The sequence below is a fragment of the Heterodontus francisci genome, chromosome 6, assembly GCF_036365525.1.
Source record: "Heterodontus francisci isolate sHetFra1 chromosome 6, sHetFra1.hap1, whole genome shotgun sequence".
NCBI classification, from domain to species: domain Eukaryota; kingdom Metazoa; phylum Chordata; class Chondrichthyes; order Heterodontiformes; family Heterodontidae; genus Heterodontus; species Heterodontus francisci.
The window spans coordinates 17415879-17487967 of NC_090376.1; the positions used below are offsets into that span (position 1 = coordinate 17415879).

A 72089-nucleotide genomic window follows, 5' to 3' on the forward strand; every position below is an offset into this window, starting at 1 on the left:
GCAACACATAACTATCTCAGACACACCTCAAGGGAAAAGGGGCAGTTTAAAGCAGCACTGCTACAAAGGAAAGACAGACTGTAACAATTTTAGAAATTCTGAATGAATGAGAATGATTGAGAGAAATGCATATGTGTTTTCCTGCAACTTTCCCTTCTTTCTATTTTTTATAATGAAATGCTCCCCAGCATTAGTGCTCATTAGGTTTACCCAATCTATATGCAAATTGAACTCACCCATGATTACTGGATTACCCATGCCACATGGTTCTCTAATCTCTTGATTAATACCATGCCCACACTACCACTACTGATTGTGGCCTATTACCAACTCCTACCAATGTTTGCTTCCCCTTGCTGTTTCTTAGCTCCACCCTAACAGATTCCACGTTTTGTTCTACCGATCTGAGATCCTCCTTTACTAATGTACTGATCCCAAAACCTTATTATCAGTGCAACACCACCTCCCTTTCCTTTTTGCCTGTCCTTCCTACATGTCAAATATCCTTGAATATTCAGTTCTCAGTCTTGGTCACCCTGTAGCCATGTTTCTGTTATGGCAATTAGATCATACCCATTTACCTCTATTTGGGCCTTTAAATCATCTACCTTGTTGCAAATGCTGCATGGATTCAGATAGAGTGCCCTTAACCTTGTCTTCTTGACAGTCTTCTGCCTTCTAAGCCTACTTAATGCTTGCCTTCACTTCGCTCGCCACTTTTCTACCTCCTGTTACCAGCGTTACTTCCTTCCAATCTGAGCTGCCCCTCAGGTTCCCATCCCCTTGACAAGTTAGTTTTAAAAAATGAGCAGTATGTTCCAATGAAACCTTCTGCTGCCAGTCAGCGTACCTATCCAGGCAATGTGCAGTCTTCTTTTCTGTACCTTAGAAATGCAGCCAGGTTGAGTATCCATCCACAATCATCTGTCTCCTCCCACTTTCCTTACAATCCTTCATTGGCCCCGTCTCCATTATCACTCGAGAAAATGGCGCGTGTGCAATTTAAGGCAAGTCTCCCCATCTTCCAACCTCTTCCTGCCACCTTCCAGCCTGAACCCATCACCCTTGACCCACCCTTAACCTTAAACCTTCACTCCATTACTATTGAACCTCCCCATTTACAATGCAGTATCACAATCAATTTATTCATGCCATGTCTCCCCCCACCAAAATGCAGACTCTGACCCTTGATCCTCCTGAAATCCAACTGAGTATTATTTCCAAGTCTCGTTCCCCACCCTATGATGCCGTAGAGTACCCAACCTTAAGTCTCAACCTGCCCCCTATAGAACCCATTTGCTCCCATTGACTGTGACCATTCCCTCTGCCAACCAGTACCCTAAGTTCACCCCACAGGTACCCGACATTGACACATCTATCCCTCCATTGTTGACTGTAATACTCAAATCAAACCAACACCCCTGCAGCCGCCCACAACCAGCAACAGCAGCAAAAACAGCTACTACACACCCTGGACGCTCCCCTCCTCCCTCCCCTTCTCCTCCATGCACCCGTTAATCCCACCCTGTCCTCCCCGAGTATCCTCCCCTGCAACTCCATGCACCTTGTCATACTAGACCCCCACCTGCCAAGAATAAGGCATATTGATTTTGTCATATGAACATTGATTTGAAAACTGTTGCTGAAGTGAAGAAAGGACTTGTTAAAAGCAGTTACCAGGCCTTTGGCTGGAAGGACATTTGCATATTAACAGCCAGTGCTTGGAAGGACAAAGGGGCTATTCCCTGCTCCAATTTAACCCACAATGGACTTTGAGCACCAGGTATTGTGTGTAAGAAGAGACATTCCAGGGTCAGCTAAAACCAGAGAATCCACAAACACACGTGGCCAGGCCAGCCAGTCACATGACTAACCTGCTTGGCAACCTGGGTTTTTCTGAATTATACAAACAGTTTGAACTCAGAGTGTCTGTTTACTCCTGGCCATAACCTCTTTTGACTGCTCCTATCTCCTTCTCACGGAACTCCAAATTCACTGAAGACACATGAACCCCAAGAGAGAAAAGTCTCCCACAGTGAACAAGGTTTAAGAAGAATACTGGGCCCTAATGAAGAGCAAGATCTACCTACAATCAAGGACTTTACAGTGAGCTTGAAGAACCGTAACAAAAACTCTTCAGTGATTGCCTCAAACTTTTCTACTTTATTTTTCTTCTGCTCTTTTCTGTCTCTATCTGCATGTGTTTATCGCGTATGCATGCTAGTGTGGGGCGCGTTGTGTATCTGTAGGCATTAACTGAATTAGAGTTTAAGTTTAATAAATTTCAACCTTTCTTCTTTAAACCTAAGAAAACCTGTTTCTGCTGTTTTTTTTGCCTTATACTTGGAAAGCAGTGAACATGGATTCACCATGGTGGAGCTAAAATCATGGTGTGTTTAAAATTAAAACCCTGTTACAGTCAGACCAGGTGAAGGCTGAGAGGGAACCCGAGACCCCTTTCTCACCTGGTCGTAACAACCCGATCACCCCACCCTTTGTCCTCTCTCCCCGATCCTCCTCTCCTTCCTCCTCTGTTCCTCCATGCACCTGATCACCCCACCTTTTGTCCTCCCCTCCTCCCTCCTCTGCTCCTCCATGCATCCGATCGCCACATCCTTTGTCTGCCCTTCCTCTCTCTCCTGCTCCTCCCCTCCTCCCTCCCCTGCTCCTCCATGCACCCATTAACGCTACCCTGTCCTCCCTGAGTACCCTCCCCTGCTCCTCCATGCACCCGGTAACTCCACCCTATCCTCCCAATTGCTCTCCCCGCTCCTCCATCTAAACCCACCCATGCCTTCACCGCCATTCCCTGAGAAGAATCACCCTTGCTGGTGCCAATCCTGGAGGAAAACATCCATTCCAAAGTTGGCATTCAAAGTTCAAGAAAGAAAAACATTGACCTCAGGAACAATTGCACAAAGCCGACTGTTGCATACCTCATTCAAACAGACATGGCACGGAAATAACACTCACTTGATCTAGCAGGGTAAGACTTAATTGGAACTAAGTGTAGGGTAATGAGTATTCAGGGTATGGTAATGAATGCAAAACTGCAATCTGCCATTGTGTGGGGAAACCGTGGAATGCTGCAAACAAGCCACCGACTTAATTTCGGTTAAAAAAAATCCTGCCATTGGAAATCCAAAAAACAACTCACGCCTAATTTAATCACCCCACACGCCACCAAATCCGCTGTTGCAAGACCCTTAAAATTCGATCCCAAGTCTTTCCCTCTGAGGTTCCACTTAATGGATAACTTTGGTTGATTTTATGTTCATGAAGATGAGAGATGTTAGCGCCAGGCATGTTCATTTTGAGCTTTCGTGCAATCATCAAGCACATCCAGAGTAGGCATAACTAGGGCAAGGAACTCAATATGATGCAACTTCCCACATCAAAGACTGAATGTACTTTCTACTCTTACTGTGTGTTTTCAAACCTTGACTTAGGTTTTGCCTTAAAAAAGGTTGTGCATTAAAAAGGCCCTGAAACAGGCTAGTTTCTGAGCTGTGAAAGAATGGCATGCAACAAGTAATTTGTTTTATCACAATTAGATGTACACTACAGCTCCTTTTACTCTGACCCAATGCTTCTCAGCATTGACTTCCTGCTGTGCCATTAAAATATCTCTTGCAACAGCCATCCTGTGGTTCATTTTGTGTAAACTGGGTTTAACAGTCCAAGTAATTTTGAGTATGTCCTTCCAGTTAACTGAAATAGCTATCTAGGGATGGGTTTGGATTCAATCCCAGGTCCCAGTGGTGCAAACCTACTGTGGAAAGTTGCTACACCATTCACTCCTCTTTTAGTAAATAACCAATGGCCGCTAACTGCAAAAAATGATGGACAAATATACACCCGTCCAGCAACATTACTAAAATAGATTGTCTGATCGATACCACATTGATACTTGTGAGTCCTGCGTGTGCACAAATTGGCTGCAGATTTCCTACTTTAAAACAGTGACCTCACTTCAAGAAGTGAGTGACTGCAAAGCACTTTGGAATGTCCTGAGGTTGTGAAAGGTGCTATAGAAATGCAAGTCTTTCTTTATTTGCTTCCTTCTTGTTACAATTTCTCGGGCATGTAACCGTCTGGGTAAACCTGCTTTTTCTCTTCATAGTTGCATTTCTGTAGCATCTTTCACAACCTCGGGAACCCCCCCAATCACTATACAGCCAATGAAGTAATTTTGAAGAGTGTCACTGTTGTAATGTAAGCAACACAGCAAGATCCTACAAACTGCAATGCGACCCACTCATAGCTTTCCCTCTCACACACATACACACACATTTCACTATAGAATGGTTGCAGCGCAGAAAGAGGCCATTCAGCCCATCATGTCTATGCCGGCTCTCTGCAAGAGCAACAAACCTAGTCTCACTCCCCCTTCTTTTCCCTGTAACCAGGCACATTTTTCCTCTTCAGATAATTATCCAGTTCTCTTCTGAAGGCCTTGACTGAATCAGCCTCCACCAGACTCCCAGGCAGTGCATGTCAGAGCCTAACCACCCGCTGCCTAAAAAACGTTTTTTCTCACAATCATAGTGTTAGCTGTGGCTCAGTGGATAATACATTCAATTCGCAGTTAAATTGGCTGTGGGTTCAAGTCCCACTCCAGAGATCTAGTTCCAAAAATTCTAGGATGATGCACTGTAGTGATGGTTGTGTAATGCTGCCTTTCAGATGAGATGGTTAACTGAATTCTGTTCTGCTCTTTCAAGTGAGTATAAAAGATCCCATGGTGCAATTTTGAAGAAGAGCTGGTGAGTTATCCCCAGTGTCCTAGCCAATATTTATCTTTCAATCATCATCACTAAAACTGATTATCTGGTCATTATCACTGTTAGTGGGAGCTTATTGTGCACAAATTGACTGCTGTATTTACCACATTACAATAATATCTCTACTTCAAAAGTAGTTCATTGGCTGTAAAGAACTCTAGGATGCGCTGAAGTCATAAACTATGCTATATAAATGCAAGACTTTCTTTTTTGAAGCTTCCAATAAAACCACATTGCTTTGTTCTCCATCCCATTTCTGATTGTCAATCCTACATGGTGGTTGGGTAAGGTGAAGGCAGTGTTGTGGGGAGAAGATGCAGGGAAAGAACAAAAGGGAACGGTCTGATATGGTCGAGGGCAGAAGTAATTAAATGATAAAAGGGGTGATGGTGCAAGACAAATGGAGGTGATAATGAGACAAGTAAGAAACAAAGGATGGGTCCAGAGGAGGTGTAAATGGCTACAGCTGAATAGCAGGGGAGGAAGGAAGCATTGAACATCTGGCAAAGAGGAGAAGACTCCCACAGCCCAAGAATGTGGTGGAAAGAAGAACTGGAACGCTTTAAAGAAGCGTTGACTTAGGGGTGATCTAATCAAGGTTTAACAGATGAAGAAGGGATTAGATTGTGTTTGTATAGACAATTTGTTTCAATTAAATAGGTTACAAAGGACTCGGGTCACCACCTCTCGTTCTCTCAGACCAGATCTAGGTTAGATATTAGGACCTGTGGAGCAAGCTGCCAGCTCATGGAGGGGACTGCTGATTCACTAAATTCCTTCAAGGGAGAGCAGGACCTGTTTCTGGCTAAGGTCACTTTATACAAAGGATAGATACTGTAGAGCATTAATGAAGGGTCAGAGTGGTCTTCTGCTCAAATTTCAATTGCCTCATGGCTCCCTCCATGACAACATGCACCGCACTGTACAGTTTGATGGCTCCACTTCCAATAGTTTTGGATTGAAGAATGAAGTAAAACAGGGTTGTGTCCTAGCCCCCACTCTGTTTGCATCTTCTTCTCCATGCTCCTGACCTTTGCCTTACTTGCAGCTATGGAAGGAGTCTACTTTCACACTAGGTCAGATGCAAGCTCTACAATCTATCAAGGCTGAAAGTGAAAACAAAAACACATGACATCCTGATCAGAGAATTCCTCTATGCTGATGATGCTGCGCTAGTCACTCACTCAGAAACTCAGCTGCAAAGACTCATGGATTGTCACTCCCGTGCCTGTAATTGGTACCCCATGACTATGAGCATCAAGAAAATCGTGGTCATGGGACAAGCTGTTGCATCTCTGCCCCTGATCACAGTAAATAACACCCCACTGGAAGTGGTTGCAAATTCTGCTACCTTGGGTCCACAATGACAGACAATCTGTCCCTTGATGCAGAGCTTGATACACATATAGAGAAAGCGGCTACCACCTTTGGCCATGTTGCAAAACACACATGGGATAACACCAAGCTGACCCTTATGACCAAGCTGATGGTTTATAAGGCCTGTGTTCTCAACAGTTTGCTGTATGGCTGTGAAACATGGGAGACTTACAGCTACCAGGAAAAGAAGCTCAATAATTTCCATCTTCACATCTGCAGCACATTATGGATATATCCTGGCAGGAGTAAATCACAAATGTGGCAGTCCTCTCAAAGGCAGAGCTTCCAAGTATGTCTGCAGTAATCAAATAGATGCAGCTTTGGTGGATTGGACATGTCCACATGATGGAATACAGTCGCATACCCAAGGAGTTTCTGTCTGGTGAGGTAGCCAGGGCCAGACGACCAGTGGGGCATCCAAAGCTGCACTTCAAGGATGTTTGCAAATGTGACATGAAGGCCCTAAATGTCAACTACCGCACTTGGTAGTCACTAGCTGGTAAAAGAAGGAAATGGCGACACATCCTGTGGACTGGTGTGCACTACCACAATGACCAGTTGCTACAGCAGCTTGGTGCCAACAGGTGCCAACGTCAAAAACAGCAACTCACAGTGTCATTTGGCAGCTTCACGTGCAGCACTTGTGGCAGAACCTGCCTCTCAAGGATTGGCCATCAACCAAGGTGCACCAAGAGAAGACACCCCACTTAAATGGATTGTTTGCTGCAATGGATTGTCTATCATCTTTCGTAGATGGAAGGATGTCAACCAGGGGTCAGAGAAGAATTTTCCAGATTATTTCTCTTCTAATTGGCCTGGGTTTTAATCTGTTTTTTAACTTCTCCTGGAAAAGTGCATGGCTTTCAGATGAGGTGGGGAGCATATGTATTGTAATCCACAAGGAATTACAGTTGTGTGAGACAGGCTGGATGGACCAATGGGTGTTTTGTTGTCCTGCATGGTTGTATATTTGTAATATACAAAGGAGCTTGAGGTGAGATATTATAACAGGCAGGTTGGACACTAGGTAAGCACCTTGATAGTCGAGAGGTAATTAATGCTTTAATAGTTAGTACACATCTTGGGAAACAGGTAACTGCTCAATGAAAGGTCACCATAAAGGGAACAATTCAATCCCCTCAGAGAATAAACACGCTATTGAGACTGACTATGGGCTACGAGTTGTGCATATTGAATCAGTCACTTTCTGTTAGATGAAGGCAATTAGTTTCTGTGAAACGTTACTACCTCAGAAGTACAATTGTGAAACAGCCATCAAAATACCACTTGTGCTCTTAAAGGGGAAGGAAACTGTAGTACCTTACCTTTACATCATGAGCTGTGCATTTATTGTGTAACAGTCCAATGCAGATTTCTATCCATCAAGATGAACTTCAGCTGTACAGAAATAGAAGTAAAATATTTGCATTTTTACAGTTCCTTATCGCATTGAAACATCTCAAAGAGCTTCCTCACATGAAAGTGCTCGGGGTCAAGCAGGTTATTACAGTAGCCAGTCGATCCCATAATAACTAGAGGAGGTCAGCCTTGTGGTGACCACGAGAAACATTTCACCACATTGCATAGAGAAAATCTTCCTTGATCGCTCACTGGGGAATCTTCTCCCAATTTAACCAGAGAAAACTATCCCGATTAGTGGCTGTTCTGACCTCAGCATCACCTATCTCGACCCCTCCACTGCCTCTGATTTATGGTGCTTGTCCGACATCCAGCAGAAATTTCCTCCTATTAAATACTGCCATTGTCTCCAGTCCCCATCATAAACTCCATTTCTGAGCCATTGACTCCGTCCCTTTCTTGGCTGCTTTCAGAGGATGAAACACACCATTTGCAGACTTGGCATCTTATTTGAGCCTGAGATGAGCTTCCAGCCCCATAACTGCTCCATCACCAAGACCACCTATCTCCACCTCCGTAACATTCTCCACCAGTGCCTCTGCACACCAGCTGCCGAAACCCTCATCCATGCCTTTGTTATTTCCAGACTTGACTATTCCAATGCACTCCTGCTCAGTCTCCCACCTTGGACCCTCCATAAACTTTAGCTCATCATAACTCTCCTGCTTGTATCCTAACTCGCATCACGTCATGTTCATCTGAGACCCATGTGCCCACTGACCCACATTGGCCCAGGTCTGGCAACAATTCGCTTTTAAAATTCTCATGCTTTTTTTCAAATCCCTCCAGACCTCGAAGCTCCCTATCTCTGTAATCTCCTCCAGCCCCACAACCCTCCGAGATAACCTGCGCTCTTCCAATTCTGGCCTCTTGTGCATCCCTGATTTTCACCGCTCCACCATTGGCGGCCGTGCCTTCAGCTGCCTGGGCCCTCAACTCTGGAATTTCCTTCCTAAACCTCTCCGCCTGTCTACCTCCCTCCCTCTTTCAGAAACTCCTTAAAACCTACCTCTTGGAATACGCTTTTGGTCATCTGTCTTAATATCTCCTTCGATTGCTCAGTGTCAAATTTTGTTTGCTAACATGGCTGTGAGGTACCTTGGGAAGTTTTACTACATTAAAGGCGCTATATAAACAAAAGTTGCTGTGGTTGTTGGTGTTCCTTTGCTCTCTTCTTTCTCTGGATCTGTCCTGGTGCCTTGAAGTGGACGTGTGATGATGGAGGGGCGAGTGTTCTGCTGCGTCATGTGGTGGCCCCTGCCTTTCTGCAGAGAGAAAATGAAGCATGCCAAAGAGGTTTTATTGATGTGTTATCCATAACGACCACAGGTTTTCCAACAGATTGGTCACGGGATGTGGTATACCACATCAGATAGTAAAGGAGCATTTACCAGAGACGGTTATGCTCATATCAGCCTCAACACTGCCTACCTACACTTCTCAAAGTGAACAGTTGGACCACAGTTCCTATGGCCCCCATCAGAGTTTTTAGTCGCTATGACTGCCCTCTTTTTCCTGGCCTGTCAGTTAAACACTGGACTGAATTTTACAGACCTCCCCCCCGCCCAATGAAGTTGGGGTTCGTGACAGGGGCAGGAGGGCGGAAAATGCCTCTGGGACAGGACCACCACGCACCCCGACACTGGGAGGAACTAGCCCAATATTGCCAGCAGTGGCGAGGCCTCGTGGAGGCCCCCCACCGCTGGTTGGCGACAGGACCGCCATTTAAATATGTAAATCGATACTTACCATGCCGCATTATGCATCCCGCTGCGAGTTAGCACCCAGTTTAGAATGTTGAGTTGAACGGGCGTCTCTCCCGTGCCTTCTCATTCCCGACTGATAAAATCTGGCAGAACAGAGGGTGCAGTGCTCAGAGCCTGTGAAGGTTAATATTGCGAGACGGGTCTTAACTCTGCATTCAGGTATGGAGGTGGGTGGGGGAGGGCATTAAAGGGGGCACAACTCTGCATTAGTGTACGGATGTGGGTGGGGGAGGGCATTAAAGGGGGTACAGCTCTGCATGCATGTACGGAGGCACCGTGTACCTTCCCTCTGAAACGAGGGCCACTCTGCGCCTTTGAACGTTTGTGGGAGTGAAGGAACAGTGGTGCTCCAGGAACCCTTTGTGTGGATTGGGAGCCACAAATTGTAGGTGGTTAAAGGTAATTCAGCTGGTCGGCCAATCCATGCAACTGCAACAATCTGAATGTCGTCATGCTGCCCCACTCTTAGCCATGCTACACCATATTTGTGCACCTGAAGTACCAATCATTCTTTGCCCTGTACATGCCTTCGAGTACTGAAAAAACTGAGTTTAACTGCAACATTGAGATGGGGATGGTCCACCCTGTCTTCATTGATCCATGTTTTGTGAGGAACCATATCCGCTGGAGGCAGAACCAGGAGGCAGGTGCAGCCCACGTGGAAGCCCCCGGTCGTGAGCAGCAGCAGCCTCCAAGGTGAACTCACCACTATAGAACACCTTGCATCTACAGATCCCGGAAGACATACCTGCAGATGTCTCAGCACCAGTGTCAGAAACACATGCGGATGTCGAGAGAGGCGGTGACACATCTCTGTGTCCTGCTGAATGATGACCTGCAGCTGATGGGCTTCAGTGGACATCCTATATCTGTGGCCCTCAACGTGACAGTGGCTCTTAACTTCAACACCTCTGCATCATTTCAGGGACCCACCGGTGACCTATGTGGGGTCACACAGTCATCAGTGCACCGCTGCATCACCGATGCTCTGTACCGGAGGGCCGGTTACTATGTCTGTTTCAGGAAGGACCCTGAGGGCCATCGGATTTGGCTCCATCCCAGGATTCCCACAGGTGCAAGGCGTCATAGACTGCACCCATGTGGCCATTAAGGCTCCGCCAGGCGACCAGCTGCATACCTCAACCGAAAGGGCTTCCACTTGCTCAATGTGCAGCTAGTGTGTGATCACCAAATGCTTTATTCAAATCTGTGGCCACTTCCCAGGCAGCTGCCATGACGCCTTCATCCTGCGCCAGTCCCAGGTGCAGTTGCTGTGCAGTGAACTGGCACAGATTGAAGGGTGGATTCTTGGAGACAAGGGCTACCCTTTGCAGACATGGCTCCTGATGCCAGTGAGAAACCCCACCAGTGATGTAGAGGAGAGATACAACGTCTGCCATGGCACGACACGAGCCACCATTGAGCAGGCAATCGGCATGCTGAAGATGCACTTCCGCTGCCTGGATAGATCGGGTGGGGCCCTGCAGTGCGCACCAGAAAGTGTAGCTTGTATACTTGCTGTTTGCTCTGCAAAACTTTGCCCTAAATAGGGGGGAGGACTTGCACGATGAGGAGAGACATAAGCAGGACTCCTCCTCAGACAATGAACAGCCTTACAGGAGGAAAGGCACATGCGAGGATGGAGAGCATCCAGGCAACATATGCAGGGTGATCAGCCAGCAAGGGTGCACAACAACATCTTATTGATCAAAGCTTCTCCAGACTCTGAAGTCCATGTGCTCTACACACCACAGACCATCCGCGTTCACCTATCGTGCAGCAGCCCACATCTGCAAAATTGTCTCCACCATTACTGGCAGCAGCAGAATGAGCCATTGTCCATGTGACTGCATCAGTGGAGATACACATGAGTAAAGAGTAGCGTGGCAATGATGTTATTCCATATATTGGCAGTACTGTCAGGTCAATGATGTAATGGAGGAGACACGATCGGTACATGCTGGCACACATCACAGTAAAAATGAAACACATGTTAGTGAAGCACATTTGGTGAGAGTAAATTATACATTGGAGTGTCACCCGTGCAGACCCATTTTTGTCCTAGTGTCTTTTTGAGACATTTGCGGGTTCTCCTTCGCAGTGCCACTTCTGCGCCAGCAATTTGACTGGAGGAAGGCTGCTGATCAGGATGCCCTTTGGCTGTGGATGACTTTGACGGTCGTCCTCTGTGCACACGAGGCCTGGAGGGCTCCAGCTGTCTGGGGGAATCCTGCAGAACTCTCCTTAGACGTCATGGCTGCTGGACCTTCACTCACTGGCGGAGGAACTGAGGGGCTGGTGTCCACATTGGAATCACCTTGAGGCGGGACCCCAGGTATGGCGTGCAAGCTTGCCTCCTCCTGCTCAAGGCCGGGACAGGATTGACTCCCATTTGGAAACAAACAAACTTATTAGCGAGAGGCAGTATGGTTTTGTGAAGGGGAGGTCGTGTCTCACTAACTTGATTGAGTTTTTTGAGGAAGTGACAAAGATGATTGATGAAGGAAGGGCAGTGGATGTTATCTATATGGACTTCAGTAAAGCCTTTGACAAGGTCCCTCATGGCAGACTTGTACAAAAGGTGAAGTCACACGGGATCAGAGGTGAGCTGGCAAGATGGATACAGAACTGGCTCGGTCATAGAAGACAGAGGGTAGCAGTGGAAGGGTGCTTTTCTGAATGGAGGGCTGTGACTAGTGGTGTTCCGCAGTGATCAGTGCTGGGACCTTTGCTGTTTGTAGTATATATAAATGATTTGGAGGAAAATGTAGCTGGTCTGATTAGTAAGTTTGCGGACGACACAAAGGTTGGAGGAGTTGCGGATAGTGATGAGGATTGTCAGAGGATACAGCAGGATATAGATCGGTTGGAGACTTGGGCAGAGAAATGGCAGATGGAGTTTAATCCGGACAAATGTGAAGTAATGCATTTTGGACGGTCTAAAGCAGGTGGGAAGTATACAGTAAATGGCAGAACCCTCAGGTGTATTGACAGGCAGAGAGATCTGGGTGTACAGGTCCACAGGTCACTGAAAGTGACAACGCAGATGGATAAGGTAGTCAAGAAGGCATACGGCATGCTTGCCTTCATCGGTCGGGGCATAAAGTATAAAAATTGGCAAGTCATGCTGCAGCTGTACAGAACTTTAGTTAGGCCACATTTAGAATATTGCGTGCAATTCTGGTCGCCACATTACCAGAAGGGCGTGGAGGCTTTGGAGAGGGTACAGAAGAGGTTTACCAGGATGTTGCCTGGTCTGGAGGGCATTAGCTATGAGGAGAGGTTGGATAAACTCGGATTGTTTTCACTGGAACTACGGAGGTGGAGGGGCGACATGATAGAGGTTTACAAAGTTATGAGCGGCATGGACAGAGTGGATAGTCAGAAGCTTTTTCCCAGGGTGGAAGAGTCAGTTACTAGGGGACATAGGTTTAAGATGAGAGGGGCAAAGTTTAGAGGGGATGTGCGAGGCAAGTTCTTTACACAGAGGATGGTGAGTGCCTGGAAATTGCTGCCGGGGGAGGTGGTGGAAGCAGGTACGATAGCGTCGTTTAAGAGGCATCTTGACAAATACATGAATAGGGAATAGAAGGATACGGACCCCGGAAGTGCAGAAGGTTTTAGTTTAGGCAGGCATCAATTTCGGCGCGGGCTTCGAGGGCCGAATGGCCCGTTCCTGTGCTGTACTGTTCTTTGTTCTTTGTTCTTTATTCTTTGCTCTCTTTGGATGGACCAGGAGCAGGGACAGTCTCTGTGCCCCCGGTCTCTCTCTCGCACAGTCACTGCTGCGTCCAGCTCATGGCCATGGCGAGGGTTTGCAGGTCAGCGTGGAGCATTGGAATCTGGCTCTCCAAGAGGGCGGCCATCCTCTCCATGGATGAAGCCATGTGCTCAAATGCCTGGGACACGGCAGCTGTCATGGCCTGGACGGACTTCCCCATCGTCTGCTCAAGGCTGCGCATGGCCAGTGGTATCTGCACCAGATGTTGCCATGGCTGCTGCTGCAGCTCCAGCATGCCCTGTGCTGTGGACAGTAGAGGGTCATCATTAGCCCAGGCTCAGCATGGGCCTGAACACCCACAGCCCTCCGACTGTCAGGGGCCTCGGCTGTCTCAGCCTCAGTCAGCTGCTGGGGCGCGTGTGCAGTGCTCTCACCAGCTTGTGACCCAGATTCTGAAGCCAATCGGATTCCCACTGAGGTGAGTGTCCCTGCTCTGGTGGAAGGTGCGGGAGTGTCGCGGGACGCTGCGTCCTCCGACGTTGTCTCTTCCTCAGAGGTGTGGGAAGACTCCAGGACCTGCAAATCGGATTCGGAGGGTCGACCTGCAAGATACAATGTGAAGAGCACAGTGTCAGTCTTTATGGTGTGCATGTAACGATTATGACAGCAATGACTCAAATAATAGAATGTTGTAAGTAATCATTGTGTTTGTCAAATGGCTCTCTGTTCACACAGGACCCCAAGCTCCACTTCCGCAACTGCAGGTTCTACATGGATGGCAGCTAGTTCCAGGGTGAATATGAATGAGCCTGTTGACCTTTCATAGTCCCTGAAATTCTTATGTTGCAGTTTGAGATAACGATTAAGGAATATGAATAACTCATTTCTATATTCTTGCCTTGCTACTAATTTGTGAGAGGCAAAGATGGCAACATGAATCATTCACTTGATTAGACTCAGTCAGAAACAGGGGAATTTATTATGGGGGAACAAAGAAATGGCTGAACAACTAAATGCATATTTTGGTTCTGTCTTCACAAAGGAGGACACAAATATCATACCAGAAATGTTGGGGAACACAGGGCTTAGTGAGAGAGAGGAGCTGAAGGAAATCAGTATTAGTAGAGAAATGGTGTTGAGGAAATTGATGGGATTGAAGGACGATAAATCTCCAGGGCCTGATGGTATGCATCCCAGAGTACTTAAGGAAGTGGCCCTGGAAATACTGGATGCATTGGTGGTCATCTTCCAAGATTCTATAGACTCTGGAACAGTTCCTACAGATTGGAGGGTAGCTAATGTAACCCCACTATTTAAAAAGGGAGGTAGAGAGAAAGCAGGGAATTATAGACCAGTCAGCCTGATGTCGGTAGTGGGGAAAATTCTAGAGTCCATTATCAAAGATTTTATAGCAGAGCACTTGGAGAACAGTGGTAGAAACGGACAGAGTCAGCATGGATTTAAAAGGGAAATCATGCTTGACAAATCTACTAGAATTCTTCGAGGATGTAAGTAGTAGAGTTGATGAATGGGAGCCAGTGGATGTGGTTTATTTGGACTTTCAGAAGGCTTTCGACAAAGTCCCACATAAGAGATTAGCATGTAAAATTAAAGCGCATGGGATTGGGGGTAGTGTATTGCGATGGATAGAAAATTGGTTGGTGGACAGGAAACAAAGAGTAGGGATAAATGGGTCTTTTTCCGAATGGCAGGTAGTGACAAGTGGGGATCGCAGGGATCGGTGCTAGGACCCGATGTAATATCTTCAAATTTGCAGATGACACAAAACTGCGTGGGAGGGTGAGTTGTGAGGAGGATGCAGAGAGGCTTCAGGGTGATTTGGACAAGTTGAGTGAGTGGGCTAATGCATGGCAGATACAGTGTAATGTTGTTAAATGTGAGGTAATCCACTTTGGTAGCAAAAACAGGAAGGCAGATTATTATCTGAATGGTTATAAACTGAGAGAGGGGAATATGCAGCGAGACCTGGATGTTCTCGTACACTAGTTGCTGAAGGTAAGCATGCGGGTCCAACAGGCGGTAAAAAGGCAAATGGTATGTTGGCCTTCATCGTGAGAGGATTCAAGTACAGGAGCAGGGATGTCTTGCAGCAATTATACAGGGCCTTGGTGAGGCCACACCTGGAATATTGTGTGCAGTTTTGGTCTTCTTATCTGAGGAAGGATGTTCTTGCTGTAGAGGGAGTGCAGCGAAGGTTTACCAGACTGATCCCTGGGATGGTGGGACTGACGTATGAGGAGAGATTAAGTCTGTTAGGATTATATTCGCTGGAGTTCAGAAGAGTGAGGGGGGGGATCTCATAGAAACTTATAAAATTCTAACCGGACTTGACAGGGTAGATGCAGGAAGGATGTTCCCGATGGTGGTGGAGTCCAGAACCAGGGGTCATAGTCTAAGGGTACGGGGTAAACCTTTCAGCACTGAGATGAGGAGACATTTCTTCACCCAGAGAGTTGTGAGCCTGTGGAATTCGCTACCACAGAAAGCAGTTGAGGCCAAAACATTGTATGTTTTCAAGAAGGCATTAGATATAGCTCTTGGGTCTAAAGGGATCAAAGGGTATGGGGCGAAAGCGGGAACAGGTCACTGAGTTGGATGATCAGCCATGATCATAATGAATGGCGGAGCAGGCTCAAAGGGCCAAATGGCCTACTCCTGCTCCTATTTTCTATGTTCTATGTTTTTCTGACTCCTGATTCCAGAAGGTTATGGATCAGTTTTGGTGAACTTTAACCTTTTCTGTTTCAAAGTGGCCAAGAAACATTGCTAAATTGCCATTAAAATGTTGGGAAAATTCCTAAAGATCCCAGCTGAAAACTTGCCTTAATGTATTATTCTTCATAGTAATTATTTCCATTTTCTGTTACTGATTTGGCCATCCCCTCCTCAGGGCTTTAACTGAAAAAAAGAGGAAGTGAGCATGGCACGACGTATTTTACTGAAGATTGGCACATGCAGTCGACGTTTAAAAGCCTAACCTAAAACAACTGCAACCTGATTCATTTTCAGTCACATGTACCACAAATACATTGTGATCCATTTGCTCTCCACACAAACTGAGAGCAGTGTGCATATGCGTGCTGGTTGTACCATTCATACAGAAGGCACATACAATTTCTGAAATGTTGATAGATTTCATATCTGGTCTCTGTCTATAATGCAACATTACAACAGTGACTGTACCTCAGAAGTGCTTCATCAGATTTAAAGTGTTTTGGGGCACCCTAAAGTTTTGAAAGGTGCTATACAAATGCAAATCTTTCTTTATAAGGCAAGGCAGATTGATTGCTTATATGGTCAAGTGACATTAGTCATGATGCACCAATAGAGGAAAGTAATAAGTTGGTTAGCAAATTAGTAATGGAGTTGTCGTTACAGTTGTTACTATAACATCTGATGTATTATTTAAACTGGCAACAAAGTGATACTTTGTCCTCACCCAAAATGAACATGCAAGCATGCAGCAACCCACTTCTTGCATTCTCAATTATCTATCATAACCTCTGTGGGTAGTGGGATATTTTAGAAGTTGAGACAAATAAACATTGACGTTTCAGATTGAGAGAGTCTGGACTGTGAGATGTTTCTTGAGAGTTGGTTACTTGAGGTAGAAGACCAAAGGGAATTGCAGTTTCAAGTCGGGAGACCAATGGGAATCAAGTCTTTGGGTTGGCAGACGAATGAGTCAAACTGTGAGAATCTTTGTTGGTATTGAGGCCATTGGGAGTTCTATTTTTGGGAAGACAACCAAAGTGAAGGAACTGAAAGAAATGGTGAGGACTAGGTGATGAAACAAACATGTAAAATCTGAAGTAACCACAAAATGGGTGTGTGCACCAGAAGTGGTAACACTGAGAGAGAATTTAAGGAGGCTAATTCCGGGTTCGTGGCAAGACTTCCTGTGAGATTGCAAAGTATTGTTGCAAAATATAGTTTGTTTGCCAGGATATTCATTGCAGATAAGTTAACTTCAAGTTGTCGCAAAACCTGCAAAGAAAACTTGGTTGAAGGCAACTTTCCTTCATAGTGATTATGCATTTCTACATTTTAAAAAAATATACCGCATCTTATCTACAATTTTAAAAAAGTGTAGTTGTGAATGGAAAGAAACTTAAAGTGCAAAAAGCATAGCTTTGATGAAAAGTGCTGACTTGAAATGTGCATGTGGGATTGTTAAATGCTCTTGTGATTTTGATCTGTGACAAATTAGCAATGAAACCAGATGCTTCCTTCTGAAGCGTCATTTCCGACAGGTACATGATATAGTTCTCAAAAGGATCACGCAATGATGCAGATACTACAGTTCTACAGTGTGCCAGTCAATCTCAGACTTGCTAGGTGAGTTTGTCAAGCAGGTTATTCTCTTGCTGTATGTTATATATGTAAAGCTGTCTGCTCTTGTGTACTTGCATGTGGACAGATAAACACAAACATGATTTTTATGCTTCAAATTTCTCATGAACAGCGATCTGTCACGTTTCTGTAACGTGCAGGCTTAGTTCTTAGAGAGACAGGGTATCTTATGTGTGTGTCATTTAACTAAACTTACACAGTGAGATTTGTTCTTTATATTTTTTTTATCACAATTAATGAACAAAATAGCAGCATGAGTTTTCTGTTTAGATCTCCACTTGATAATGCAACATTTTTGGGGAAAGGATGAAATGTGGTGTCTAGTAATGTTGTTGGAAGCATGTGTTTGCGAGGCTGTCAGTAGCGTATAGCAGACCCGGCTCACAGCTGCCTTTTACTTGCAAATGGCTTTTGTTTTTATTCTTTTTTGGTGTGTAAGTTACACGATCATCGCATTGCACATCATCCACATGGCAAGGGAAGCACCAGCCTAACACGGACCCTGCTAGTGGATGAATGAAAAGAATGCAACCCGACATTAGCAATTCCACACCAAGCTGGTAATTATCATATTAATAGAGTTAATATTAATTCCTGTTTAATAGACTCTAATTTTCTGTCACGTATAAGTGACAAGGCTGCTAGGCGGATACAATTTGTATGTGCTGGCTTTGCAGTCAAGATGTTCTTTGCTCCTGATGTAGTGCACTGATTCTTCAATGGTTTGGACTCTATCCTCTGTGGCACACTGCAATGCATGGCTGTCACACCGTGACATTACTTCCTACTTAGAGATTTGTATCAGTTTTCTTTAATAAAGTATTTTTTGTGGCAGAAGCGGGCAGCTTGCATGCTCCCCCACCCCATAACTGCAGGGAAAAGAAAGGGAAGTCACTGCTTTGCCACAAACAGACGTCCCAGCAAACTGCCGCACTGTCTAGCAGGTCTCAACTTTGGTTTAGCATGTGCGTCTGCTCTGCAATCATGTGGCTGTGAGCTTATGAAGGGTGTGCCTAACAAGTGTGTTTTTAAGGTGCTCTGTGACAGCCGTGGCTCAGGAGGTTGACTGCTTTCTTCTGATAAATCCCCACTCCGGATACTTGAGCACAAAATCTAGGCTGGCACTCCTGTGCAACACAGAGGGAGTGCTGCACTGTCGGAGCTGCCATCTTTCGGATGAAATGTTAAGCTGAGGTCCCATCTGCCCTCTCAGGTGGACATAAAAGAACCGCCAGTGCTATTTCGAAAAAGAGCAGGCAAGTTCGCTGATATTTATCTGTCAACCAAGATCACTAAAAAAGCAGATTATCTGGTCATATCTCAATTGCTGTTTGTGGGATCTTCTTGAATGCAAGTTGGGCTCCCGTGTTTTCTACAACAGTGAAGACACTCTCAAGAAAGTGCTCCATTGGCCGTAAAGCACTTTAGGATGTCCTGAGGATGTGAAAGGCACTATATAAATGCAGGTCTTTCTTTTGAGACTTCTTTTTGCCAGATTTCTCCCCTTTTATCCTGATGTCACTGTCTCTTAATAGAAGCTCGATTGCACCTCACTCAAGTGTGGCCACTATTCAAGTGTGAGTCAAGGCAGTGACAGTCAATCAGCTACTCGAGCAAAGAGGAATGAACGACTCAGCTGAGCCCAAACTGAGATGGGTCTTAACCCATCTCCGTTACTATACTGTCATTTGGGGGCGGGGGAATTCACCAGATTGAGTGCAGGCACAGGATTCCCAGCTGGTGTTGTCCTCATCCTCGCCCAGCCCTGAGCAGCTGAGGCAGATTACAGTGCACCTACATCTTCCCTGGCTGCACCGATTCAGCGAGGCGGCCACCTGCACCCTGACTCGATATTTAGTGGGTTTTTTTTGCATCAGTGGAATAGAAATTTGCAGCTTGCCGCTACCATTTGTTTTGGTTGTGGTTGTAGGAAACATGTTGCTTACGTGTGCTTGTGCGTGGGTGGGCTCAGGTAGCTCGTTCAGTTGTGGCTGCTTCAGCCCAGCAGGTGCATTGTGAGTTTTCACAGCTGGCATTTGTAAGAGGATTATAGCAGTGACTACTAATGTCGCTGTGCAACCCCACAGGGATGTCTCTTTTGCAAAGTTCTTGATCACTGCCAGATGTCGAGCTGAATGAAAGCTGTTTCCATGGCGGGGGGGGGTGGTGTGGGTGTTGGTAATAGCATGATGTGATGTGGTCTCACTCCCCATAGTTGTGAGCCTAATATGCATGGCATTATATGAAGGGAAGATTAATTGCTGGACTATTTGCTTCGCACTGCCATTATCCTTGCAAAAACAGGAGCTCGCTATCAACCACCCTGTGAGTTTCGTAACATTGCTGGATTAGTACCGTAAACACAAATTCAACTTGCTGCAAAAAGTTACAGCTGGTATTTCATGGTGCAAGGACCCTGTTAATGAATGATTTACATTCCTGCATTTTCGCTTAATCTTGGAGGCTCAGAAAGGGAACAATTTAAACTGTGGATTCGAATGCCTGCAGGCAGTAAATTGTCCATAATGGTTTTTTAAAATTAACATTTTATTCCTTTTCTTACTTTTCCTTTCTGCCTCTTTTTTCTCTCTTCTCTTAATCCTATCCCTCTCTCCCATTCCTTATTCCTTTTTCTGTATCTGATTGGAATGCAATTCATTCTATTTCCTTCTCCACCTGTTTCTTTATCCTTAAATTTCATCGGTTAAGTTGGGGGACTGGGCACTTTCTCTTATCTCTTCTGTTACCCCTCCTCTTAGCCCACTGGTATATTATTAACTCCTTTCCAACTCTGTATCAGCTCCTTAATGTTTGTTCCCTCACAAAGAAGTCACCTGATTTATCGACAGGTTCTTTTTGATGAAGGTATTGACATCCCAACCCTGACAGAAACATGGTGGTGACTTCTCCCAAACCACCTTCCCCCACACCCCCTGACTCACTGAAGCTTCTTCTCCGAGTTACAGATTCCATTATTTGCCGCAGCCAAATCATGGAGGCAATGGCACCAAATCTCATCTTGGCTTTGCCCTCTACTGATATGCCACATTCTGCTTCTTCATGCACCTTATCCACTTGCATCCCTATCACCTCTTACTAAAAATAATTCCACTTACTACCCTCTGAAGGACCATGTGGAACTTCTCACTAAGATCATCTTTCATGGCCTCTGCACTCAGTGCCACATCAACCTACACCAAGACTTGTCTGATTTCTAAGTCCTTCTGTCTTCACCCAATATCACTCTTCACATTAACATTTTCACCCAAACTGTGGCAAGTGCTCTTAACCCTGTCATCTTACTTAGCCTCTCCATTTCTGAAGTTTTGATTATTGTTAATGTTATCTCCGACCACAACTTCTTTCCCTTACCACCTGCTAGCTTTCTCCAACTCCAGCACCCTTTCCTTCCAACCATGGAGAAAAATAACCAGAGGGCACAGATTTTTAAAAATTGGCAAAAGAACCAGAGAGATGAAGAGGACACTTTTGTTTTATGCAGTGAGTTATTATGATTCGGAATGCACTGCCCGAAATGATGGTGTAAGCAGATTCAGTAGTAACTTTCAAAAAGATAAGTACTTATTTTTTCATGGGGCATGGGTGTTGCTGGCTAGGCCAGCATTTATTGCCCATTCCTAATTGAACTCAGTGGCTTGCTAGGCCCATTTCAGAGGGCATTTAAGAGCCAATCACATTGCTGTGGGTCTGGAATCACATGTAGGCCAGACCAGGCAAGGGCAGCAGATTTCCTTCCCTAAAGGACATTAGATGGGTTTTTAAGACAATGGTCACCATTAGACTAGCTTTTATTAACTTCCAGATTTATTAATTGAATTCAAATGTTATGGTGGGACTTGAACTCATATTCCTAGAGTATTAGAATAAAAGCAAAATACTGTGGATGCTGGAAATCTGAAATAAAAATAAGAAATGCTGGAAATACTCAGCAGGTCTGGCAGCATCTGTGAAGAGAGAAGCAGAATTAACGTTTCAGGTCAGTGACCCCACGGACGGCCCCCTCACTACACAAGCCGCCCCCGCTGGAATATCACCCACCCAGCCCCCCCCCCCCCACCCCCTGACCTACATATCCCCCCCTCCCTCCGCGTCACCGGCGCCCAGTCAATTGGCCCCGGTGAGACCGCATACACTGAGCTTAATTCTGGGACTTCCTCCATTGCTAGTCCTCTCGCTGTGTGTAGTCCCAGCAGTGGCCACTTCTCCTGGTGGCTCTGCTGGGACTGAGGTGCTGCCAGTCTCCTGATTGGCCGGCAGCTCTTCGAGATGGGACGTCCTGCAGCAGGGGGCGGAAGTCCCACCAGAGGTCAGTTAAGGGCTTGGGCCATGTAAAATCATGGTGTGGCTTCCAGGCCTGGCGGAGGTGGGCTCACCCACAACTTTCTGACCAGTGGGCGGGGCCTCTGACCCGATGTAAAATTCCAGCCATAGAGTCATTTGCAGTAGAGAAGGAGGTCATTTGGCACATCGAGTCAATGCTGGCTTTTGGCAGTGCAATCCGGTCAGTCCCACTCCCCTGCTAGATTCCCCTAGTCCTGCAAGTTCATTTCCTTCATGTTCCCATCCAATTCCCTTTTGAAATCATTTATTGTCTCCGCTTCCACCACCCTTGTGGACAGCGAGTTCCAGGTCATTACCAATCACTGCGTAAAAAAATTCTTCCTCACATTCCCCCTGCATCTCTTTCCCAGAACCTCCAAGCTGTGTCTTTTAGTCTTTGTACCATCAGTTAATGGGAACATTTTTTCCTTGTCTAACTTATCTAAATCTGTCATAATCTTGTACATCTCTGTCAAATCTCCCCTTGATCTCCTTTGCTCCAAAGAGAAAACACCCAAATTTTCCAACCTAACCTTGCAACTAAAATCGCCCATCCCTGGAACCATTCTGATAAATCTCCTGTGTGCACTCTCAAAGATCCGCACATCCTTCCTAAAGTGTGGTGACCAGAACTGGACGCAATACGCTAATTCTGGCCTAACCAGAGCTTTACAAAGGTTCAGCATAACTTCCCTGCTTTTGTACTGTATGCCTCTATTTATGAAGCCCAAGATCCCATATGTTTTGCTAACCACTCTCTCAATTTGTCCTGCCACCTTCAAAGATCGATGGCACAGGCACACCCAGATCCCTCTGTTCCTGAACACTCTTTAGAACTGTGCCATTAAGTCTATATTGCCTCACCCTATCCCTTCTGCCAAAATGCATCACCTCACATTTGTCTGTATTAAATTCTATCTGTAGTTGTCTGCCCATTCTGTTGGCCTATCTATGTCATGTTAGAGGTGGTTCATATCATCCTCACTGTTTGCTACTCCTCCAAGGTTGGTATCATTGGCAAATTTTAAAATTCTACTCCGTATCCCAGCTTGTATCTTTCTACCTCAGGTAGAAATCTTTTTCGTGTTAGCCCAACTTGAAAAGAACCAGGGGTTCAAACCATACTCAACATCATCTTCAGTTTAATTACACAAATGAAACTCTTGGGGGAGAATTTTTCAAAGTCTGGACTGTCCCTTCACCACAAAGTGACAAGCTTGTGTTATCAACATGACTCCCCATGGCCACACAATCAATAACCAGAATGAAACCTTTCTAGTCTTTAGGTCACAGTGAATATATTTTCAGTTAAAAGCAGGCAGCTTCTTTGATATCCTGTAAATGCACTATGATGGTGACATGACAAGATTTAACACATTTAAGGTATTCACACATCAGATACTGTGGGTGCAAAATTCAGTCATAGTGCCATCTCTACCAATTGAACCCCCCCCCCGCCCCCCCCCGCTCCCTCAACCCACCACCCACTTGGGGGGGGGGGGGTGCTGTGCTGCTTCTGGTCATTTAAAGGGCCATGTACCCAATTTACAGGTCAGGTAATTTTGAAGAACTTCTGCTATTACTGAGTGTCTGCAAGCACTCTGGAGTGTTTTTGGAGTTGGTTTTGACAGCCTGGTGCTTACAATCAGGGAGGACAGAGGAATACCTGACATAGGTCTGGGGGCTGTGTTGGCAGTGCCTCTTGGTCTGTAACGGAGAGAGGATGCAGAAAAGGAAAACTTTGCAAAGAGAAAGAAGCAAGAGGAGGGAGAGAAGAGGCATCCTGGACTCCATATAACTGGACGGGCTATCAGAGAGAAGAATATAATGGCTCTGTTTTCAGAGATACAACTTCCCTATATCTTTTCCCACCCTTATATCCATTTAAGACACCCAATCACAATGTCCCCTTGGCCACTATCCAACAATAAAAGCCACCAACAGAAGCCTTTACAAATCATCTTTATCCAACAACACATGCAATTATAAAAACAACAATGAACTACACACTCTTGAATAAAAGCAAAATACTATGGATGCTGGAAATCTGAAATAAAAACAAGAAATGCTGGAACCACTCAGCAGGTCTGGCAGCATCTGTGGAAAGAGAAGCAGAGTTAACGTTTCGGGTCAGAGACCCTTCTTCGGAACCTCTTGAGCTTTCCTCCAGTGTCTGTCTTGCACATGCCCTTGTCTATCCTAGTGCTCGTACACAATGCTACCCCAGTGGCTGCAGCATGACTGGTGGAAGGCTGCTGACTTTCACTGGTGGAGACTGCAGATGGTCTTCCAGGACGACCTTGCGCAGCTCTGGACCTTGAGGGCTGCCTTCTGACTGCAGCACCCTGGCGTGGGTGGCAGCAGTCAGGGTTGGCTGGCTGATAGGCAGCAGCAAGGGCACTAATGGAGTGGCAGTGGTGGGAGCACCGATGCTATCGTTCTGAGGGATAGTGGGAAGTTTGTGCTTCACGGTGTCACTGCCAATCCCTCAGGGTGACACCTCTGTAAGCCCAGTAATCAGTTGCAGGACAGATTGCTGGACTGCATAGAGTCGTAGAGTTATACAGCACAGAAACAGGCCTATTGGCCCATCGTGTCTGTGCCGGCCATCAAACACCTATCTATTCTAATCCCATTTTCCAGCACTTGGCCCTTAGCCTTGTATGTTGTGGCGTTTCAAGTGCACATCTAAATACTCCTTAAATGTTGTGAGGGTTCCTGCCTACCACCCCTTCAGGCAGTGTGTTCCAGATTCCAACCACCCTCTGGGTGAAAAAAGTGTTCCTCAAATCCCTCTAAACCTCCTGCCCCTTACCTTAAATCTATGCCCCCTGGTTATTGATCCCTCTGCTAAGGGAAAAAATTTCTTCCTATTTATCCTATCAATGCCCCTCATAATTTTGTATACCTCAATCAGGTCCCCACTCAGCCTTATCTGCTCTAAGGAAAACAACCCCAGCCTATCCAGTCTCTCTTCATAGCTGAAATGCTCCAGCCCAGGCAACATCCTGGTGAATCTCCTCTGCACCCTCTCCATTGCAATCACATCCTTCCTATAGTGTGGTGACCAGAACTGTACACAGTACTCCAGCTGTGGCCTAACTAGCGTTTTATACAGCTCCATCATAACCTCCCTGCTCTTATATTCTATGCCTCAGCTAATAAAGGCAAGTATCCCATATGCCTTCCTAACCACCTTATCGACCTGTGCTGCTGCCTTCAGTGATCTATGGACAAGTACACCAAGGTCCCTCTGACCTTCAGATTTCCTAGGGTCCTACCATCCATTGCATATTCCGTTGCCTTGTTAGTCCCCCCAAAATGCATCACCTCACACTTCTCAGGATTAAATTCCATTTGCCACTGCTCTGCCCATCTTACCAGCCCATCTATATCATCCTGTAATCTAAGGCTTTCTTCCTCACTATTTACAACACCACCAATTTTCATGTCATCTGCAAACATACTGATCATACCTCCTATGTTCACGTCTAAATCATTAATGTACACTACAAGAAGCAAGGGCCCCAGCACTGATTCCTGCAGTACACCACTGTAGCAAGAGCCTGAATGACCATCTGAGTACGGAGATCCATAACAATGATGGGAACAGTCTCAGCCTGTGTGGCACCAAGCAGGGTTTACATGGCAATAGACATGGATTTCATGACCTCAGTCTGAGCTTCACTGCAGCACTGAGATGTCGGATGGCTTCTGCCTGTACTGCAGTGGAAATTGAGACAGATGCCACCACATGCTGCATTATAATTGGGTCGGCTAGTGCTGTGAAGAAGCTGGCCACCACTTCCACAGTGGAATGAATGGGCTCCCAGCTCTGCATGATGCCATGTTGGAGCTGGACTCCTCCATCCTCTTTGGCTGTGGCAGTAAGCTTGCCAATGCACACAGCATATCATTGTTTATCCTCATCATTTTCCTATAGGCTGCCGCACCTGAGCCCACTGCAGCAGATCTCAGCTGCAACCTTGCCCTCCAGGAAGCTGGCACAAGAGTTACCCCTTCCATCTGGTTTGGCTGCAACCCACTTGGGCCCAATAACTCACCATGTGCAGATCACGACTCTGTACTCTCCTTTAAAGTACACACAGTGCCGATATCTGAACTGGTGGCTGTGGCTGTCACATCATGTGCCTTTGGCTCCTTGTCACTGGTACGCAGGTGCTCTTCCTTTTCCTCTTGTGTATGATGTGGCTGGCCATCTACAAGGTTCAGCTCCAATTGCCACTCATTACATTTTTACCAGGGTTTCCATTACTCAGACATTTTGGCTCTGGGGCCAGTTTCTCTTCAACCAAATTTCACAAGCAAACTGTGCAAAATCCGGGCACTATCCAGGGATTTGTGGCAGTTGAGGAGGTTGCAGAGCATGCAAACTATGGCACAGAGTGCGATCTCTGCATAAATTCAAATCCCTCGGTCGGTCCATCCCTTCCATTTGTTGAAAGTGGGAGATTGACAGCCCTCCCACCTATCAGAACCCACTGACACACAGCCCCATCCACTTTATTGACCAACTGCAGTGCAGTTCAAGGTCATGTGTCTCACAATTTGAACACACACAGCTGTTATTAGTTAGAGCATTCATTCAGCGACATGTTTTGTGAACTGGGTACTCTCAGGGACTCAATACCTCATCTGGGAATTGTTCCCAGAAAATAGCCACCCTATCCTATTGGAAGGATGACGCCACTCTGGTGTCTATTAAGATCCTTTGGAAAATAAATTTGAAGAGTTTCAAGCCAGTTACGACTAATGGGCATGGAGGGAAATATTGAAATATATTATGTAGCAACATTCATTCCACCATTCTTTTTTGCTCTGCTCTAAAGCATCAAAATTGAATTTAAACATTTTCAATCAGATGGCTTCATAGCGAACTGTAGTCAGTGCAGCAGAAATACAAGGAGGCAAGAATCAAGAGGTAGAAGAGAATATGAACATTTGTTGTGCGTAAGCTATTGAAATTGCAATGCATGCCTTAATTGCTTTCTATGAGACAGAGTGATATCTACATTACATCAGCGACTACATTTCCAAAGCACTTCACTGACTGTAAAGCTCTTTGAGACATCCTGAGATTGTGATAAGCACTATATAAATCCAAGTCAGAAGACCTTGAAATCGGACTGGTCAGTACCTGTTCTTCAAGGGTGAAATGGCCTCCTAATCCGTAAATATAATGAATGGGAAACAGAAATGCACTGCACAGCATATTGGTAAATGCCAAAATAATTCGGCATGCAGTGCCCATGCTTGAAACAGGTGATAGGCCCTTTGCACATGATGATTGAGATGATTGCCTGTTTTAGAAACTGCCCACTTTTCATTGCCATTTGACTGCACAATACCAGCTTTACATCCAGCCCTATATTGTTAACTGGTGTTTTAACCAACTGAAAAAATATAAGCTTGGGAAATCCTGCTGTCAGTGCTATCATTGGAGCATTTAATGAGATCATATCACGCTCCTCTCTCTCTTGTTTTAAAGTCTCCATTAAAATATTGGAGAGAGAATCTGGATATGAATCTTTAAGGGCTTACATGATGATATCAGTGACAGTTGCTTCTAACCTGTAGATATTTAAGGGCCCGATTAGACAGAGGTCTATGTTAATGTGTTTTGAGGGAGTTAAAATTTTTTATTTCTTTATTTTTATGCCTCCTGCCTCCAGAATGTTAGCAGAATTTCAGGATGTTGTGTAATATTTTGCTGAGCGGTGAGTTCCTGAGAAATAATGTGCAATTTTGTTGGTCTTTTGAAACCAAAATGCTGAGATGGAGATATCCCTCACACTTCATAATTGTGCTCTTCGCAAACATGCTTTGTCTTTATATAAGATAGACTGTTACGACCAGGTAAGAAAGAGGTCTAGGGTTCCCTTTCAGCCTTCCGGCACAAACAGGCTTTCTTAGAAGAAAGAAGAAAAGTTGAAATTTGTTAAACTTCAACTCTAATTCGGTTAACACCTACAGATACACACCGTGCCCCACACTAGCATGCATACGCAATACACACATGCAAATAGAAATAGAAAAGAGCAGCAGAAAAATAAAGTGGAAAGGTTTGAGGCAATGTCTGAAGAGTTGTTGTTACGGTTCTTCGAGCTCATTGTAAAGTCCTTGATTGTAGGTAGATCTTGCTTTTCATTGGTGCCTAGTAATCTTCTTAAACCTTGTTCGCTGCAGGAGACTTTTCTCTCCTGGAGTTCATATGTCTTCAGTGGATTCAGAGGCTTGTGAGAAAGAAATGGGAGCAGACAGGAGAGAGATCTTCTCAGTCCAGGAGCAAACACCTTTCCTTTTCAAACAGTTTGTACAAATTCCAAAACTCAGGTTGCCCAGCAGGTTAGTCATGTGACTAGCCACTTTGACCATGTCCGTTTGTGTATTCGGCCATCTTAGCAGTCAACCTGGAATGTGAGCTCCCCCACGTTCAATGTCTGGTGATCAAAAGTCCATTGTGGGTTGAATGTCAGGGAATGGCTGCTTTGTCCTTCCAAACACTGTCTGTTAATATGCAAATGTCTTTTTCAGCCATGGCTGATCTGTTTAACAAGTCCTCCTCTCACTCCAGTAACAGTTTAAAATCAATGTTCATGACAAAATTAATGTGCCTCTTTCTTGGCAGGTGGGGGCCTAGCATGACACAGGTGCTCATTGAAATATACAGTTTCAAAGTTAACAGGGCAATGCTTGCTTTGGCAAAGGAATGATGTCCTCCAATTGCTTCACTCTTATAAAATCAATTGTATTTACATTCCACTGCAGGAAGTAGCTGGACTGATGAAAGAGAATGGGAACTATTTACTTACAGGGAACTTGCTTCACTGCTGCATTATGTTTTGGAGAATATTCTACTCTGCATACAGTCCTTGCACATAATGGACCCTGGGCCTGAAATTCCTGGCTTTGGAGAATATTTCCTCCCATGGATGGGTGTGGGGATCAGGAATTTGGGGCACAACACAACTGTTCTAGTATTAGGTCTGCCTCAGCTGAAGTGTCCCTTTAAATTCTAATGGGGGTGGGGATGGGAGATGGATGTGGGATTATGGTGAATTATCTGCCTGCCCCTCATGCCAAAGGGGGCACATTTGATAGAGTTCCATGGTACCATGGGAAATTCTGCCCATTTTGCCCTTATAAGGCCTCAGGGGAGCTCAAGCCAACTGAGAGCTGCCACACATTCACTGTGGTCCTTGTGGAATCCCAAACCCTTATTAAGGTAAAGCAATCAATTCCACAGTGGATTGATTGCCTTCTTCAATAGATTCCCACGAATCAGTGGAGATGTCACATTTTATCAGTGAAGCTTTAACGACATCCTTGTAGCGTTTCCTCTGCCCTCCTGGTAGCCTCTTGCCGTGACGGAGCTCGGAGTAGAAAGCTTGTTTTGGGAGTCTTGTGTCAGGCATACGGACAATGTGGCCCACCCAAAGTAACTGATTAGCCATGACCAGTGTCGCGATACTGGGGATGTTGACCTGAGAGAGGACACAGATATTGGGGCTCCTGTCCTGCCACTGAATTTGTAGGATCTTGCGGAGGCACCACTGGTGGCAGAGCTTTGATATGTCTGCTGTACAGTGTCCGTGTTTCTGACGCATACAGGAGGGCAGGAAACACTGCAGCCCTGGAGACAATGAGTTTGATGCCAGGTTTGAGGTCTTTGTCGTCAAACACTCTTTTCCTCAGATGACTGAAGGCTGCGCTGGCACACTGGAGGCGATGCTGAGTTTTATCGTCGATGTCTGCCCTTGTTGAGAAGAGGCTCCCAAGGTATGAGAAGTGATTCGCATTGTCCAGTGGTTCGTCGTGGATCTTGATAGTCAAGGGGCAGTATTGTGCTCTGAGAGTAGGCTGGTAAAGGACCTTTATCTTCCAGATGTTTAGCTTAAGGCCCATTCTTTCATACGCCTCCGTGACTACATCGACAATGGTTTGAAGCTCGGCCTCAGAGTGTGCGCATATGCAAGCGTTGTCATCATACTGCAGCTCGATGACAGAGGTTGGAGTGGCCTTGGTTTTGGACTGGAGGCAATGTGGGTAAAATAGTTTTCTGCTTGGTCTGGCAGGGAGCTTCGAGGAGATGAGACCGTCACAGCAAGAGGCTACCAGGAGGGCAGAGGAGACGGTACAAGGATGTCCTTAAAGCCTCCCTGCAAAAATGTGACATCGCCACTGATTCGTGGGAATCTCTTGCCCAAGATCTCCCAAAATGGAGAAGAAGCATCCGCAAAGGTGCCAGCCAGTTCGAACAACGTTGATATGTCCAGGCAGTAACCAAGTCCAAACAGCAGAAGGAGCGTTCGGAATTTCGAGCATCCCATTCACTCGCCTCACCAAACATCACCTGCCCCACTTGTGGCAGAGTGTGCGGATCCAGAATTGGACTATTCAGTCACCTAAGGACCCACAATACTGGAGTGGAAGAAAGTCATCCTCGTTCCTGAGGGACTGCCTAAGAAGAAGAAGATGTAACATGATCTTCCAGCATTGTATCAGCTGAAATTATTGACTTCTTTTTCAATTTCATCTCCTTCTAAATGTGTGTCGTCTTTCTGTTAATATTCCCCAAACCAAACCTTAAATCACTCTGATTTACATTAAAGGCGGGCTCGGGTCAGCAAATGAAACCCGACCCGAGCCCAACAGAACCACATGTGACCTGAGCCCGACCCAGCCCGAGTCCTTTCATTTTTTCCCACACCTGACCCGACCTGACCTGACCATCAGTTAACCTAGCTTCCATTTTTCACTTTATTGCTTATCTGCACAAGCTTAAAAAAACTGTAACAAAACCACCTTTCAAGTCCAAAAGTATATTAACATTGGAGCCACATACCGGAGATGGTGATAGAGCGTGTCCAACCCGGCCCGACCCGACCCCACCCGAGCCCGAATGCCAGACCCGGAGGAGCGACACGGGTCGTCGGGTTCGGATCGGGTATCTCTGCACTAATTGACATTACAATTTGGAACCTTCGCAGAAGAGGGCACATATTTCAGATTTCTAGAAGAATGAAGGAGGTATTAAGTGATGTTTTTATATAGCAGCAACTTGCATTTATATAGCATCTTTAACATTGTAAAACATCCCAAGGCACTTCATAGAATCATTATCAAACGAAATTTGATACCGAACCAAGTAAAGAGATATTAGGACAGATTACCAGAAGCTTGGTCAAAGAGGTAGATTTTAAGGAGCGTCTTAAAGCTGCAAAGAGAGGCACAGAGGCAGAGAGGATTAGGGAGAGTTTTTCAGAGATTAAGGCCGAGGCAGCTGAAGGCAGGGCCACTGACGGTGGAGTGTTGAAAATGAGAGATGTGCAATAGGCCAAGATTGAAGGAACACAGAAATCTCAGAAAGTTGTAGGGCTGGAGGAGTTTACAGAGATAGGGAGAGAAAATGCCATGGAGGATTTTAAAATAAAGGCATTTTTTTTTTACTGGGAACCAATATAGGTCAGTGAGCACTGTAATAATGGTTAAACGGGACTTGGAACAAGTTAAGGTATGGGCAGCAGATTGCCTTTGCTTTCATATAGAGCTTTTAATGTAGAAAATTATTCCAAGCCACCTCACAGAGTTTTCTGGAAAATGGCCATCCAAGAGATTTAAAGGGGTGACCAAACACCTGACCAAAGAAATGGGTTTTAAGGAGAGACTTGTTGATGTAGAGAAGGAGGAGGGTTTTAGGAAGGGAATTCCAAAGCATGGCACCTAGGCGGCTGAAGGCAAGGGCCTCAATAACAGGGCAATAGGAGGAGCAGAGGAACATAGATCAGGAGGAAAATTGTAGGGCTGGTGCAGATTACAGAGCAAAGAAGGAACACAGCCTTGGATGGACTTAAACACCAGGACGAGAATTTTAAATCTGAAATATGGAGGACTGGGAGCCAATATAGGTCAGCAAGGATTGTATGTGATAAGTATGTTGATTTGGTGTGGTGTAAGATACAGGAAGCAGAGTTTTAGATGAGTTACAGGTGACAAATACATGATGGGACCTCAGTGGCAGATGAGTTCAGGTAGGTGACAATACGGAGCTAGAATTAGGTTGGCTTTGAGATGAAGATTTGGGGGCGGAAATTAACTTCTGGCCTTTTCCTATAGGCCATTGCACCATGCCATCTTTCGGAAAACAAGGCCAGAGGCCCATTATCCCTTACCCTTCACCCACCCTCACACTACCTCACAGAACAGGCACTACTGAATTTCCAGGCCAAATGCGCCACTAGAAACAGTGGTGGAAGCAGAATCCATAATAGCTTTTAATAGGAAAGTGGATAAAAATGTTAAAGTATAGCAGTAAATGACAAGGAAACACTGTCAGAGAGCTGACACCATCATGATGGGCCAAATGGTCTCCATCTGTACTGTAAAATTCTATAACTCTCAGAATGTCATAACCAGCTGAGCCATACTTTGGTGGGTCAACGTTAACACTTCTTGCTGGTAGGGAAATGGGCTCAGATCACTCCTTTAATATCCAGACTAATTTTCATTCCTAGTGGATGGGAAATACTAAAATAAACCCCCTGGTCTAGAAATGCATGACACCTCTGATGATTTGCTGAAGAAGGTTGTTAACTCCCACTTGGGAAAGACCCAGGTTTTTTTTGCTTGACAAATGTTGAAGTAGTTTCATTACAAAACAGAGGAAACTGGCTATGGCTCTGTGAGCTTATTTTATTTCTGATGTGCGAGTCCCAATGATGGTATACTTATCTAATGTCAGCGAAATGTCTTTATGAAGTTTACGGAGCAGTTTTCCCAGTTCTTAAGGTAAGAACAATCACCTTTTCATATTATATCCCACAAAAACCTCATTACAGTTGAAGGCTCTGGGAACTTAGGAAATGGGTTAAACTGTGGTTAAGTCAAGTTTGGAATTGTGAGTTCTTTTTACTCATTGTTAACCTCAACATCAAAATTAATGTACAATAGTCCTCTTCATGGCATTATTAAACTATATTTCTTACCTGGGACTCAGTCCCTTGGATACTTGGATACTATGCGAATCCGTAAGCTTAAATTAGGTTTCTGTATTAAATGAGGAAACAGAAAATAACTGAGTTTTTTTTTCAGATAAGAATTTAAACAAGACATGATATAGAGGCTAGATTTAAAACTTACCCAAGTAAGACAGAAATTTGTTTGGGCCCTCTTTTTGGCCCATACTGAGTGTTACACAGGCAGTGAGGCACAATAAGAGTCATAGAGTCATACAGCATAGAAACAGGCCCTTCGGGCCACCGCGTCCACGCCGACCATAATGTCTATCTATACTAATCCCACCTGCCTGCATTAATTCCATATCCCTCTATGCCTTGCTCATTCAAGTACCTGTCCAGATGCCTCTTTAATGTTGCTACTGTTCCTGCCTCCACCACCTCCTCAGGCAGCTCATTCCAGATACCCACTATTCTTTGTGAAAAATTTACCCTTTTGATCCCCTTTAAACCTCCTCCCTCTCACCTTAAATCTATGCCCTCTAGTTTTAGTCACCCCTACCATGGGAAACAGACTCTGGCTATCTACCCTATCTATACCTCTCATAATTTTATATACCTCTAACATGTCCCCTCTCAGCCTCCTTCGCTCCAGGGAAAACAGACCCAGCCGATCTAATCTCTCTTTAGAACTCAAGCCCTTCAAACCAGGCAACATCCTTGTGAATTTTTTCTGCACCCACTCTAGCTTAATCACATCTTTCCTGTAGTGCAGCGACCAGAACTGCGCACAGTACTCCAAATGCGGCCTAACCAACGTTATGTACAACTGTAACATGACGTCCCAACTTTTGTACTCAAGAGGGCTGAGGCTGGCTTGAAATTGGGCCATAAAATGGTAATGAGGTCCGAGACTACGTTTTATGCGTGAGGTGCCTGTCGTGCCTTCAGAGTCAATTTGTGCATTTGAACTTCATCTTATTGAATGGTGAAGCAGGCTCAATGGAACGTATGGTCTCCTCCTGCTTGTATTTCATCTGGGCCACTTGCCTTGTCAGTGTGGTACAAAAGTAAGTCCCAGGAGATGGATCGCAGCCGACAATCGATGGCGACTACTATGGTGTCAGGGGTGCAGTAAAATTGGCATTCAAAAAATACAAAATTTTAGTTGGTGGCCACTGAAGAATCTTGAGTGAGGCAGACCCAACTCCTGCCCTGTTCATCTGGCCCAATTTCACACAGGAGCCCTCTTGTCTGTCTGTTACCAATGGACCTGGGAATTCATCAAGGCCTGGAAAGAGGAAATGGAGAAAATGGTGAGTAGTTAGTAGCTAGAGGCATTAACAGAAATAAAGAAAGACTTGCATTTATATAGCACCTTTTACAATCTCAGGATGTCGTGAAGCGCTTTGCAGCCAATGATGTATTTTAGAAATGTAGTCACTTGTAATGCAAGAAACACAGCAGCCAAATTGTGTACAGCAAGCTCCCAGAAACAGCAACGGTCAGCTAATCTGTTTTTGGGATGTTGGTTGGGCAGGAGTCGGGTCTGTCTCACTTAAGATTCTTCAGCGGCCACCAACTAAAATTTTTTGAATGCCAATTTTACTGCACCCCTGACTCCATATTGGCAAAGAACTCCAGGAAAACTTGTCTATTCTCTCAAATTGTGCCATGGGATCTTTTATGCTTGCCTAAGAGAGCAGACGGGGCTCTCTCTGTCCATGATACCAGTGGCAGCCTCTTCAGCAGATCGGAATATGTGAAGGGATGGATTCCCTCCTCCTCTACGGGTCCGTTCACTGGCATCGTGCAGTGGTTTGTTCTGTGAAGAAAAAGAAGCCTGTTAGTGATTGGCACGCTGTAGACTTCTGAAACTTGCGTTTGAGGACAAAATAGTCTGTCTGAAAGCTTGTGTGCACACAGTTGCATGCAGGTGGGGGCATTAATTATTTTTCTGCACTGTTTCCAGGTGTGAAGGGCTACACCATGGGCATTTACACTTTTAGCCACCTTGGACCATGCTTCCCTAGCAGTATGGTAGATAATCTTCCTCCCATCTGACTAAAAAAATATATTCTCCCCTTTTCTCTCTACTCCTTACCACGTCAACTAAAGCCTCCAGGGCATAATTGGAGATTCTGGGCACTGTCTGAGTCACAGTTTAGGGAAAATTAGAAAAGAAAGTTGAAGACCAATTATCATAGTCGCGTGTATCAAATAAAGAAAGGAGAAGTTACAATGGAAAGAGAGACTGATGGTGAAAGATTAAGGGACATGTGGTTTCTTGTATTGTGCCCAGGAGTACAAGGGAGGTGGAAGTGCCTACCCAGATTGGTGAAAATATTGAAACATCACATGGCACCGGATTTTATAGACAGTGACGAATAGCAGTGAAAAAAAAAGAAATGTTTCTCATGATAGGGGCAACTAGTTTCTTGAGATGCAACATATTGAAAATGAAAATGGTCTCAAGTAAAGCAAATTGTTTGAAATTTCCCCCAGTGTCATTCAGAGAGAGGGAAATTCCTATCCAAATGATACAAAACTGATTCAGGGGCAGACTGAACTGAGAACAGAAAATAGTCAATTCTGAAGTTAGAACAGGATAACAGAGTCTTCAGAAATCCAATTGCCTGATTAAGTTGCAGCTTTTACGCCAAACACAATTAAAGTTACCCTTGACATAGTTTATATTTGAACTTTAAAACTCGATTTAGAACTGAACTTTTGGGTTAACTATCTTATACTCACTAAGGTTACTTGTTGGAAAAGAGGGGGTATTTTCTGGGCAATGAGATCGTCACTGCTGATGCAGATAAGGTGTGGATTTTCCCAGCCCCATGGAGATGGGTTTGGAGGTCGTGAGGGGTGGTGGGGCCGGGAAAATAGAGGGGAGCGGCACCAAGACCACTTTCCCATGCATTCCCGCCTCCAGGAAGAGATGGGCAGACAATTAATCAAATTAAAGCCCCACATAGGGGCCATTTTGTGCCAGCACCAGTATTTTACATCAATGCAGTTCCACCTTCACCACCACCCCGTCATGTGCAGAGGCTGCCAGCTCAATCGAGGTGGCGTCTGGCGGTAGTCCAGGGGGCCCATCAGAGCCGGAAGCTCCGTGTCCCAATGACGGAGCTGCAGGGAAGAAAGGCCACAACCGTGACCATGAATAGGCTGTGGAGGGGTTTCTTCTCCAACGCGATGGCTGGCTTAAGGCCTGTTTAATTAATAACTTCAATGCAGGCAACCGAGGGTGCCTCCATGTTGAGGCACCCTCCCGCTCACCTGCCTGCGTCAGCAGCACCCAACTCTCCCGATGGAGCTGCCAGCCTGACATCGCTGCCAGCCCTCTGATTGGTCCATCAGTATCAGGAGCCCGCCTGCCCTGCTTGTTAGGATAGCAAGTGCAGAGACAGCCAATTAGGAGGCCACCTCCCAGGAAGTTGCACTGATAACGTGGGCAGGCTCAGGATCCCCATGTGCACTCAATGTTGGAGTGCCGATGCCTGCCAGAAACACCAGCCTGGGAGATCAAGTGGAAATCCATTTCACTGGATTCCTCCTCAAATCGCAATGTGTGCTATTTTCGTGCTGGCCTTATCAGCTGACCTAAAGTGCTCTCACACTTAAATAAGAGATAAAAGCCCCTCTCCCACCCACCCATCCCCAATGACCATTTAATGTCTTTCCACACAGAAAAAACATTTTCTTCCGATCACCAATTTTGCCCCCCAGACTTTGTTACCTTTGCCCTTCAACTCCTTCCCACCAAACTCAGCCAATAGAATAAAAGCAAAATACTGTGGATGCTGGAAATCTGAAATAAAAACAAGAAATGCTAGAAATACTCAGCAGGTCTGGCAGCATCTGTGCAAAGAGAAGCAGAGTTAACGTTTCGGGTCAGTGACCCTTCATCGGAACTGACAAATATTACAAAAGTCACAGGTTATAAGCAAGTGAGGTGAGGGTGGGGCAAGAGATAACAAAGGAGGTGTAGATTGGACCAGGCCACATAGCTGACCAAAAGGTCACGGAGCAAAGGCAAACAATATGTTAATGGTGTGTTGAAAGACAAAGCACTAGTACAGATTAGGTGTTAATACACTGAATATTGAACAGCAGCAAGTGCAAACCTGAAAAAAAACAGTGGGTAAGCTTCACTTCCCTCTGACCCCACCACTTCTGATCTGACCCCTTGCCGTGTATTATACCCTCTGACCTCCCCCTCTCTGATGCTGAGCGTTCTGTCCTCAGCAAAGGTCTCAGTTTTATCCCCTTACGCCCCCACCTCAATGAATTTCGCGCTCGGCATGACGTTGAGCTCTTCTTCTGTCACCTCCATCTCCGGGCTCACTTCTTTGACCAGGAGTCTACCCCCCGACCAGCAGACCCATTCACCCGCCTCCAGCATTCTCCCTCTACCTGGACCCCTCCCCCTGGCCTCTTACCCGCTCTTGATCTCTTCATTGAAAACTGTCGGCGAGACATTGGTCATCTCAATTTCTCTGCCCCCCTCACTCACTCTAACCTGTCCCCCTCTGAAATTGAGGCACTCCGTTCTCTCAGGTCTAACCCCGACATGGTCATCAAACCTGCAGACAAGGGTGGTGCTGTTGTCGTATGGCGTACCGACCTCTATCTTGCAGAAGCTCAACGCCAACTCACGGACACTTCTTCCTACCTCCCTCTGGACCATGACCCCACCACCGAACATCAAGCCACTGTCCAAAGGACTGTCACTGACCTCATCTCCTCTGGAGATCTTCCCTCTACAGTTTCCAACCTCATAGTCCCACAACTCCGGACAGCCCGCTTCTACCTCCTTCCCAAAATCCACAAACGGGACTGTCCCGGCAGACCCATTGTGTCAGCCTGCTCCTGCCCCACTGAACTTATTTCTTCCTATCTAGACTATCTTTCCTCCGCTGGTCCAGTGTCTTCCCACCTACATCCGTGACTCTTCTGACGCCCTACGTCATTTTGACAATTTCCAGTTTCCTGGTCCCAACCGCCTCCTCTTCACTATGGACGTCCAATCGTTCTACACCTCCATCCCCCACCAGGATGGTTTGAGGGCTCTCCGCTTCTTCCTGGAACAGAGGCCCAACCAGTCCCCATCCACCACCACCCTCCTCCGCCTGGCTGAACTTGTTCTCACATTGAACAACTTCTCATTCAACTCCACGCGCTTCCTTCAAGTAAAAGGTGTCGCTATGGGTACCCGCATGGGTCCTAGTTATGCCTGTCTTTTTGTGGGATATGTCGAGCATTCTTTGTTCCAGTCCTACTCAGGCCCCCTCCCCAAACTCTTTTTCCGGTACATTGATGACTGTATCGGTGCCGTTTCCTGCTCCCGCCCCGAACTGGAAAACTTTATCAACTTTGCTTCCAATTTCCACCCTTCTCTCACCTTTACATGGTCCATCTCTGACACTTCCCTTCCCTTCCTCGACTTCTCTGTCTCCATCTCTGGGGATAGGTTGTCTACTAATATCCATTATAAGCCCACTGACTCCCACAGCTACCTCGACTACACTTCTTCACACCCTACCACCTGTAAGGACTCCATTCCATTCTCCCAGTTTCTCCGTCTCCGACGCATCTGCTCTGATGATGCTACCTTCCATGACGGTGCTTCTGATATGACCTTTTTCCTCAACCGAGGATTTCCCCCCACTGTGGCTGACAGGGCCCTCAACCGTGTCCGACCCATTACCTGCACCTTTACCCTCACCCCTTCCCCTCCCTCCCAGATCCGTGACAGGGTTCCCCTTGTCCTCACTTTTCACCCCATCAGCCTCCAAATCCAAAGGATCATCCTCCGCCATTTCCGCCACCTCCAGTGTGATGCCACTACAAGTCGCATCTTCCCCTCCCTTCCCCTGTCAGCATTCCGAAGGGATCGTTCCCTCCGCGACACCCTGGTCCACTGCTCCATTACCCCCACCACCTCGTCCCCGTCCCATGGCACCTTCCCCTGCAATCGCAGGAGGTGTAATACCTGCCCATTTACCTCCTCTCTCCTCACTATCCCAGGCCCCAAACACTCCTTTCAGGTGAAGCAGCAATTTACTTGTACTTCTTTCAATGTAGTATACTGTATTCGCTGCTCACAGTGTGGTCTCCTCTACATTGGGGAAACCAAGCGCAGACTGGGTGACCGCTTTGCGGAACATCTCCACTCAATCCGCAAGCAGGACACTGAGCTTCCGGTTGCTTGCCATTTCAACACTCCCCCCTGCTCTCATGCTCACATCTCTGTCCTGGGATTGCTGCAGTGTTCCAGTGAACATCAACGCAAGCTCGAGGAACAGCATCTCATCTACCGATTAGGCACACTACAGCTGCCGGACTGAACATTGAGTTCAATTATTTCAGAGCATGACAGCCCCCCATTTTACTTTCATTTTTAGTTTTTTTTTCTTCCTTTTTTTTTACATTCTTTTTTACATTTTTTACAATCTTTTTTTTGCATTTATTTCATTTCATCTTAGTTTGTTCAGTTTGCTTACCCACTGTTTTTTTTCAGGTTTGCACTTGCTGCTGTTCAATATTCAGTGTATTAACACCTAATCTGTACTAATGCTTTGTCTTTCAACACACCATTAACATATTGTTTGCCTTTGCTCCGTGACCATTTGGTCAGCTATGTGGCCTGGTCCAATCTACACCTCCTTTGTTATCTCTTGCCCCACCCTCACCTCACTTGCTTATAACCTGTGACTTTTGTAATATTTGTCAGTTCCGAAGAAGGGTCGCTGACCCGAAAAGTTAACTCTGCTTCTCTTTTCACAGATGCTTCCAGACCTGCTGAGTGGTTCCAACATTTCTTGTTTTTATTTCAGCCAATAGAAAGAGTTTTGCCCGCCTTGAGAATTTCACTCCTCCCCAGTGTTACGCTGCGGATCTCCAAACGGAGATCCGAAGGCACGGGACTTCCGGCAACCGGCCGGAATATCGACATTGGACGGCAGTCACTACAAGGTAAGTCATTATTCATTAATTTTAATGCAATTAACATATTTAAATAATGTCTCCGTCGCCATGCGGTGGGGAGGCTGCCACACAGCCTCTCTGCCGCCGGTAAAATGAGGCGGGACCTTCCCGGCGTTGAGGCCGTGGCGGGCCTCTCCCGGAAATATTTTCCAGGCCTTCCCGCCACAACCCCCAATGTCGGGGAGCTTATAAAGTTCAGCCCGCTGCTTATAAATGCCATTGGGGGAGATGGGGCCCAAATTCCAGGTCCATTCTCTCCCAACTGTTCTGACTGCTTCTCAGGATTACCAGCTGAAGTGTCGGGAAAGCTCCAGAATTCCCTGATGGATGTAAAAGGCATATAGCAGGCTCCTCCACCTCCATTCCACCCCTCACAGTACCTACCTACTGATGACCTCGGTCTCAGCTGAGGCCTTCATTGGGAGTCCCACTGCAGCACTGCCCAGTTGTGGCTTGAGGCCATTGATGAGCTCTCACTTGCTTGTGGAGAGTCTGCCAAGGGGTCGAATGACCCCTAATCCAAGAAATTGGGCTGCAGTTTTGGTGGGATTGGAGCAGCAGGATGAGGATCCTCCCTAACTCTTCAAGTACGAGAAGAGGGGAGTCCAGCACTAAGTGTAATGGGGAGCAAAGTGCTTCATTTCCTGCCGCATTATTCGCAAACCTTGATAAACATAAAAGGTTACCTAAAATATACAATAAAGTTGGAAGCACAACTGCACAAATAATAGTGGTGTAAATAAATAGAAGGCCAGTGGTAAATAGTTAAAATATGTTTTCTCTGTCTCAACAATATAATTTAGAATGTTGAAATAGAGTACAGAAAAAATATTGAATTTATACAGCACCTCTCATAAGTATCTCAAAATACTTCAAATAAAATGAACTATTTTTCAGTGCATTAACTTTTTTTCATTCATTCCTGGGATATTGATGGTGCTGGTAAGGCCAGCATTTATTGCTCATCCAAAGTTGCCCTTGAGAGGCTGGTGGTGGCTCTTTAATTGTGTGTGGTGCCAGTACTCCCATAGTGCTGTCAGGTAGAGAGGTCCATAATTTTGTCCCGGCAATGAAGGAATGGAGATATATGTCCAAATCGGGATGCTGTGTGACTTGGAGGAGAAGTTGGAGGTGATGGTATTCCCATGCACCTGCATGATCACCTTTACTGATACCAACTTTTAATTCCAGATTTATTTTCGTCTTTTTAATAATCCAGAGATGGTGAGATTTGAACTCACCATCTCCAGATTATTAATCCAGAGATTAATCATCATTGTTGTCGAAGCGAATGTAGTAGCGATTTTGCACAAAAGGTACCATAATTTGAGATGAATAATGACCCATTCTTTGTTTTTAATGGTGTTGATTGAGAAGTATTGGCCAACATATAGAGGTCCCTTATAAGTACTTGAATACGTAGATGGAACTTTGGCTCAACATCGCATTGACAGATTGTTACTCTGACAATACAGCACTCCCTAAGTGCTACACAGTGTCCACAAACAGCCAGTGTACACAGTGTTCAAACCATCAATGTGCTGACTTGGAGGTGAGATCACTGCAAACTGTACCCAAAAAAACTGCTTTCCCAATCATGTTTCAAAATAAAAGTGACTATGTGGGTGATCAGTGACTAGCAAAGGTCTCAGCTTTGAAATGCTAACTGTATACATCTTTGGGCGCATCAGAAATAGTAGAGGACAAATATTATTGAGATTTTTCCAAGAAATTGTCTCTGTTAAAGAGAAACAAAGGAAGAACTTGCATTTATATAGCACCTTATCACATCCTTAGAATGTTCCAGAGCAGTTCACTTATTGGTTGAAGTCTAGCCACTGCTGAGATACGGACAAGCATTGGCAGCAAATCTGTATAGAGTAAGGCCCCATAGACAGCAAATGAATTAATAGTTGGATAATATATTTTTGGTGGTGGTGAAAGGAGTGTTGACCCGGGCATTGGGAGACTTTACTGTGCTTCTGCAGTTAGTGGCATGGGATTTTTTATGTCTACCTAAGCATGCTCGGTTCAACGACTTACTTAAAAGGGGACACCTCTATTGATAATGCCCTGAAACGTTGGTCTAATTTATCTGATCAGGTCCAAAGGTGGGTTTCAAACTCACAACCTACTGCCTCAAAGACTAAAAATAAAACAACCACACTTTTGCATCACACTTGCTGTTCAAGCTCTGCTTGACTAAAAGAAATGTGCTTTCTGTATTACAGGATCATTGAGATAAAGATTAGGATCAGTGCCACCATGCAGTCTGAAAAGAAGCTCAACTAACAGTGTTGAAAGGCTTCTGAATATATTGGAGCCCTTTCGAACTACCCAGTATCTTCTGGGGGGGAAACCAAGTAACCTGCTTTAAAAGGTTAATACGTTTTTGGTATTTATTAATCTATTTTAATTAGATATATAATCTCAAATCATTTGATGTCTGAGGTGGTTTGAACACCTTTTGCTTCTGGGGGCTTGGTTAAGGTCCAGTGCCAATTCGCCAGAATGATACAATGGCAAAAAGGGTTAAATTATGAGGACAGGTTGCATAGACTGGGCTCATATTCCTTTGAGTGCAAAAGATTAACTGGTGACCTAATTGAGCTGATTAAGATAATTAAATGTGTTGACAGGGTGGATAGAAACTATTTCCCCTGGTGGGGAAGTCGAGAATAAGGGCCCATAAGCCTTCGAATTAGAGCTAGGCGATTGAGAGATACTGGCAGGAAGCACTTCTTCACACCAAGGGGAGTGAAAATCTGGAACTCTCTACCCCAAAAAGCAATTGAGTCTGAGTCAATTGAAAACATCAAAACTGAGATTGATAGATCTTTGTTCAGTAATATTGAGATACAAAATCAAGAGAAAATGGAGTTGAGATTCAAAACAGCCATGATCTAATTGAATGGTGGAACAGACTTGAGGGACTGAATGATCTCCTTCTGTTGCTATTTTCTTAAATCAAGCCCAGAATGAAGGTGTCAAAGGGGCTCCTCCTCGTAGAGTCTTTATAGCACAGAAGGAGGACATTTGGCCCATTGAAACCATGCCAACTCTCTGTAGAGCAATCCAATCAGTCCCAGTCTCCCACCCTAACCCTGTAGCCCTGCAAGTCTATTTCCCTCAAGTGCCTACACAATTTCCTTTTGTAATTATTGATCGTCTCCACGTCCACCACCCTTGTGGGCAGCGAGTTCCAGGTCATTACCACCTGCTGCATAAAAATGTTTTTCCTCACCTTGGCCTTGCATCTCCTGCCCAAAACCTTAAATCTGTGCCCTTAGTCCTTGTACCATCAGCTAACAGGAACAGCTTTGCTTTGTTTACCCTATCCAAACCTGTAATAAGCTTGTACGCCTCTACCAAATCGCTGCTCAATATCCTTTGCCCTAAGGAGAACAACCCCCAGCTTCTCCAACCTAACCTTGTAACTAAATTCCCTCATCCCTGGAACCATTCTGAAACATCTCCTCTGCACACTGTCAAGGACCCTTACATCCTTCATAAAGTGTGATGACCAGAACTGGAAACAATACTCTAGTTATGGCCTAACCAGAGCTTTAGAACAACTCAGCATAACTTCCCTGCTTTTGTACTCAATACCTCTATTTATGAAGCTCAGGATCCCATATGCTTTGATAATTACTCTCTCAATATGTCTGCCACCTTCAAAGATCTATGCACATGAACCCACAGGTCCTTTTGTCTCTGCACACTCTTTAGAACTGCACCATTAAGTCTATATTGCCTCACCCTATCCCTTCTGTCAAAATGCATCACTTTACACTTCTCTGTATTAAATTCCATCTGTCACTTGTCTGCCCATTCTGCTAGCCTGTCTATGTCCTCTTGCAGTCGATTTCTATCATCCTCGCTGTTTGCAAATTTTACTCTGTATTCCAAAATCTGACATTTATATATAAAAAGCAGTGGTCCCAGCACTGACCCTTGGGGAACACCACTGACTACCATTCGCCAGTCTGAAAAGCAGCCATATACTACGATTCCCTGTTTTTTGCCCTTAAGCCAATTTTTTTTCCTATAAAAACTGTTTGTTAAATTCGTTTGTCTCAGCCTCATCTCAGCCCAAATACACTCAGCCTCAGAGAAGTCGCAAGATGGCTGTTTGGGAATCGAGACATTCAGTTTTGTGCAGTTGAGAATGCTTTGTCAAGGTTGAGTTGGCGTACAGTTGGGGTGGATTAGATAAAAAGGAGAAGTCTGCAAATAATAAAAATCTGAAACAAAAACAGCATACAGGAAATGTGTGGTATCTGAGAAAAGAGAGAGACTAGGACCCCTTTTCTCTGAAATGACAGACCTGCCAAGGGCTTGAAAGTTGCAGCTATGAGGAAAGATTGGATCAGCTAGGGTTGTTTTCCTTAGAACAGAGGTGGCTGACGGGTGACTTAATTGAGGTGTACAAAATTATGAGGGGCCAAGATAGAACAGACAGGAAGGACCTGTTTCCCCTAGCAGAGAGGTCAATTACCAGGGGACACAGATTGGTAGAAAGATTAGAGGGGACATGAGGAAAACCTTTTTCACCCAGAGGGTGTTGAGTGTCTGAAATTCACTGCCTGGGTTGGTGGTGGAGGCAGAAACCTTCAACACTTTTAAAAGGTACCTGGACATGCACCTGAAGTGCTGTAACCTGCAAGGCTACAGACCAGGTGCTGGAAGGTGGGATTAGATTGGGCAGCACGACACGATGGGCTGAATGGCCTCCTTCTGTGCCGTAACCTTGCTATGGTTCTATGGTCATTTGAAGTGCAGTTTCATCTCTTTGGTGTACACCTGTGCCCTGCTTTGTTTTTCTGAGTTAGAATGGGGTGACTGGCTTTCTTCATCTAAACCTAGCTTATGATCTTGTGATTTATCTCGCTCTTAAAAACAAACAGTGCTCCTCCTGTAAAAATGGGCATACCTCTAATCTTGACTATCCAACCCTCTCCTAGACAAATTCTCACCTTACACCAGGAATAAACTTGAACTCATCCAAAATACTGCTGCCCAACTTGTAACTCGCACCAAGTCCCATGCATTCATCACCCCTGTGCTCGCTGACCTATATTGGCTCCCTATCCAGCAATGTCTTGATTTTAAAATTCTCATCTTTATTTTCAAATCCCTTCATGGCCTCATTCCTCCCATTTCTGTAACCTCTTTCATCCTGACAACCCTCCGAGATCTTCACACTTATTCAATTCTGACCTATTGCGCATCCCTGATTTTCATCGCTCCACTGCTGGCTTCAGCTGCCTAGGTCCTAAGCTGTGGAATTCCCTCCCTAAACCTCTACAACTCTCTTTCCTTTAAGACCCTCCTTAAAACCTACTTCTTTGATTCAGCTTTTGGTCCTCTATCCTAATACCTCTTTTTATAATTTGGTGTCAAATTTAGTCTGATTCCACTCCTGTGAAAAATGTTAGGATATTTTACGATGTTGATGCGTTGATATAAATGCAGCTTATTATTGGTTGTAGTAATTAATTTTAATCATAAATCCCAGTGACATTTTCCAATATTAATTGCTCCGGTAAAATTAATCATTCTGTTTATAACTGTAGCATAGAACATAGAACATAGAACATTACAGCGCAGTACAGGCCCTTCGGCCCTCGATGTTGCGCCGACCTGTGAAACCATCTGACCTACACTATTCCATTTTCATCCATATGTCTATCCAATGACCACTTAAATGCCCTTAAAGTTGGCGAGTCTACTACTGTTGCAGGCAGGACGTTCCACGCCCCTACTACTCTCTGAGTAAAGGAACTACCTCTAACATCTGTCCTATATCTATCACCCCTCAACTTAAAGCTAGATCCCCCTACTAATAAAAGCGAACACACCATATGCCTTCTTAACAGCTCTATTAACCTGGGTGGCAACTTTCAGGGATTTATGTACCTGGACACCAAGATCTCTCTGCTCATCTACACTACCAAGAATCTTCCCATTAGCCCAGTATTCTGCAATCCTGTTACTCCTTCCGAAGTGAATCACCTCACACTTTTCCGCATTAAACTCCATTTGCCATCTCTCAGCCCAGCTCTGCAGCCTATCTATGTCCCTCTGTAACCTACAACATCCTTCGGCACGATCCACAACCGAGTTTCGGAGCCACGAGGTCATGCTGCAGCTGTACAAAACTCTGGTGAGACCGCACCTGGAGTATTGCGTGCAGTTCTGGTCATCGCATTATAGGAAGTATGTGGGAGCTTTGGAAAGGGTGCAGAGGAGATTTACCTGGATGTTGCCTGGTATGGAGGGAAGGTCTTACGAGGAAAGGCTGAGGGACTTGAGGTTGTTTTCGTTGGAGAGAAGGAGGAGGAGAGGTGACTTAATAGAGATATATAAGATAATCAGAGGGTTAGATAGGGTGGATAGTGAGAGTCAGAAAACCATTTGATTTCTAGTTCCAATCAGGGTTGCTCATTTCATCTATTCTCAGGATGTGGGCATCATTGGCAAGACTGATTTGTTGCCCATCCCTAGTTTCCCTTCAGAATGTGGCAGTGGGCCTACTTCTTGAACTGCTGCAGTCCGAACGTGTATAAAGTTTGCATGCAAATATGGATGTTTCTTTTCTCATGTTAACATCTAAAGTTTTTTTCTTTTGTGGAGTCTATTTATGAATTATTGTTATTAACGTTGTGTCCTTTCCTCCTTTTAAGTCAGAAGAAAATCTGTCCTTTTGTTGTGGTTTAAGAAGCTTCTGATTACCTTTGCTTCATTTCATCATGGCCATGAATGGAAGCCAGCTGGATAATGATACTTTGGAAATGCTCTCAAATAATATCATTAAGAACACTCTACCTGTCTTTTACATCATTGTTGTTGTCATCAGTCTGCCTGGAAATGGGTTCTCCTTGTTCCTTCTCTGCCAAACGCAACCAAAGACACCATCCATCATATTCATGATCAACCTCACCATCACCGATCTCGTGCTTGCTATCTTTTTGCCCTTTCAGAGTGCATACCACTGGAATGGAAACAACTGGGCCTTTGGAGTTAACCTGTGTAATGTGGTTACCGTGCTGTTCTATGCTAACATGTATTGTTCAATCTTAACGATGACTTGCATTAGTTTGGACCGCTACATAGGAGTAGTGAAACCGATGCATTGTGCCAGATGGCGGACAAAGAGGTACGCAATTGCGATTTGCTTAGGAATGTGGGCTCTCATCCTTATTGTTTTGCTGCCACTGGAGATAACAGATTTGACATATGAAGTTCACAAGCTCAATATTACCACGTGCTTTGACATTCTGAAGAAGGACATGCTTCCTTCCCAAGGGGCCTGGGCAGCCTTTCTCTTCACCTTTTTTGGGATCCTTTTCATGATTCCATTTTGCATCACCGTGTACTGTTATATTGGAATCATTGCCAAACTGATCAAGAGCTCTTCAAGTTATGCCAATGCACAAAAGAAGAGAGCCATTAGCTTAGCTTCAATCGTGCTCTTGGTGTTTGTAACTTGCTTCGCACCTAACAACTTTATCCTTATCGTCCATATCATTAACCGGGTCTTTCTTGATAAAGGAATTTACGCTGCCTACAAAGTCACCCTCACCCTGAGCTGCTTAAATAGCTGCCTCGATCCCTTCATTTACTATTTTGCCTCCAAAGAGTTTCGTAAGAAGCTAAGAGCATACTTCGGAATACCATACATCTCAAGTCAAGGAAGTTTCACGGAATACAGAAGGGAGAGCATTCTCTCAATGAGATCTGGGTTGCAAAATCACCATTCTGAAGTTCTGGAGTTGCAGCGCTGTTTAAGTATAACAAATGGATCAGCATAGATTAGAACTGAAAGAGAGTGCAATGTGAAGATTTATCTGATGGGAATATTCCTTGGTTATTTTATTGCAGAGTTTAGAAATTAATAATGAAACCAATATTGAGAACGGGTAGTGATCCAGCAGCTCTGGCAGTAGATGGCTGAATTCCAAAACGACAGGGCTGAGATTAATTCTCAGATTCGATGCATGTTTGAGCATGCTCACAATAATTGATTTGGTTTTCCCATTTCATAGTTAAGGCTTGTCACCAGAGGCTATTGTGATAAGAAAATCCTTGTTTTCTTTGGTGACAGAGAGGATTGGGGTTGGAAAATCACCTGTACTGGTATGCACAAGCATGAACTTCACCAGTTATTCATTGAGAGTGTTAATGGAAGAGTCCAAAATACAGTCAACCTCAGGCCCTGGGTGGAAGATGAATGTAGCAGAGGGGACTTGGGCCTAAGGCAATTTGATGTGGGGGGTGGGGGGGGCAAGGAGAATTATAGGATTTGTTTTTAATTCTCAGTTCTTAAAAATCGGCCAAGATTCCTGATGAGGGCTCGTTGACCCTTAAAGATAACTCCAGCCTCCCTCTCTCTGCAGATGCTTGCCTGAAATGCTGAGTAGTTTACAGCACTTCTGATTTTATTTCAGATTTCCAGCATCCACAAAATGTTGCTTTTTGTCAGATGCCCACTCTCAGATTAACATTACCCTCAGGGATTAGTCGGCAATGTGAAAGCTATGATACTGCTCAGTACAGTGCAACTTTATGTTGTCTATTATTAAAACTATTGTATATTGCAGATAACAGTCCAACCAGCTGCAACAGTTTTCATTGTTATTTGTAATACATTTCTTAATATTTGTGTCAAGGACAACATAAATAAGAGATAGTGGCAAATGAGGTACTTCAAATTAGGCTTAAGCTGTCTTTGAGCACATTCTTCATGCACATGGTCCTTCATTTCTTTCGCAGTATTATAAGTGGGAATGTTTGTTGTCATATGCCTGCATCTGTCTTGTTCTGCACTAATACTTCGGGATAAGAGTATCGTTGCACATTTAGAGGAAGAAGTCAATTGTGAACAGTTTTCAAAGGGGTTGAGATCATTTAATGGAAGTGCAAAGATTTAACACAAAGTCAAGGATCAGCAGAAATGATGGCCAGGATTTATCTGCGCAACAGGGGTCTTGATGTTTGGAAAAAGTACTGCCGAGAACCCTACGGCACCCCATCTGTGGGAGTCCCGCCGAATCAAGTGCCAATTAGGCAATTAACTGGACAGTGGTGGGCCTTCCATGGGATCAAGAGCCCCAGCAATGGAAGTCCTGCCTTCTAAGAGCTGCTGGCCAATCAGAGGCCGCCACCTCTTTAACTGAGCAACGCCACCGTGGAGGCAGTGGCTGCTGCTGGTGGAGCACCCACCGAGGCCCAGGAGCGGCACTGGGCCCAGGCCATAGGTAGGTCAGGGCGGTAGGGGTCTTGCAGAGTGGAGGTCATGGGGGAGGGGGGTGTAGGGGGGTTGGTAGAAAGGGCAGGAGGGTGACTCTCATCAGGCCCCCATTCCCAATACCAGACCATTTAATGAGGGACCTCCCCTCCCCACCCTGTAGATGGCAAGCCTTCCGCACGTTTTTTCTTGCCCTGCTTCCTGTGTGATGACAGGGCCGCCCAACACATGGCTAATTGTGGCAGTGGTGGGATGAGGCCCTTAATTGGGAATTAATTGCTCAGTTAAGGGCCTCAATTGGTGGTGGGATGGGAAGGCCATCACAGGACTTAATTTTGGTGGAGGCAGGAAGGTGGCAAGGTCCTCCCTCCACCACCATCCCACCCAATGATATGCTGTCCTCACCTCCAAAGCTGCCGTGGGGGACAGCATAAACCACCTGAAGGCACTTCACAGGAGTGCAATCAGACACAATTTGACACTGAGCCACAGAAGGAGATATTAGGACAGGTGATCAAAGCTTGGTCAAAGAGATACATTTTAAGGTACATTTTCAAGCCAGAGAGACAGGTAGACATGCGGGGACGTTTAGGGAGGGAATTCCTATGCTTCAGGCCAAGTAGCTGAAGGCACGGCCATCAATGGTGGAATGATGGAAATCAGGAATGCCCAAGAGGCCAGAATTGGACGAGTGCAAATGTCTCGGTGGATTATAGGGCTGGAGGAGAAAACAGAGATACATAGTAGTGAGGCCATTGAGGCATTTGAACACAAGGATGAGAATTTTAAATTTGAGGCACTATTGGACTGGGAGCCAATGTAGGTCAGCTAGCACATGGGTGATAGGTGAATGGGACTTGCTGGGAGTTACGATGGTGCAAATTGAGATCAGCTGTGATGTCGCTACAGTTGAATTGCCTGTCAGGACTCAGCATGCAGATTCCTGCATGGAAGATGATTACCAGGGACGAGATACAGGAAAACATCTAATGCCTGTGAAGTCATATTCCAGAAAAGGTCACTGGCTTCAGGATAGGAGTAAAAAAAAGTTTTGAATGAAAATCAATAAAAAAAACTAGTGAAAGAAACAACTTGTCTCATCGCCATCCACACTTTCTTCACTTGTTCTCATCCTACTCTGCATTATGCATTTTGCCCAGGGATATAAGTGTTCGATCATTTCATCAGGATAGATCTCAAATCATTGGAATCAATCTGAACATTACTGTAAAACAAGATGTTTATCTGCTTCTGAGCAACGCATCACAGTTCTTGAGGGTATACTCAGGTACTTCATTCTGACGTTCTTTTATGCTGCTGGTAGTTCTAATATGTCTTGCAGTTTAAAATTTTGTTAAGTTGCTGGTACCTTGTGGAGAACTATTTTTCATAACTTGTGTTCAACTTATTTCCACATAATGTTAGTTTTGTTACATAACATATGGGGTAAATTCCTGTCTTTCCTGCCTGAGCCTGGGCAGTAATCTGATGCTAATCCACCCAGTACAAAACCTGTCCAATTTTAATTCCAGATTACTGCGCAAGCATTGAAGACTAGAATTTATTCCATCATCTAACGAATTTGAGAATATGTTCATATTGCTATTTGTATTCCTGACTCCCCAAAGCCTTCCCACCAACTACAAGGCACAAGTCAGGAGTGTGACGGAATACTCTCCACTTACCTCAATGAGTGCAGCTCCAACAATATGCAGGAAACTCGACACCATCCAGGAAAAAGACGCCCACTTGATTGGCACCCCATCCACAACCTCAAACATTCATTGTCTCCATTATTGGTGCACCATGGCTGCAGTGTGTACCACCTACAAGATGCAGTGCAGCAACTCACCAAGGCTCCTTCGACAACACCTTCCAAACTGCGACCTCTACCATCTAGACAGTCAAGGACAACAGTCCCATGGGAACACCACCACCTCCAAGTTCTCCTACGAGCCACACACCATCCCGATTGTAAATCTATCACTGTTCCTTCATAGTCGCTGGGTCAAAATCCTGGAACTCCCTCACTAGTGCACTGTGGGTGTACCTGCACCACATGGACTGCAGCAGTTCAAGAAAGTGGCTCATCACCACCTTCTCAAAGACCATTAAGGATGGGCAATAAATGCTCACCTTCCCAGCAATGCCCACATCTTTGGCTTTGGAAACTCTGCAATGTCACGATCAATTTTCATTAATGAATGAAATCCTAAATGGATTTGCAGCCTAATATGCACATTAGAACTTCCACTGCCCCCATTCCAAAAGAAAATAAACAGAATAAATCAATAACGGAGTGAATTATCAAATATCTAAAGGTGTTTGTGTAGCATTACACCTCTGCTTCAGAGGTAGCCATCTGAATGAAGAGGGGCATCCACTCTCTAATGAGTGAAGCTACATTGGAGATAGTCAGCAGTTGGTCAATAAAGACTCAACAGGACACCGGGAGGGTAAATTGGGTGCAATGTGGATTGAGGATTTTAAAAGAACCCACCGCCCATTTTCTTTGGCCAACCAGAGAGTTTTTGCGGTCAAAAAAACTGCTAGAACAGTAAAGGTATTTAAAGTTAGAGAGAGCGTGAGAGCTCAAAAGTCTACAGTATAATAAAGGTCAATTGACATCATAGATCATGAGATCTGATTTGTGGTTATTGTACCTGATCTGGTTTCCGAGATTACATTGCTGCCTTCTTGCATCTGTGCTTTTGTATTTGTATATGTCTTTTGCTTTTTACTTATAACTGTTGCATGAGTCTTGCCATTTTTAGTTGCAGTGGTAGTTTGCTTAGGCTAATTGGGTTCTGTGCGGTAATTAGCGATCTTTGCATGCTAAGGCAGGAGGGTTTTAAACTTGTGTTGCCGGTTCCTGCTGCAGACTCACCAACAAAGTAATTGATGCCAATTAAACTTGATAAAAAAAATAGTTGATCAAAGAAATTATTTGTCTTTTGGCGAAACTTAATGCTCCACAAAGTGAGGGGTGTCAGCACTGTGTAATAGAATACTTCTATTATAAATTCTGTTTCCACCACAGTTTCTGTGCCTTAACAGCCATCTGCATAAAAACATTCTCATCACCTTTCCTTGTTATGTGACACATGCCAGCTCAGTATGCATACACACTACCTCATGTGTTATCATAGTCCATGTGTTACCAGTCATAGCACATTATGGCCTATGCATTATCTAGTATGAATACACACCATCCTGTGTGCTATCCACTTTATGTTGCTGCTTTCGTCGTCAACATTGAGGAAGTGGAAACTGAAAAAGAAAAAAATTCTCACAAAAATAAAGTTGAAGGAGTTGCTAATAACACTACAACCCACAGATGATCACATTTCAAAACACAGACACCAAAATCCTTTGTGTAGTGCCTGCAAAGAAAATCTTTCTCAATCAAGTTTTAATCTATCAATGTTTTTTAAAGAATACATTCCATAAAAATTCATGTCTTCTAATGTGTTACTTGGGTCAGTTTTCTGAGCTGCATGCTCTGTCGGAGGTCGGTTCTATCAGCAGGTGCTGCAGACGGAGAATGTGACTCACAAACTTCTGTTTCACGATGACGCAGAGAGATAAGTTAGAATCGAAGTTAGTTGGCGATTGAAGGGATTGTTGTTTTAAAGGGCAGAGAACTAGAAGTTAACAACAGTGGGACGATAACCAGATGAGAAGGTCTTGAGAGATCGCTTAGCTTCTTTTTTGGAATTTTTCTTCAATTTCTTTTAGAAGAAAAAGTGATAAAGGAAATTCCAGACAATTGTCTTGTATTGAAATTCACTACTTCTAAATGTGGCTGATGTGTTTACACAATAGTGATTTGGCCGATCTTTTTTCATTCAATCAGAATGACCCTAAACTCTCCCCAGTGCAGCAGCCAATTGTTTCAATAGAGTTGCCTCCACTACCCTATCAGGGAATCCATTCTACATGTTGATCACTGTGTGCACGGGGAGGTTTCTGATATATCAGTCCTAAATTTACCGTTTATTGGTTTGATCTGATGACCCCTTGGCAAATTCCTGCAATTTTGTTTAAAGTGATATTCTCTTGAAGCAATCAATTTGATATAAACCTCATTGGCATGCTGTTGTTCTTTATACTTCACCCTCCTTCCAAAAGGAAGACAAAAATAATGAATGAGCAAGTTGGATATGACCTCTCTGTATATATATATATTTATGAATATATATAATTTAAGGGAGATGAAATGATAGTATCAGCAGGGTGGGCTGAATGGATTGTAATTCTCTCCTAATCTTTTACATTCTCATAATTAGCTTGTTTGTTTTCACCAAAGCATTAGTATTGAATATGTGTTATACAGTTTTTAGGATTACTTCTTTTTACATCAAATACATTTGCAATGATAAATTGAAAAAAATGCATTCAGAATACACACAAATAAGTACTTTACCCAACTCTGCAGTGCTTTCCTGTGCTTTCAGAAAATACTTCTTATGTTAATGTCTGTTGAACTGTCTTGTTAAATAATACTGCAGTCTTTTTAAGTGTATAATAATCTGTGCTTGAACAGAGCCTTACACTGAATGAGGTCTTATGTATATATTCAACACCATTGGTATATCAATCCTCCCCTGGCCACAATAAACATTGGCTTGCTGAGGACAGGGTGAACTGATGAAGCTGGGAACTGATTGCTGAGCCCTTGACTGTTTGTTGTTTCCAATGTTGCCTCGCTGAGATGTTTTGAATAAACAGTTATCTTTGAGATTCTTGAAACAAAGGTGTTAAGATTTTTGAACTTCATGGTATCAACCAGGGGCAGGGAGGGGTTGAAGGACCAGGACGCCACCAAGTTTGAAAGGTTTAAGAATATATGAATCCTGAATCTGTGTCTTGCTGTCTGTCGCTTTAAATCCCGATCTCCATCACCCACGCCCTCCCTCAGCCTTTACCTTAGGTATTAGCTGTGGCTCAGTTGGGAGCATTCTCACCTCTGAAGGTTGTGGGTTCATGTCGCCTTTCATAAAGGTGAGCATGAGATCTCAGTTGACACTCCAGTGCTGGGAGTGTTGTACTGTCAGAGGTCATGCCTTTTCTATGAGATGTTAAACTGAAGCTCCATCTAGTTGGATGTAAAAAAAAAACCCATGGCACTATTTCAAAGAGCAGTGGAGTTCTCCTCAGTGTCTTATCCAACATTTATCAATCACCCAACATCACACGAACATTGCTGTTTGTGGGACCTTGCTGTGCACAATTTGTCTGTCGCATTTCCTACATTACAACAGTGACTACACTTCCAAAAAGGTACTTCATTAGCTGCAAAGCACTTTGGGAAGTCCTGAGGTCATTATATCAACATTCACTCCTTTCATGACCGGTGCCTGCAGTATGTACATCTGCAAGATGCACTTCAGCAATTCACCAAGGTTTCTTTGACAGCACGTTCCAGACTTGTGACCTGTACCACCTAGAAGGACAAGGGGAGCAGATGCATGTGAACAGCACCACCTACATGTTCTCCTCCAAGTCACACACTGCATCTTGACTTGGAACTATGTTGCTGTTGCTTCACTGTTGCTGAGCCAAAATCCTGCCACACCCTCCGTAAAAGCACTGTGGGTGTACCTACCCCACACAGACTGTAGTGGTTCAAGAAGGCAGCTCATCATCATCTTCACAAGGGTAATTAGGGACAGGCAATTATTGCTGGACTTGCCAGCAAGGCACACAATCCATAAATGAATAAAAAATAAATACAAGTCTTTTTGTTTTTCCTTTCAATCAATCCAGCTGCTACATATACTGGTTCAGCTCCTGCAGCTCCTCTTACTCCACTTATTCCTCTTATTCCTGTATCTAAATGAAACTGGCAATAAACAGCCATGATAATCAGATAGTATTTGCTGAGGATAAATATCAGATATAAGCTGAAAGTTTGAAAGTGTCCTAACAATCCAAACAGCTTACTGGTATACATATCAGTGCAAAAGATAAGACTGAAGCATTTGCAACAATCTTCAGCCAGAAGTGCCGAGTGGATGATCCATCTCAGTCTCCTCGTGAAGTCCCCAGCATCACAGATGCCAGTCTTTAGTCAACTCGATTCACTCGCTGTGACATCAAGAAACGACTGAAGGCACTGGACACTGCAAAGGCTATGGGCCCTAAACACATGCCAGCAATAGTACTGAAGACCTGTGCTCCAGAACTTGCAGTGCCCCTAACCAAGCTATTCCAGTATGGCTACAACACTGGCATCGACCCGGAAATGTCAAAAATTGCCTAGGTATGTCCTGTACACAAAAAGCAGGACAAATCCAACCCGGCCAATTACCGCCCCATCAATCTATTCTCAATCATCAGTAAAGTGATGGAAGGTGTCATTGACAGTGCCAGCAAGTGGCACTTGCTTAGCAATAACCTGCTCCGTGATGCTCAGTTTGGATTCCGCCAGGGCCACTCAGCTCCTGACCTCATTACAGTCTTGGTTCAAACATGGACAGAAGAGCTGAACTCAAGAGGTGAGGTGAGAGTGACTGCCTTTGACATCAAGGCAGCATTTGTCCGAGTATGGCATCAAGGAGCCCTCGCAACACTGGAGACAATGGGGATCAGGGAAAAAATCTCTGCTGATTGGAGTCGTACCTAGCGCAAAGGAAGATGGTTGTCATTGTTGGAGATCAATCATCTCAGTTCCAGGACATCATTGCAGGTTGGTGTCCTAGGCCCAACCATCTTCAGCTGTTTCATCAATGACCTTCCTTCAATCATAAGGTCAAAAGTGGCCATGTTCGCTGATGATTGCACAATGTTCAGCACCCTTCGTGACTCCTCAGATATTGACGCAGTCTGTGTAGAAATGCAGCAAGATCTGGACAATATACAGGGTTGGGCTGATAAGTGGCAAGTAACATTCGCGTCACACAAGTGCCAGGCAATGACTATCTCCAACAAGAGCGAATCTAACCATCTCCCCTCAACATTTAATGGCACTACAATTGCTGAATCCCCACTATCAACATCCTGGGGGTTACCATTGACCAGAAACTGAACAGGAGTAACCATATAAATTACTGTGGCTACAAGAGCAGGTCAGAGGCTTGGAATCCTGCGACGAGTATAAAAATAGGCAAGTTATGTTGCAGCTGTACAGAACTTTAGTTAGGCCACACTTAGAATATTGCGTGCAATTCTGGTCGCCACACTACCAGAAGGACGTGGAGGCTTTGGAGAGGGTACAGAAGATGTTTACCAGGATGTTGCCTGGTCTGGAGGGCATTAGCTATGAGGAGAGGTTGGATAAACTCGGATTGTTTTCACTGGAATGACGGAGGTGGAGGGGCGACATGATAGAGGTTTACAAAGTTATAAGCGGCATGGACAGAGTGGATAGTCAGAAGCTTTTTCCCAGGATGGAAGAGTCAGTTACTAGGGGACATAGGTTTAAGGTGAGAGGGGCAAAGTTTAGAGGGGATGTGCGAGGCAAGTTCTTTACACAGAGGTTGGTGAGTGCCTGGAACTTGTTGCCGGGGGAGGTGGTGGAAGCAGGTACCATAGAGACGTTTAAGAGGCATCTTGACAAATACATGAATAGGATGGGAATAGAGGGATATGGACCCCGGAAGTGCAGAAGGTTTTAGTTTAGGCAGGCATCAAGATCGGCGCAGGCTTGGAGGGCCGAATGGCCTGTTCCTGTGCTGTACTGTTCTTTGTTCTTTGAGTAACTCACCTCCTGACTCCCCAAAGCCTGTCCGCCATCTACAAGGCATAAGTCAGGAGTGTGATAGAAAACTCTCCACTTGCCTGGATGGGTGCAGCTCCAACAACACTCAAGGAGCTCAACACCATCCAGGACAAAGCAGTCTGCTTGATTGGCACCCCATCCATAAACATTCCCTCCGTCCATCACTGACACACTTTGGCAGCAGTGTGTACCATCTACAAGATGCACTGCAGCAACACATCAAGGCTCCTTAGACAGCACCTTCCAAACCCGTGACTTCTACCAACTAGAAGGACAAGGGCAGCAGATGCATGCGAACACCACCACCTGCAAATTCCCCTCCAAGCCACACACCATCTTGACTTGGAACTATATCGCTGTTCCTTCACTGCCGCTGAGTCAAAATCCTGGAACTCCCTTCCTAACACCACTGTAGGTGTACCTATCCCACATGGACTGCAGAGGTTCAAGAAGGTAGTTCACTACCACCTTCTCAAGGGCAGTTAGGGACAGGCATTAAATGCTGGCCTAGCCAGCGACGCCACATCCCATGAGCGAATAAAAAAAAAAATCGTGATGATCCAATGACCTCCAGATGAATGCCCCTTAAATTTGTGCTTTCAGTGGCAATCAGAGACCAATCATGCCAGTTTCACAGCTGGTTTTGGCACAGGGTGAGACCTGCCTGAATTTGAGTTAAGTAGAATTCAAATGAATTTATAGCACTCTGCTTAGTGGGCAACACTGCCAACTTAAAAACTGCATAGATAAAATGGTGGGTGGTGAGAATATAGCAAGATCAGAGCAGTAATTGCACTGCAGCAGTTTTAACTGCTTTCATGTTGCTTTCACCCCATTAACCTGTTGTAATATATATATTTAAATTTATGTTCCTATCTTACGACCTCCTTGTACCATTTCCATCCTAATAGGACCTGATTTGAGGCTTCTGCCAATATTGCTCTTTAGGTCTAGGAAATGAAGAAAACCTTACCTTTCATGATCTCAGGACATCCTGAAGAGCTTTGCAGCCATTGAAGGACTTTGAATTGTAGTCATTGATGTAATTTAGGAAATTCCACATTTGTCAATTGGCCCACGGCAAGGTCCCACAGAGAGCAATGGGAAAATGATTAGGTAACATGTTTTTAGTAATTTTTTGTTGAAGGATAACACTGCTTTTCTTTGAAATAGTGCCATGGGATCTTTGAGGTCCATCTGATGTTCTCTCAGATGGGGCCTTGGTTTAACATCTCATCTGAAAGATGACACCTCCGACAGTGCAGCACTCCCTCAGTACTACATTAAGGTGTCAGCCTTGATGTTGTGTGCAAGTCTCTGGAGTGGGACTTGAAACCACAACATTCAGCCTCCAAGACAAGAGAGCTATCTTCACTCAACCTGAATGCTTGAGTTGACTTGTCTTATGGTTTTCTGGTGGAAAATGGCCATGAACACCCACATAACAGTAACAATAACAGAGAACGTTGTAAACACAGAGGGTTTTTTTAAAGGCTGAAGAACAGATGTTTTGGGCTGAGTAGGTAGTTAAAATATTTTTAGATCATTACCATAGCCTGGCTCCAATGTCACTTCCGGGTTCAACGGAGGTCCATTTTGATGCCTGCAAGAAACCTACTCGCCAAAGTCAGGACCTTAATGCAGGCGGGTGCTGATCGCAGCAATTAACATCCTTATGAGACATTAATGAAGTTTTTTCACATTAACTTTTACATAGCTTTGAAAATCTGCAGCATGGGTTTCCCAGGGCTCAGATATTTAAAGTTGTGATTGCCCCATCTAAATATAAGCTCACTTATCACAGCTTGTGACACAGTTCCCTCTGGCAAATCTTTGGCAGAAGGTTCTTGTGTTGATACAACTTTTTCAAAACTTTGAAACCTTTCAAACTGACAGTACCAGGATGGGAGTCTTGTTGGATGTGCTTGACAGTGCATCAGAAGAGGAACACCATCACCATTCATGACAGAGATGATGTGCCATGGTGTGATCACAGGAGGGGGAGAGTTTTATGGAGGTGACAGGGGTCTCTGTCACTGGCTGGAGAGCTGGTGAGAGACCGTGTTGCCTCCTTTGGGGAGGGCCTGCTATATTACGAAGCACTCAGGCACTTGACAGGCCATATGTGGGCCTATCCTGGGATCAGGACCCCAGGGATTGGAAGTCCTACCCGCTGAGAACTGCCAGCCAATCAAAGGCTGGCAGCTCTTTTGCTTGCCAGCGCCAACGGAGGCCCAGGATCGTGAAGCAACTCAGGCCAGAGGTAAGTGATGGCGGGAGGGGTTTAGTGGGGTGGGAGTTGTGAAGAAGGGAGTGTAGGGGAGTTCGGCAGCAAGGGCGGGGTGGGGATGGCTCTCAGCAGACCTCACCCTTCCTGATGTCAGGTTCCTCTATCAGGCACTGAGTGCCTTTGAGCAAGAGACCCCCCACTCCCCACACCCAGGAAACTGCAAGCAACCCCGCACGGGTTTGCATGTCGTGCTCCACACATGGCAACAGGCTTGCCTGCTGCTAGGTTAAGAGCAGCAGCAGTAGGAAGAGGCCTTTAATTGGGCATTAATTGCCCCTTAATGGCCTCAATTGGTTACAGGGTGAGAAGGCCATCCAGGGGCCTTCCCGCCACAAACTTAATCGGGGTGGAGGGAGGAAGATGGCGGGATCCACATCCGCCACCATCCCACCCGAAAGAATCCCCTCCCCGCCTTCAAACTCACCATGGGGTAAAGCAAAACATACCACCCTAGAGGTGCACAGCAGATAGGTGTGCAGGAATGAGGGGGACATAAGGGAGGTTCTTCGGAGTTAGGTGCACAGGAGGTAGGTGTACAGGAGGTCAAAGGAGGCCCTACCCTCGTAATACAGGGGACAGACAGAGGCTCACCTTCCAACAATATTGGAAAACAACAATGCAGAACAACAATGGGAAACATTTCAAAGGGTTTAGTTTAGTTTAGAGATACAGCACTGAAACAGGCCCTTCGGCCCACCGAGTCTGTGCCGACCATCAACCACCCATTTATACTAATCCTACACTAATCCCATATTCCTATCACATCCCCAACTGTCCCTATATATTTCCCTACCACCTACCTATACTAGGGGCAATTTATAATGGCCAATTTACCTATCAACCTGCAAGTCTTTGGCATGTGGGAGGAAACCGGAGCACCCGGAGGAAACCCACGCAGACACAGGGAGAACTTGCAAACTCCGCACAGGCAGTACCCAGAATCGAACCCGGGTCCCTGGAGCTGTGAGGCTGCGGTGCTAACCACTGCGCCACTGCAAAGTGCAGGAAAAATAGGAAAGAACAGAATAAACACTAATGAGACTCCATGGATGAATAAAGACATGAGAAGAATTGAAGGCAGAGAAAGAGGCATACATTAAGTACATTGACAGCATGATAAGAGAGATTATGACGAGATTAGGCGAGAACTAAAAAAGAAGGAAGGCAAAGACACACTATGAAATTAAATTATCAAGGAACATAAAGCAAAATATTAAAATATGTTGCTGGCACATCAATAGAAAAGGAAATCTGGGAAGGGAATAGGGCCATTAAGGGATAGACAGTATAATACCACAAGTATTTACCAGGGAGATAGGACAGGTGGACATGAGATTGAATGATGAGATGAGGAATGAGATAAGTGCATCTAAAATAAAAAAAGGGGAAGTATTGAACAAACTAATCAAACTCAAAGAGGATGAGACCCCTGGTCCAGATGGATTGCATACATTTTTAAAGAATCTTGGGAAAAGATAGCAGAGGTATTACTACACATACTTAATAATTCATGAGAAAAAGGTCTAGTGCTAGAGGACTGGTGGATAGCTAACATAATACCTATATTTAAGAAGGGGGATACAACATGCCCAGGGAATTGTAGACCAGTCAGCTTAACATCGGTGATAGGAAAAACAATGGAATCCCGAGGAAACGAGAGAATAGAACAATATCTAAAAAGAAAACATAATAATAAATAGTCAGCATGGATTTCAAATTGGAAAGTCTTGCTTGACAACCTTATTGAATTTTTTGAGGAGGTAACAGACAGAGTAGACATTGATAATGCAGTAGATCTAATTTATCTGGATTTTCAAAAGGCCTTCGATAAGGTGCTCCATAATAGACTAATGAATAAGGTCAGAGAATGTGGACGCGGGGTAAGTAGCAGAATGGATTCCTAGCTGGCTTTAAGACAGAAAGCAGAGAGTGGGAGTAAAGGGTATTTATTCAGAGTGGCAGAAGGTGGGAAGTGGTGTTCCACAAGGATCAGTGCTGGGACCACTGCTGTTCACAATTTACTTTAACGATTTGGACTTCGGAATCAAAAACACAATTTCTAAGTTTACTATGACACCAAATTAGGGCAGAACAGTTAATACTGAGAACTGCAACAAATTACAGGAGGTCATTAATAAACTTGCAGAATTGGTAAATAATTAACAAATGAAGTTCAACACGGATAAATATAACGTAGTACGTTTTGGTAGGAAGAATAGGGAGGTCACTCATTACTCTGAAGGTACGAGTCAAAGTGGGGTACACGAACAAAGGGTTTTCAGACTAAGAACACACCAATCACTAAAATTTGCACCACAGATTAGCAAGTCCATAAAAAAAGCAAACGAAGCACCAGGCTTCATTTATAGAGGAATAGTCAGGAAGTTATACTAAACTTGTATCAAACCTTGGTTAGATCACACTCAGAGTATTGTGTGCAGTTCAGGTCGCTTGCTTATGAAAAGGATATAAAGACATTGGAGAGGGTGCAGAGAGGTTTTACAAGGATGATACCAGAAATGCATGGTATACATATCAGGAAAGGATGAATGGGCTGGGTCTCTTTTTCTCTTGAAAAGAAGGATGAGGGGTGACCGAATAGAGATATTTAAAATTATGAAAGGTTTTGATAGTGTGAATATAGAGACAATGTTTCCAGTTTTGGGGAAGAACAAAGCTTGAGGCCATCAATATAAGATGGTTACCAAGAAATCCAATAGGGAATTCTAAAGAAACTTCTTTACCCAGAGAGTGGTGAGAATGTTCAACTTGCAACCACAGGAAGTTGAAGCGAATAGTATAGATGCATTTAAGGGTGAAGCTGGACAAGCATATGAGGAGAAAAGGAACAGAGGATTACGCTGATAGATTTAGATGAGAAAAGACGGGCAGATTCTTGAGTGCAGCATAAACGCACGGACTGGTTGGATTGAATGGCTTGTTTCTATGCTGTATATCCTATGTAATCCTATGTATTATATCCTTGAATTCTCTGAAGAGAAGTGCTTCTGTAGGCTGAGGTTACCACATCAGGTAGTGGCACCCTCCGAGAAGAACTTCTACCTGCTGGACCTGACGACCATGAATTACCAGTGGCTGTGAAAGTCACCATGGCCATTGATCATTTTGCCTCTGGTTCCTTCCAGGGTGCTACTGGAGACATCTCCAGGATTTTGCAGTCTGCTGCACTAATTGCCAGATCTGGGAGTTATGTAAACGTCCTCTATGATGACAATAGCCAGAATAAGCGGGCGCTTGGATTCGCCTCTCGGCTGGCTTCCCACAGCACCCCTAGCCAAGCTGTTCCAGTACAGCTCCAACACTGGCATCTACCCGACAATGTGGAAATTTCCCAGGTAGGTCCTATTCACGAAAAGCAGGACAAATCCCATCCGGCCAATTACTGCCCCATCAGTCTATTTACGATCATTAGCAAAGTGGTGGAAGGTGTTATCAACAGTGTTGTCAAGTGCCACTTAAACAGCAATAACTTGCTCACCAATGCTCGTTTGGGTTCCTCCAGGGGACTCAGCTCCTGAACTCGTTACAGCCTTGGTCCAAACATGGACAAAAGAGCTGAACTCAAGAGGTGAGGTGAGAGTGATTTTTTTTTACATTCATTCATGGGATGTGGGCATCACTGGCTAGACCAGCATTCACTATCCCATCCCTAAGTGCCTTTGAACTGAGGGGCTTGCTAGGCCATGTCAGAAGGCATTTAAGAGACAACCGCATTGCTGTGGGTCTGGAGTCACATGTAGGCCTGAACAAGTAAGAATGCCAGATTTCCTTCCTGAAAGGACATTAGTGAACCATCTGCTGTGGTGGGATTCAAATCCATGTCCCTAGATCATACACCTGGCACTCTGGGTTACTAGTCTAGTAACCTTGCCACTCAGCCACTGCCTCCCATTGCCCTTGATATCAAGGCAACATTTGATCAAGGGGCCCTGGCAAAACTGGAGTCAATGGGAGTTAAGGAGAAAACTCTGTGCTGGTAGGAGTCATCCCAAGCACAAAGGAACATGGTTGAGGCTGTTGGAGGTCAATCACCTCAGCCCCAGGACATTGTTGCAGATGTTCCTCAGGGTAATGTCCTAGGCACAACCATCTTCAGCTGCTTCATCAATGACCTTCCCTCCAACATAAGGTCAAAAGTGGGGATGTTCGCTGATGATTGTACAATGTTCAGTACCATTCGCAACTCCTCAGATACTGAAGCAGTCGTGTCCATATGCAGCAAGACCTGGACAACATTCAGGCTTAAGCTGATGAGTAGTAAGTAACATTTGCACCACACATGCACCAGGCAATAACAATCTCCAATAAGAGAGAATCTAATCATCTGCATTTGGCATTTAATGGTATTACCATCACTGAATCCCCCACTATCAACATTCTGGGGCTCACCATTGACCTGAAACTGAACTGGACCAGCCACATAAATACTGTGGCTACAAGAGCAGATCAGAGACTGGGAATTCCACGGTGAGTAACTCACCTCCTGAGTTCTCAAAGCCACCATCTACAAGGCAAAGTCAGGAGTGTGATTGATTACTCTTCACTTGCCTGGATGAGTGTGGCTCCAATAATAATTCGAAGCTCGACACCATTCAGGACAAAGCGGCCCACTTGATTGGCACCCCATTCACAACCTTAAAGATTAACTCCCTCCACCACCGACGCACAGTAGCAATAGTGTGTACCATCTAGATGATGCACTGCAACAACTCATCAAGGCTCCTTCGACAGCACCTTCCAAACCCACAAACTCGAGAAGAGGCTGTGGAAAAGCTCCAGAGCTGCTCTATGGATGAAGGAGGCACGGAGAGTCAGGAATTGGCTTGTAGAAATCCAGTCCAGTGATTGTCAGCTACGAGTCAGAGAACCAAACAACGGTCGGGGATCTGGTGAGCAACCCTCAAAGAGGGTAAAAATTTGTTCCTAAAGGCACTAGGCAGGCAGCACCAGGAAAATTAAAAGTCATTAGTGAGAGGGGATCTGAGGTCAGCGCCATTACACATGGCGACCAGAGCAAGCAAAAAAGAACGAGGCTGCAAATACTTGATACTCTAACAGAAGGGAGTTAAAGAAGTATAGCAGTAATGTTACAAAACTGCATGTAAAACAAGGATGAAATAAATCCAAAGTCTAGAGGCAAGATTTCACAGGGAGAAATGGTGGCCATAGCGGGAGTCAGCGCAGGACTGAAAAGTGTGGGAAACTTCTGATACTGGGGGGAAAAGTTCAAAAGTGAAACTAAACCAAATAGAAGCTATTGATCTTAAATTCACAATGCCAGACAGATTTGGACACCTGGAAGGACTAAATCAAACCCAAAATTGGTCACTCTGGTGGAAAATATTTTTGAGATACAGAATTTCTTCCAAATTAGACAGCCACTTTGAAGCAGAGAAAGTTAACACATGCTGTATTCCTTTAGGACAATAGCAGATGATTTTGTTGTAAGACAAGGCATTAATGAGACATCAGCCAAATTTGAAATTTGAAAAGCCTTTGATAGCTATTTCAACCTACAGAGCAATAAGCTTCTCGATAGGTCAGATTTAACAGCAGGGTCCAGAAACCAGCTGACCTTTACAGACTCGCTAAAGGATCTGAATATGGAGCCCTAAAAGCAGAATTAATAAGACACTGCATTGTAGTAGGTATTACTGATGAATCCCTATCAGATGTATTGCAGTCTAAAGAAAACCTCTCCCTGGACAAAGTAATTCAGCTGGTGAGACAAACAGAGGTCTAGAAGAACAACAGAGCAATCCTGAGAGGTGAAGAAAGACCTTGGTTCAGGAGACCTCCAACGATCGTACATTTCCTTAACCACAGGGCTGTAAAGAAGCACCAGAAAAGAAGGTATGCTGGGGAGGGGCGGGGGGCAGGGCGGTGGGTGGCTGTGGGGGGAAATGTGCAAGATGCTATGAAACCTTGCCAACAATGTGGTGCCAAAAAGACCCACAGGTGTGAACAGTGTCCTGTAAACAAAGCACAATGCTTCCATTATTAGAAAATAGGCCATTTTGGGAAAATGTGCCAAAGTAAAATCTCTACTCCCACAGGTTTGAAAGAAAAAGTCTCAAGCATAAAGCTGTTAATGAAGTTGAACAATCTTCATCAGGAGAGAAATAAGAAAATTTCCTAGGTGAGATCAATGACCCTAATAAGGCATTTAATCTGCAGATATATATGTCAACGAACATATCACTAATTGTAAACTGGACACTGGAGCAAGTATAACAGTTTTATCAGACAAAGAGCCGTAGTTATCAACACATTACCTACAACCAACAGAAACTCAGTTACCTGGCCCAGGAGGGGTTGAACTGGAGGTTAAGAGAAAGCTACAGGCAACACTCCAGTTCAAGGGAAAGTAGATATGGGAAACACTATATGTTCTAAGGAATCAGGAATTCTCTCTCTTAAGTAGAAGAACTTGTATTGACCTTCATCTTATAAGGAAAGTGGAAGAGGTTAAACAGCAAGAATCCAGGAGTCACTTCCAAAAAGAATTCCCGAAAATGTTTACGGGTCGAGGGAAACTGAAGACCGAATATAGTATTACTTTGCAAAAAGACGCTAAATTTGTATGTCTTTTCACACCTAGGAAGGTACCACACCCACTAATAAGTAAGTCCAACATCAACTAGAAGAGATGACCAGGATAGGAGGCATTTCTCCTGTCACTGAACCTACAGAGTGGTGTTCAGGAATGGTTCCAGTTCTTAAACCTAACGGTGATCTTCGTATTTGTGTAGACTTAACTTAATATGGCTGTGGCAAGAGAAGTTTATCCTCAGTGGATGAAAGCTTGACAAAGTTATCCAAAGTACCGTTTCCATGAAGCTTGACCTGAATCGTGGCTTTTGACAAGTTCCATTTGACAAGAAGTCAAAAGTTATTGACAACATTCTTTACTTCATTTGGAAGATTTTGTTTTAATCATCTACCATTTGGTATAACATCAGCCCTAGAAATATTCCGAAGGACTATGTTGTACATTCCACGGGACCTTAAAGGTGCAATATGCCATATGGACGACATCTTAGTTCACGGTGAGTCCATTGTAGAACATGACCTGAGGGTGAGAGAAGTTTTCAATCGTTTGCAAGATGAAGGCCTAACACTTAATGAGAAGTGTGAGTTTTCAAAAAAATCTGTTCGTTTTTTTGGACACTTTGTCAGTAGCAAAGGCATCATGGCAGACCCACAAACGACGAGCACCATTAGTAAATTCCCACTTCCTATTTCTGTCCAAGAAATCCATAATGCTCAGATGCAAATTGAAGAATGCATCTATATGCGCCAATATTGCAAGCAAGGTTGGCCACAGCAGTGTCCCAGTGGTAAAAGGATGAAAATCTTCTTCGAACACAGAAGACATTTTACTATAGTGGATGATTTGGCATATGACGAGAGACTGGGGGTAGGTAGCTATCTTGAGGAAAATACACCAGGGTCATATGAGTATAATTAAATGTAGAGCCCGGGCTCAGGAGTCTGTATGGTGGCCGAGAATATCGAAAGACATAGAAGAAGTGATTTCAAATAGTCAGGTATGTGCAGTGCACAGACAGGATCAGAGGGAACCCCTTATCTCAACCCAATTCCCAACCAGACCATGGGACTATCTGGCAATGGATCTATTCATGTTCAATGGAAAATTTTACCTGATTATGATCAACTACTTTTCAAGGTGGATCGAGGTCAAACATTTGTACACAACATCACCTGAAGCAGGAATTCGAGTGTTACAAGAAATCTTTGTGACATGCGGTATACCTGATGAGATTGAGTCTGATAATGGACCACAATTTGCAAACGACTATTTCACGCACTTTGCAGAAAACTGTGCATTTCTACATCTTACAACTTCCCCTCGATATACACAATCTAACGGAGAAGCTGAGTGAGGAGTCAGAACTATCAAAGCACTGTTAAAGAAATATCAAGATTTTCAAACAGCACTCCTGCCCTACAGAACTACTCCATTGCTTTGCAGATTAGCATCAGAACTGTCGAGGGGAAGGAAGCTTAGAACACAACTTGCGATCCGACCCAAAAAGTTACTTCCAGGGCTGCAAGCCCATGATTCTCAGAGAGTTAAAGACAGAGAAAAGTCTTTCAGAAAGCAACAAACCTATAATTATAATAGGGAATACCGTACCAGGAACCTATCGAAGTTGATAGAAGGACAAAAGGTATGGGTACAAGACCAAAAAAGATGAGAATCAACAGAGATCTTATTTACTACATACCTCAGAAGGTACTATAAGAATAAATAGGAGTAATTTTATTCCTATTCATCAAAGATGTCAATCAGTCATACATTCGTTCGAACCAGATGTTGAACCCAAAATTCAGAAAGCACCGGATAATACAAGCCTCAATGAAGGCCATCTAAGTCAAGAAACAAGAGTTCAGAGAAAGATTACAAATCTTCCGTATCTGACAACAACACAATTAGGGAGAGTTGTGAAGACTCCTGACAGATTGAATCTGTGATGTCAGAGGCTTGGGGGTGATGGGGTAGTATGTAAAAATAAATATAAATGAATACATAAATATACATATATTTGGATAAAGACTTGGAGGGAGATGTAGTATAAAGGTCTGAAAGGGTTAATGTTGAGAAAATATAAAGAATACCTTCTACCATTATGGTGTAAGAGATCGCATGTGAGAGAGACTTGAAGAGAGATGCAGCATGTCTTCAGAGGAGTCACACAGATTGGTGTGAAGCTGTACATAGTTATAACATAATAAAGGTTAATGTTCTAAGTACTCAAGACTAAGGAAGCTCTCGAAGCTAGACTAACTAAGTATATTAAGGTGGCAGCACACCAAACATACAATGAGGGAGATTTGTTAGAGGTGTACAAGATTATGACAGGCTTAGATAAGTTAGACAAGGAAAAGCTGTTCCCATTACCTGATGGTACAAGGACCAGAGGACACAGATGTTTTGGGCAATAAATGCAGGGGGAATGTGAGGAAGAACTTTTTACACAGTGAGTGGTAATGACCTGGAACTAACTCACTGCCCATGAGGGTGGTGGAAGCAGAGATAATCAATAATTTCAAAAGGAAATTGGATGGGAACTTGAAGGAAATAAACTTGCAGGGCTACAGGGATCGAGCAAGGGCATGGGACTGACTGGATTGCTCTGCGGAGAGCGGGCATTGAACTCGGTGGGCCGAATGGCCCCCTTCTGTGTCATATATGACTCTATGGGTGGAGTTTTATGCTGTCCCTTGCGGCGGGTTTGGAGGTGGAGAGAGCACAAAATCGGGTGGGATGGTGGCGAGGGGTTGCCACCACCATCCTGCCTCTGCTGAAATTTAGTCCGGGGCGGGAAAGCCTATGAACCGCCTTTCCACCCCGCTGCCAACTCAGTAATTAACCCTCAATTAAGGGCCTCTTCCCACCGCAGCTGCAATTACGTACGGTAGGAAAAACACGGTAGGAAAAGCACGGTAGGAAAAACAGTGCAGGCTGCTTCCTGGCTCCGGGAAGTGGTTCCTCGTTCAAAGGCATTTAGCGCCTAAATGAGGGACTCAGCATCGGGAAGGTTTGGCGGTCCGCTGAGGTCCACCCCACTTTCTCTTGCTGCCAATCCCCCTTCCCCCTTAACCCCCACTCCACGAGACTGCTCCCACCCTGACCTCCCTGAGGCCTGGCTCCAGTCACGTTCCTCGGCCTCCAGTGGGTGCAGCAACAGCAGCAGCCACCACCTCCATGGTGGCGCTGCAGCTCCCGGCCTCTGATTGGCTGGTAGCTCTCCAAGGGTGGGACTTCCGGCAATGGTGCTCTTAATCATATGGAAGGCCCCCCGCTGTCCACAAATGTGCCTGATTTGCACTAAATTCTGCAGGCCTTCCGGAAAATAGGCAACCTGGGGATCTTGATGTCGGTTTCCCCTGAGGCCGAGACCCCCACCGCCAGCATAAAATTCTGCTCTATGGCTTTAATAATAGTGGTGTGGTACAAACTGCTCAAGATTGAGGAGGACATAAGTGCAGATCACTCATTTTCAGATGGGGAGAATATTAGAGAGGAGGAGGAGTAACATCCTAAGCAATAAATTATATGTGTCCTTATAAGAAAAATAAACCAACCAAAGTAATAGTTTGTCTATCACTCACGTGTGTACCCTTGGTGAATTACAATTGCTTTTGCTTATGCTTTTTTTTAAATTCATTCGTGGCATGCGGGCATCGCTGGCCAGGCCAGCATTTATTGCCCATGCCAAATTGCCCTTGAGAAGGTGGTGGTGAGCTGCCTTCTTGAACCGCTGCAGTTCTTGGGGTGTAGGCACACCCAGTGTGCTGTGAAGAAGGGAGTTCCAGGATTTTGACCCAGCGACAGTTAATTAACGGTGATATAATTCCAAGTCAGGATAGTGTGTGACTTGGAAGGGAACTTGCAGGTGGTGGTGTTCCCATGCATCTGCTGCGTTTGTCCTTCTAGGTGGTAGAGGTCGTGGGTTTGGAAGGTACAGTTGAAGGAGCCTTGGTGATTTGCTGCTGTGTATCTTGTAGCTGCCACTGTATGTCGGTGGTGGAGGGAGTGACTGTTGAGGGTGGTGGATGGGGTGCCAATCAAGTGGGCTGCTTTGTCCTGGATGGTGTCGAGCTTCTTGAGTGTTGTTGAAGCTGCACCCATCCAGGCAAGTGGAGAGTATTCCATCACACTCCTGATTTGTGCCTTGTAAATAATAGAAAGGCTGGGAAGACTGGAGGTGAGTTATTGCCACAGAATTTCCAGCCTCTGACCTGCTCTTGTAGCTACAGCATTTATGTGGCTGGTCCAATTCAGTTTCTAGTCAATGGTAACCACCAGGATGTTGATAGTGCTGAATTCAGCGATGGTAATGCCATTGAATGTCAAGGGGAGATGTTTAGATTCTTGTTTGAGATGATCATTGCCTGGCATTTGTGTGGCGTGAATATTACTTGCCACGTATCAGCCCAAGTCTGAATATTGTCCAGGTCTTGCTGCGTATGTAAATGGACTACTTCAGTATCTGAGGAGTCGTGAATGGTGTTGAACATTGTGCAATCATCAGCCAACATCCCCACTTCTGACCTTATAATGGAGGGAAGGTCATTGATGAAACAGCTGAAGATGGTTGGGCCTAGGACACTACCCTGAGGAACTCCTGCAGTGATGTCCTGGGACTGAGATGATTGACCTCCAACAACCACAACCATCTTCCTTTGTACTAGGTATGACTCCAACCAGAGGAGAGTTTTCTCCCAGATTCCCATTGACTCCAGTTTTGCTAGGGCTCCTTGATGCTGTACTCAGTCAAATGCTTCCTCGATGTCAAGGACAGTCACTCTCACCTCACCTTTGGGGTTCAGCTCTTTTGTCCATGTTTGGACCAAGGCTGTGATGAGGTCTGGAGCAGAATGGCCCTGGCAGAACCCAAACTGAGCATCAACGAACAAAGAACAAAGAAAATTACAGCACAGGAACAGGCCCTTCGGCCCTCCAAGCCTGCGCCGATCCAGAACCTCTATCTAAACATGTCGCCTATTTTCTAAGGGTCTGTATCTCTTTGCTTCCTGCCCATTCATGTATCTGTCTAGATACATCTTAAAAGACGCTATCGTGCCCTCGTCTACCACCTCCGCTGGCAACGCGTTCCAGGCACCCACCACCCTCTGCGTAAAGAACTTTCCACGCATATCCCCCCTAAACTTTTCCCCTCTCACTTTGAACTCGTGACCCCTAGTAATTGAATCCCCCACTCTGGGAAAAAGCTTCTTGCTATCCACCCTGTCTATACCTCTCATGATTTTGTACACCTCAATCAGGTCCCCCCTCAACCTCCGTCTTTCTAATGAAAATAATCCTAATCTACTCAACCTCTCTTCATAGCTAGCGCCTTCCATACCAGGCAACATCCTGGTGAACCTCCTCTGCACCCTCTCCAAAGCATCCACATCCTTTTGGTAATGTGGCGACCAGAACTGCACGCAGTCTTCCAAATGTGGCCGAACCAAAGTCTTATACAACTGTAACATGACCTGCCAACTCTTGTACTCAATACCCCATCCGATGAAGAAAAGCATGCCGTATGCCTTCTTGACCACTCTATTGACCTGCGTTGCCACCTTCAGGGAACAATGGACCTGAACACCCAAATCTCTCTGTACATCAATTTTCCCCAGGACTTTTCCATTTATTGTATAGTTCACTCTTGAATTGGATCTTCCAAAATGCATCACCTCGCATTTGCCCGGATTGAACTCCATCTGCCATTTCTCTGCCCAACTCTCCAATCTATCTATATTCTGCTGTATTCTCCGACAGTCCCCTTCACTATCTGCTACTCCACCAATCTTAGTGTCGTCTGCAAACTTGCTAATCAGACCACCTATACTTTCCTCCAAATCATTTATGTACATCACAAACAACAGTGGTCCCAGCACGGATCCTGTGGAACACCACTGGTCACACGTCTCCATTTTGAGAAACTCCCTTCCACTGCTACTCTGTCTCCTGTTGCCCAGCCAGTTCTTTATCCATCTAGCTAGTACACCCTGGACCCCATGCGACTTCACTTTCTCCATCAACCTACCATGGGGAACCTTATCAAACGCCTTACTGAAGTCCATGTATATGACATCTACAGCCCTTCCCTCATCAATCAACTTTGTCACTTCCTCAAAGAATTCTATTAAGTTGGTAAGACATGACCTTCCCTGCACAAAACCATGTTGCCTATCACTGATAAGTCCATTTTCTTCCAAATGGGAATAGATCCTATCCCTCAGTCTCTTCTCCAGCCGCTTCCCTACCACTGACGTCAGGTTCACCGGTCTATAATTACCTGGATTATCCCTGCTACTCTTCTTAAACAAGGGGACAGCATTAGCAATTCTCCAGTCCTCCGGGACCTCACCCGTGTTTAAGGATGCTGCAAAGAGATCTGTTAAGGCCCCAGCTATTTCCTCTCTCGCTTCCCACAGTAACCTGGGATAGATCCCATCCGGACCTGGGGTCTTGTCCACCTTAATATCCACCTCAGTGAGCAGGTTGCTG

At 44.9% G+C, this 72089-nt stretch overlaps 1 protein-coding gene across 12 annotated transcripts; it reads left to right on the forward strand.

Annotated features, from left to right (window-relative positions):
• Window positions 1–17143: 17143 nt before the first annotated feature.
• LOC137371154 (P2Y purinoceptor 8-like) lies at window positions 17144–52211 on the forward strand. 12 transcript variants are annotated; one of them, XM_068033197.1, is made up of 6 exons: window positions 17144–17426; window positions 17881–18001; window positions 29879–32591; window positions 39607–39745; window positions 41989–42137; window positions 46444–52211. In XM_068033197.1, the coding sequence occupies exon 6, from the start codon at window positions 46510–46512 to the stop codon at window positions 47569–47571; it is 1062 nt and encodes a 353-aa protein (XP_067889298.1). In that variant the 5' UTR covers window positions 17144–17426; window positions 17881–18001; window positions 29879–32591; window positions 39607–39745; window positions 41989–42137; window positions 46444–46509; the 3' UTR covers window positions 47572–52211. The 12 variants fall into 12 exon arrangements, with proteins under 12 accessions (XP_067889298.1, XP_067889300.1, XP_067889296.1 ...); XM_068033199.1 differs by lacking the exons at window positions 29879–32591; window positions 39607–39745 and adding an exon at window positions 18475–18697; XM_068033195.1 differs by lacking the exon at window positions 17881–18001.
• Window positions 52212–72089: the final 19878 nt, after the last annotated feature.

Coding starts and splice junctions, on each gene's coding strand:
- LOC137371154 (XM_068033199.1), top strand. CDS start 46,510: ATGGCCATGAATGGAAGCCAGCTGGATAATGATACTTTGGAAATGCTC.